Here is a 72,089-nt window from a genome sequence, read left to right as displayed (position 1 = left end):
CTAGACGCATCGGGGTATAATTCTCGAGGACGACCCCGTTTTCGCCAAAACTCCTCCCGATACATTTCTTGCATCTAACAAAACGGTTGTAATTTAACAAACAAAAATCAAAACATCACAAATTAATGTCAATGAGAACCATTTGCATTACAACAAATAAAATATAACCTACACTTTGGTGCAAACTCTATCTTAGATGCAAACATGAAAACTATATAAAAACTATACTTTGGTTAGTAAAAAATAAAATTTGGTACATCAACAGTATGTCCATATATTTATTCATATATAAAAGTTGAGATGCAAACTCAAACAAGCAAAATTCTTATAAAAATTGACCTTAGAATACATGGTAATCATAATTCTAACTAACCGATTAACTTTAACATTGGCAATCCTAATCATTCGATTCAACGTTCTAACAACTCATATTTTTCTCCATATCCTAACTACTCATTCAAATCCTTCGATCCAAACCACTCTATGTCAGTTGGCACGTTCAAAAGTGTTAGTTTTGAAAAAAAAAAAACAGTGTCAATTTTAAAAATAGTTTAAAAAAAGTGTTAAATTTTTTTTCTCAGCGTGGCAGTATGTATCTCCAAACTGAACTAGAAACAAAACTGCAGTTTGGTTGTCCCCATTAGCAGGTTTACCAAAGGTAATTCTACCATACGACTTGCACTGCACGACAAGCATGTTCGAATTTCATATCCTCTAGGCTGCTATGAGTGGTGAGTGGTGACAATCATGATATGCTGCATAAGTGAAGTTGTATTGTACGACGCCCATTGTGCACCTCAAAGCCAAATGCATAGGCTACGCTGTGGCATAGATTAGCACTTAAGCGTAGCTTTTTGAAACAGACTTCATCAATGGTAAAAGCCAAAAAAAAAAGCCCTCCAATTCAGTGGCAAATGATCACGTCTTTAACAAAAAGGGTAGCAACGCCTGCTGTTGCTTTATTCCTTATTCAATATCAGCATAATCAACGAACAATATGTGCCTCCAAATAAGGCTTGATTGTTTATCTCTGTAAGATAATGCAGGCATAAATACAACAAATCACAGAGAGGGGCCCTGAGGATCGTCATAGGTTAGATATACAAGTCACAACCCTGACGGGAGGCTTAAACTTTCAAGGATTTTGGAAGCCCCTCTCGTAGCACTAAGGATTGCTCCTTCGACACTTGGGTTTGTACAGAAATCTCCACAAATTGCCAATTTCGTGCTCTTGTCCCAAACACACTTATCATCTCCACTAATTGCAATGGCTGGGAAAGCAGCACCCCTGCAATTTTACATATTATCAAATACCAACAGGGACGGGGGAAAATGCTAGTTCTTTCAATACAATTAAAGGCGACAACCCTAAAAGATATGGTTGAAAAAACTGACCATCTGTGAGCTTTCATAAAAATTGGTTGTGGAATGCTTAATCCAGTCGCCTGGAATTCACTGAACAATTCCTCTGCCACTTTAGCAAGTGCCTCTGCTGAAGGTTTCCGTGGACCAATATTCTTTACTACCTTGGAAGCATACTCAGTTGTCGAATGCAACACCCAAGATTGTCTGAATACAAACAAAAAGTACATGAAGTGAAAATTTGTGACACCAGATAACATACTATGTGTACACAAAAAAAAACAAAGACATGTACCTGTTAGGAGGTACACAAGCACGACCTGGCTTGCTACTATTACAAAAAGCCCAACTCAGAGAATTGGAATTGTTGAAAGAGAAGCCATGAACGGGTACCTGATTAAAACATCATTAGGAAGATAAATAGACATTTTTGCAGGAGGCAGACGAATAAATTCAGAACCGATAAATGAAAGTTGCTTACAATATCATTAGCTAGGGAACAGCCTCATGTCCATAATTACCATGATAGCAGATTAGCAGTTAATATACAGCTAGCTAACTTGAGCATTTTGGGATACAAATATTTCCTGCAATGCTGCATTGTAGGACTTTGGTAACTACAATACCCCTGAGGTTCTACCTTATGGTCCATGTGCATGCATTTTTGCGATCACTGAGGCTCTATGCATAATGACAAATAGTGGGCCCATATGCATAATATATAAGTATGAACTGACTACAACAACAGTCTTTAGTCCCAAGCAACTGAGAAAACGGGGAACTTTGTGAGTGGATATAATTGAAGATTGCACATACCATAGCCAATGGCTCTGAGAATGCTACCATAAGAGCAAAACACGGACGAACTGGGATATCTTGAAGTATTGTAGGCAGGTGTGGAAATGACGATAAATCTGAGGAAACATTACCAAGGATTGGTCAAAGCATGTATTTCTCATTTTTTTTTCGAGGAAACACATGTATTTCTCATGCATCGCACTTGTATGAAAGATACTGATGCTCAGTAATTAGTACCAATATTAATACTACCTAACACGAGTGCAAGTAGTTAGCATTACCATTTAAGTGGACTCTTACGTTCAATTCAAACATGCTGCCTGTCTCTATGTTAACCATTATTTTGCCCTTACTTACAAACAAATACATACCAAGCATAAGCAGAAAAAAAGGAGAGAAAACATGCATCGGCTCAAGGTGTCCTGCTACTATGACTTTGGGCCCCGTTCCCTTCGCTGAAAAAACAAGCCGAAACACTGTTCCAGCTGATTTGTTGTGAGAGAAAAACACTGTTCAGACTGAAAAATACGGATTATAAGAGAAGCGAACAGGGCCCATAACTTACAGAAACATATACACAATCTGAACCCGAGGCATGAAAAGAAGTTGCTTTCGGCAAAATAAAAAGTATCTTTCCAACTAAAATAGTGATAAGAATACTGCTATTGACTAAAGTGATAAACATTTCATTAGTAGAACTTGTCAGGAAACAAGATTGTCTTCCAAAACTAGAGCAATAATATTGAATGATATTATGGAAACTATAGAACAAACCAAGAGGTGGCGGTCTTCCAGTCAACCCAGAAAAACTTGTTGATGCTACGTTCTTATCTGTTGCTACGACGTAATCAAAATAGCCAAGATCTTTCCCATCCAAGCTAGCTAGTGACCATGAACTCCTATCTTGAAGCCAATCCATCTTGCCCACAGTGACACCAAATTTGGCTATCACACCTAGCAGAAGCAGAGTATGCATGTACATTAAGCATCTGTACAGGCTCCTCGGTCTCTGGAACATTATGGCACTCAGAAAGTTGGGAGTCTGAGGTCTAACCATCCTCTGCACAGAGTGATTTGCATATTGAGTTCATGGCTGGCACTCCCACATACTTTTTAGCTGTTCCCTCCTGTAAGATGCAAGAACACATCCCAAGGAAAAAAATATTATATTAAGAAAACGTCAAATTAAACCTTGCGGTAAAATTTCAATATTCTCCTGCTAATCTATGTAAATCATGCTTCTTGAAAGTACTCTGAACACACCAATGCTAGATTATCTGAGCAACTGAAAGCCTACATGACACTGCCAAACTTCAAAATTGCTTCGCCTCATCCCTTAAACATAGATCAAGGTAATCATCAGAGACATTCCAGATGGACAATACACGATACACAAGTTTGGCATACCCAAACTATCAGATGCACAATATGTACAGTCATTGCCAGGTTTTGAAACTGAAAATTTTAGCTAACTTCTAATTGCTTAATATCTATGTGGGACCCTCATGGTAAATGTACCAACTGCCTTATTATTTCAGTTTTTTAAGCAATGGACAAACCTACGGAAAGGGTTGGGATTCAAATCTCGAACCTTCTCGAAGTCTGTGAATTTGCCGGTTGCCAGATCGAAGCATGCGAATGTGGCCTTCCACTCGGCGACGATCCCCCGCGCCTCCCATCCACTGACGACCCGGGCAACCTCGCCGTTGCTGACGGTGAAGTAGGGCGCACCGTGGTCGAACCGCAGCTCCGTGCCATCCTCCATCACCTCCCTGCGCTCACCCAAGCCAAGCACCGACCAGTCAGAGCCGGAGCGACGCGCGCGCAGGGGCAGCGAGGAGTCAATCGGTCGAGCACCTCCGCTGCGCCATGCGGCCGCCGGCGCCGCGGCCAGAGTCGAAGAGCGTCACGGCCACGCCCCGCGCGGCGAGGAGCGACGCGCACACGGAGCCGGATACTGCGATCGTCGGGAAAAGCAGAGTGAGGATTGCAGGCGCCAGGCAGAACGGGGTGGATCGGATCGGATCGGATCGTTCAGTTGTTCAGGAATCAGAGGTGCGGTAAGGGACGAGAGATGAGGTTGAGCGTTAAGGCTGCTTACTTCCGGCTCCGATGACGGCGACATTGGCGGCCACCGCAGCGAAGCTCATGGCTGGACGCTTCGCGGTGCGATCTGGACTGGGACTGTGAGCGATTCACCGGAGAGCAGACTGTATAGAGCGGTGCCGGTGCGGCGTGCGGCCGAGGCGGGAGGCTTTTTCGGCTAAGTCTGGATTACGGGTTGCTGCGTGTTATTTTGTCGCGACGTGGCGCCGCACGGACCTTTCAATTTTATATGGGCCATTCTTGAGCTGGCCTGAGCATGTGAAAGACAGCCCACTACTTGTGTGCTGCTGCCGCCGCCGTTCTCTTTCTGTATATATCTTGTTTTATTAGAGAAAGTATATGTAAGATACTATGCTAACTAGTATTATATATCATCAGAGATCACTGCATATTTTTTACTCTTATTTCCGTTGAAACAAAAAAATGATACTAAGGTGCATATGCAAGTTATTACTAACAAGTTACTTTTTTTTTGCGAAAATTGTTAAGTTACATTAATAGAAGTAATTTCATTTAACTCCTACATTAATTAATGAGGCACAGAAGATTGAACTAACTCATGCCATTAGATCTGTAAGCATCGCTACCTAAATTCCATTACAATTATTACTGAAATGGAATCAATTGCACTTGCACATATAAAAGTATAAAACTCACCCATGCATGACTCAAACTCCAACACTATTATAGGCTACTCAGTCAAAACACACAAACTTCACCAGCTACAACTAGTAGACGAGAAGAAATTGCCACCCTCACACCACAAAAAAAAAACGGTTTGTAGCAGCGGGATAAATTTTTTTTAAGGAGCGGTTGGTAATGGAGCTGCCCCTACAGTGACGTGCTCGGAAGTCCAGAGACCAGCTGCCCCTGGTATTGCTATTTGTAGGGGCGGCTGGTGATTGAGCCGCCCCTACAAATGCCGGCGTATAAATACCTCTGATTTGTAGGGGCGGCTCAATCACCAGCCGCCCCTACAAATGACCCACATATAAAGCAAACTGCAGCATCTTCTTTCTCCTCGGGTCACTCACTCCAACCCATGAAAGAAAGGTGGGGAGACCTTGAGCACCTCTCAAAAATTGCTCTACTAAAGGGGAAGGTTTTGGTCTTAAATCCTTTGGTGGAGAAGTTGTAGACGGTAAGAAAATGTTATTCCACACTTTTTTAAAAGTTTTAATGGTTGGTTAGTGAGTAATTATAGTTTTGCTTTTCTCTCTCTTCTATGGTGCTTGAGCTACTTATGAAGCAAATTAAACCCAGATTTTGAATGTACTAGGGTAAATTAGGGAGGGGAACAAGATCATACCCTTATTTGGTCCATGTTTCTTGATTTTAGTGAACAATTAGTTAGTTTTATGGATGTTTCATGTACATGTAGATCTAGATCTAGGGTTTGGTTTTTTTATTAATTTTGGTTTTGTAAATTTATGTTTGATGAAATTGGACTAGGGTTTGCATGAAAGATATTGGGTAAAATATAATTGTTGTCTTTGAAATTGTTTATTGTAATAAACAAATATATATTTTAATTATTTATGGATAAATGGGTCATTAATAATTTTTCTTCTACCATGGTGTGTTTGTATGCTTCATGTAATTATATTTGATTTATATACTTAAGAATAATAGGGGCGGCTGGTGATTGAGCCGCCCCTATAAATCAGAGGTATTTATACGTCGGCATTTGTAGGGGCGGCTCAATCACCAGCCGCCCCTACAAATAGCAATACTAGGGGCGGCTGGTGAGTGAGCCGCCCCTACAAATCCGACCCATTTGTAGGGATGACTCGTATGACCAGCCGCCCCTGCTGTTCCATTTGTAGGGACGGCTGGTCTCTGGACTCCCGAGCACGTCACTGTAGGGGCGGCTCTATCATCAGCCGCCCCTACAAAAAATTTACCCCATTGCTACAAATCGTTTTTTACATAGTGACAACTCCGTTAGGTGAAATACCATATCTATACAATACTACTAAAGTCGTGCAATCCAAGATCTCCGATCTCTCTCACAAACCACTGTTCCGGGCACAGTAAACATGGGGTGCACAGTAACGGTTTCGATGAACAGTACTCGACCCGGTAAGGAACAGTTGCAACCAGTTTTTTATGAACAGTACGGGTTACGATGCACAGTGCTCGCCCCGTTAAGGAACAGTACCACCTTTTTTTCGACGCAGTACCACCCTTTTCTAATGATGCAAACAAAGTTATTAGTGCTTACAACTTGGCATCGGACACTGTTAACTTGTGTGGTCTAGCGTCATCATGCTTTATGTTAGCACGCTTACGAATGTCAACAGTGAATTTTCCATCGGGGGTAGCTCACCATCCCTATCTTCGCGGGGAGAAAAATTCCTCATAGCTTCTTACTCCATGTCTCCGTACAGAGAATTCATCCCGGAACCTGTTCCTATTAGATGTGACTTATAAATAGTTTGTCCAGGAGGCTTCACTCCTTGCCCTAGGATGATACACCTCGGAACTAGCTTGTAAATAGTTTTACAAGAAAAGGATGCATCAAACAAGGATGGATGAGGAAAAGAAGTTACAATTTCACCTAGAAAGATCCCTGGATTTATTTTGTGTTTCTTATACTTGGATTTGACGTTTGCTTTCACAAGTATATATGAAACATATATATGCACTCCATAAAAGATGTATGGCAAATTCAGTATGAATTTGACTTCCTTAGTTCATTGTAATAACTGCATCATGTATATGTTGTGAGACAAATTCGGTATGAATTTTATTTTCTTGTCCTAACTGGATGCATGACGTACGACAAATTTAGTATGATTTTGATGTCCTTGTCCTAACTGGGTGATGTAAATGAAGTACCACAAATTTAGTATGAATCTGATTTTCTTGTCCTAACTAAATGATGTAAGGCAAATTTAGAATGAATTTGATCGATTTTCTTGTCGTAACTAAATGATGTACGGAAAATTTAGTATAAATTTGATTTCCTTGTCATTTTACTCTTAATGAAACACGTGCACAACATGTTCGCGAAAAAAAATCCTTGTCCTAACTGCATGATGTAGATGATGTATGGTAAATTTTGTATGAATTTGATTCACTTGTCCAAACTGGATGATGCAAATGATGCACGACGAATTGGGTATGAATTTGACCTAACTGGATGATTGTAACACCCTAAAAATTTCAATTTTGAAAATAGGTTTAAAATGATTAATTTATGAATTTTTGTGCACATGAAATATAGAAAAAATAATATTTTTCATTAAATTAAAATTCATCATAAGGTAGCAACATGTTTGTGCATACATACAACTGCATATTTATTTTGTGATGATTGGGTTTGATCAAAACTTCAAAAGGATTTAAATTTGGACTGAATTTGGATTTGAAAATTGGGTTCAAGAAATTAAAAAAGGAATTTCTTTTACTTCCCCTCTCCTTCTCGGCTTCTGGCCCAGCTGGCCTGCTCCCTCACCCCGCGGCCCATTTCTCTCTTCCTCGCGAAGCCCAGCTGGCCGGCCCAGCAGCGCCGCGTCGCCTGCTCCCGCTCTCGCTCCTGCTCCCGCTTTCGCTCTCGTGAGGCCACTTGTTCATTTCCTCCGCGCACGGCCCAGTGTTAGCTCGCAGCTGCGCGACAGCACCTTCTGCCGCCACGCTCGCTGACAGCCCGACCCCGCTTTCTCACTCGCTGTCACCCTGGGCCCGCTTGTCAGCCATCTCTCACCTCGCGCCGTCTCCTTTCTCCTGTCCGCACCGGACTCTCGTGTGTCCACCTGTTCATTTCCTCCGCGCACGGCCCAGCGTCAGCCCGTAGCTGCGCGGTAGCACCTTCCGCTCCCACGCTCGCTGACAGCCTAGCCCTGCTTTCTCACTTGCTGCCACCCTAGGCCCGCTTGTTAGCTGCCTCTCACCTCGCGTCCGCACCGGACTCCGCCGTCGCAGAGTTCGCCGCTGCTCCGTATCGTCGCCCTGTCGTGCGCTCCACGCCTTCCCGCCCCATAAAATCCGAGTGCCGTGCCACGCCGCCCCCATCCAGCCCTAAGCGCAGATGCCACACCATGCAAACCCTAGCGCCGCCATCCGCCGAGCACTACGCTGCCTCCGTGCCGTCTCCGACCGCGAAAAACGTCATGGTGAGTTCGCCATGCTTCTCTATTTCTCCCTATGCCATCCCTGAGTCTGGCCATGGCCTCTAGGGCCGGTTTCGTGTGCGCCGGCGAGGTCCCTCGCCGCCGGCCATGACTTCCGCCGCGCCGACCCCCTATTCTAGCCGGTCGTGCCTTCTCTCTCCCTCCTCTTCTAATTTCTGCCATTCCATCTTGATCGAACGACCGAGATTGGCCGATCCCCCTTCGGCCGGCAAATTTTCAAAAGAGACCCTATGTTTTCCACAAATTAACCCGCCGTCCACTGCCTTTTAGAAATAATTCAAAATATGCCCTTGATTTATCTGTTATGGCCCCTGTGTTTTTCCAAAAATGACGCCCGATCCACAGGACTATTGTAATTCAGTTTTTAATTATTTTTAATACAAAATTGATTTCAAAATATTTACAGAATTGCCATTGATCTTATCTTATGCGTAGTTTCTTCGTTTTAACTCCGATTTTACCCGTTCATGTTGCGTTAGTTTCGTAACAACGTAATCTACGTATTAGTGGTATTGTTTAACATGTTTAAAGCTTTTGAATAAAATAGTAATTAGATTAATCTATATGTAATTAGTCTTTCAATTAAAAGCAATTAGGGCTTTTCACCTCTGTCTTTTGTAAATAAAATAAGATTAATCTTATATTGGTTTTCTAATACAAATATAATTTGGCTTAAAATAATTTAGATATTCTTATATATGTTTTATAATTAAAATAAATGGAGCCTATAATTTCTTTTTGAAACAAACCTAACGGTAGTTGTATCTTTTTCAACGTAGCTCCGATTAGCGTGCTTTTCGCGTCTGTGTGATCGTAGCGAGACGTAGATTCGTTTTACAAACTTTTCATCTTGATTTTATGTTTGGTGTAGTGTTCTAATTTAGTTCTATTGTTTGCTTCGTGTATGATTGCATGGATGCTTGTGTGGTGTTCTATGATCATGTCTAGTCGGTGAGCTATACGTGGTGAATAAAGAAGCAGTTCTTGGAAGGTTTGGACTAGAAGAAGATCAGAGTTTAAGACAAGTATAGCATGTGATCTTCCTTGTTGTCCTATACACCTTTAATCATTTAATTCATATTGCATGTGTCTACCTTGACTACCACTAAGGATTTCCTAGTACTTTGTTACATCGTACCTTGTCACCTATGGGGTATTTCATTGGGCAGTATTATGCTAGTGCTCAAGATGAATAACCATGATCTTGTAAGTTGATTAATGGTATATGCAATAAACACTAAAAGATGCTTTTTAGTAACATGGAACAAGGGGGCTAGAGTATTGGGCTGTTTTTATGGTGCTCTAGATTCCTCTCCATAAGGACTTATCCGTAAGTGATCATCCGGGACTTACAGTACATTTGTGAGGGCTACATGGCTCTGGCTTTAGCTCAGTATGAGGACCTTTTCTAGCTTATTAGTGGTTACCTTTATTGGTGTAAGAATGGCTTGATGAATCGGGTATAGTGTGGCCTATGTCCCCTTGTGTATAGGCTATGCGTCATTAAGCCATCGAGAAGGGAGACTCTACATCTGTTTGCTGAGTGAATCTAATGGCCCTAACTTGTTATACGATCCTTTGAAAGGCTTCATAGTGAACCCTGCCAACCTTCCTAGGTAGTGGGTCAAGAGGCTGATAACCTCAGGCAAAAGGGTAAATCACGACTCACAATGAAAGTGTACAACTTCTGCAGAGTGTAAAACTGGTATATCAGCCGTGCTCACGGTCACGAGCGGCCTTGGAACCCTTACGGAATAGATGATGAACATTAATGATACTAATGATAAAGATGCTCATTAATGATTAATTATTTATGCTATTCATTATTCATGTTTACCTGATCATGTGTTTATATGGGCTTGTGATAAACTTGTTGCTACTCAATTGCTAAAAGATGACTCATTAAAAGCTAATCGTAGTTAAATCAGTGTCAGCCTTTTGAGCCTCATGAACCCCATGTTATATTTGTTGAGTATGACATGTACTTACGCTTGCTTTACTTTTTAAATCTTTGGAAAAATCCTAGATGGGTACCAGATTGCTAGAGTTTGGAGGAATTAGACTTGTGATCAACCAGTCAGTTGTACCTATGGAATTGGAGTCTTCACCCGATGATTGGGGTTGTCTTTTCCGCTATTTGCTGTCTAAGGTTATATCCTTTATACTAAGTATGTTATATATTGAGCATTATCTTTCGAAATTACCCTTAGTTGTGGCTATATATGAGATTTGACTTCCTAGACTCACATATGGTGTATATCTGGTTTTGTTCTTAAAATCAGGTACGATAAAGTGGTATCGGAGCAATGTTGACTGTATGACGCAAGCCCTGTAGAAAACTGGTCGTTCTAAGGTTTAGAAGTTGCTACAAAAACCTTGCTCTATGAACCTTGATATTTTCTTCTGTACTATATCTCTATCCTTGCTATTCATCTCTACCTTGGTGCTTATTTTAAAGTCTTTGTTCTCATCTTCACTCCTTGGTTTGATATGCTTTTAGAACTATTCCTCACCACCTTCTAGTGTAATCTAAAGACGAGTCTTAGGATTGTTACCCCTAGTATAATGAGGACGATAGTATCGCCAGTTGAGTCAATGTTTGAAGTGTGAACCTTTATTGTTTAGTTGGTTGTCATTATGTTTATGTTTGTTTTGGATCTTTGAAATGAGTGCAATGATCTTATGGGGTTTGCCCACAATGTTATTTAGTTTATAGGCTTAAGGTATAAGGATTAGTGCAATAAATAGTTGGGTTTTGAGTTCTCCTATTTTCTCTATCCCATTTTTTAGAGCATCCTGTTCTCTTCAGCTTTTATATCTATTTTTGGACTACCAAAAATCATAGAGAAATTCTTTACAACAGTAGACTTCGATATCTTTCCATGACCACAAGAACCACCCTGATAGCTATTATGGTTACGGAGTTATGAATATCACAAGACGATGCACCTATGTTGTCTAAAACCAGGGGCAGTTTCTGTTGTGCACTATTTTTGACTACCTAAACTGTAGAATTTGGAAAAGTGTTCTATAAGGAAGTTGTAGAGGATTCGATAAGATTTTTAATGGTATAAGCTACAACTTCATAGGATTAGCAGAATGAGTTCGACTATTTTACTGCACTGCTGTTTCTCTGCTCGCGAGGAATTTTAGATTTTCTATTCTTGCCTATACACGAGAGTATCATTGAGATGTCAGAACGTCTTGATACTAGTTAGCTCATCTAGAAGAAGGTGCAAGCTACCTTTTTGTGTCACCTAGTGATCTTTTTTTAAGGGGGGTAGCCAAGTTGAAGAAGTTGCAAGATGAAGTTACATACGTTCTCGTTATTCATTTGGAAGCATCGATTATCTCTGTGATGGTTGCTACTAGGAGAAGTGCTTCACATGATGACCGAAGGAATCCTGCCAATTCTAATCCACCACCATCTAATTCTCCATCTATAGGGCAAGCTTTGATGGTGCAGACTAAAAGGTCCTAATGGCTAGAGGGGGGTGAATAGCCTAATAAAATTTCTACAACAACACTTAACAAAATGGTTAGACAATTATGAGGCGAAGCAAGTGTTGCGTTAGCCTACTCAAAATGCAAGCCACCTACCACAATTCTAGTTTAGATAGTGTCTATTCACACAATAGCTATGACACTACCCTATGTTAGTGTGCTCTCAAAGGCTAACTAAAGAGCCACACCAACCAAGCAAGCGAGCTCTCACAACTAGCTACACTAAAGAGCTTGTCAATTAGTTTGCAGTAAAGTAAAGAGAGTGATCAAGAAGGTTATACTGCCATGTAGATGAAGAAACCAATCAATCACAAGGATGAATAACAATGAAGACCAATCACCTCAGAATCAATGATGAACACAATGATTTTTACCGAGGTTCACTTGCTTGCCAGCAAGCTACTCCTCGTTGTGGCGATTCACTCACTTGGAGGTTCACGCACTAATTGGCTTCACACGCCAAACCCTCAATAGGGTGCCACACAACCAACACAAGATGAGGATCACACAAGCCATGAGCAATCCACTAGAGTACCTTTTGGCTCTCCGCCGGGGAAAGGTCAAGAACCCCTCACAATCACCACGATCGGAGCCGGAGACAATCACCACCCTCCGCTCAATGATCCTCACTGCTCCAAGCCGTCTAGGTGGCGGCAACCACCAAGAGTAACAAGCGAAATCCGCAGCGAAACACGAACACCAAGTGCCTCTAGATGCAATCACTCAAGCAATGCACTTGGATCACTCCCAATCTCACTATGACGACGAATCAATGATGGAGATGAGTGGGAGGGCTTTGGCTAAGCTCACAAGGTTGCTATATCAATGAAAATGGCCAAAGGTTGTGAGCTACAGCCGGCCATGGGGCTTAAATAGGAGCCCCTATGAAATAGAGCCGTTATACCCCTTCACTGGGCATAACACGGGCTGACCAGACACTCCAGTCCAACTGACCGGATGCAGCACCAGACGCTCTAGTCGTGAATACCGGATGTGTCCGGTCGACATACCGGACGTGTCCGGTAGCCCCTAGACTGCCACGTGTCCAGTTCAAACCAACATAGCCATTGCTACTCAATCTGCTGACGACCGGACGCTCACACCGGACGCTGAGTCATAAATGACCGGACGCTGAGCCGCAGCGTCTGGTGGAGTACAGTAAGCACCCTTGCTCGACTGGATACGTCCGGTGATACCAGACTAGACGCTGCCAGCGTCCGATCGACTACCCTGCCGAAACTGTGTCTGCTGATTCACACCGAACACGTCTGGTGTGGCGACCGAACGTGTCCGGTCGCTGAGTCTATCGCCAAAATACCGGACGTGTCCGGTCACATACCGAACGTGTCCGGTCACTCTGTAACCAGCTCGACTAACTCTTCTTCAATTCTATCTTCTTCACCCTTGCTCAAATGTGCCAACCACCAAGTGTATCACCTAGTGCACATGTGTTAGCATATTTTCACAAATATTTTTCCAAGGGTGTTAGCACTCCACTAGATCCTAAATGCATATGCAATGAGTTAGAGCATCTAGTGGCACTTTGATAACCGCATTCCGATACGAGTTTCACCCCTCCTAATAGTACGGCTATCAAACCTAAATGTGATCACACTCTCTAAGTGTCTTGATCACCAAAACAAAATAGCTCCTATGGTTTATACCTTCGCCTTGAGCTTTTTGTTTTTCTCTTTCTTCTTTCCAAGTCCAAGCACTTGATCATCATCATGGTATCATCATCATCATGCTATGATCTTTGTTTGCTTCGCAACTTGGAGTGTGCTACCTATCTCATGATCACTTGATAAACTAGGTTAGCACTTAGGGTTTCATCAATTCACTAAAACCAAACTAGAGCTTTCAATCTCCCTCTTTTTGGTAATTGATGACAACCCTTATACAAAGATATGAATTAAAATACAATTGAATCCATGTTGCTTGCCCAAGCATATTTACCATGTGTAAAAGGATATGGACAAGTTTCATGAACCCCAAATGGTAGCAATTGCTCCCCCTACATATGTGCTAAGAGTTTGGATTGTAGCTTGCACATATGCTTAGATAGGAGATATAGGAGTCAATGTCTACCACATGATGCTAAGGTATAAAAGATGGACCTTTGAAGCGTGATACCAATCGGAGTGCACCAATATACCATCCTTAGCACCATGGTTAGCTTAATACCACTTTAGAAATATTTGGAAGTGAAAGCACTAGATATCCTATGCATGCTAGTTTTCATTTCATCATTCAAACCGACAACTAGCATACACCACACAAGCATGGATATTGAATTTTAAAACTTGTGCCATGCAAGCAAACATATGAAAATGAACATTCAAATGCACCAAACAAGTTCATGAGCTTGCTCCCCCTACTTGTGTGCTCAAAATTTTAGTTGATCCCTTTCCTTTGTCATATCTCTCCCCCTATGTCATCTTTCTCCCTATGTCATATATCAAGTATATCTTTATGTTTCTCTCCCTTTATGATACTTCTCCCCCTTTTTTCACTATCTTTACTCCCTATCTTTGTTTCTCTCCCCCTTTGTCATCAATGACCACTAAGATTCAGAAATATAGTTAGTATTATTTATAGGGTCGAGATTACCAATGTCAATCAATGGGGTGAGGATCATTTTCCCAAATTTGATCCAATCTAGATTATTTGCCAAAGATATTTAACTCGGTTTGATCCAAGGACAAGCTTCTTCACACCTCCAAATAAGGGTTATCTTGTACCATGTTGAGTTAAACACTTATAGCTCATTTTCTAGATTAAACACTAGGTTTACAAGTCCATAAACATGTCATATGCTATCACTAGATCAAATCAAGCATAGAAGCAATAGTGATATCATATAAACATCAAAATCATTTGATTTTCATGAATGAGCCTAATAAAATAGAACCACTTGAAAGGTCCTAATAAAATTGAGAATGTGACTAGATGCACTAATCATGTCCTTAGCAAAGATGTATGTCATGCCAATCAACTTTTACCTTGGATTGCTCTAGGAAGAGGCATGTCATATGAGTGGGGGTGCATCAACACATATTTGAGAAATCCAATATGTTCAACTCATTCCTTAGCTTGCAAAACCTTTTCTCATCCAATGGCTTGGTGAATATATCGGCAAGTTGATCTTCGGTGCCTACACTCTCAATGCAAATGTCCCCCTTTTGTTGGTGATCTCTTATGAAATGGTGGCGGACATCAATGTGCTTTGTTCTTGCATATTAAACTAGATTGTTGGTAAACTTGATTGCACTCTCATTGTCACATAGCAATGGCACTTTCTTGAACTTGATTCCAAAGTCACTCAAAGTGGCCTTCATCCAAAGTATTTGTGCACAACAACTACCGGTGGATATGTATTCGGCTTCGGCGGTTGATAGTGCAACACTATTTTGCTTCTTTGATGACCATGAAACAAGTGATCTTCCTAACAATTGATATGTGCCCGAGGTGCTCTTCCTTTCAACCTTGCATCCCGCATAATCCGAGTCGGAGTAACCAACTAGCTCAAACTTTGCTCCTTTGGGATACCACAAACCAACACTTGGTGTATGCTTCAAGTACCTCAATATTCTCTTTGTAGCCTTCAAATGACTTTCTCTTGGTGAGGCTTGAAATCTTGCACACATGCATACATTAAACATGACATCCAGCCTTGATGCGGTCACATAGAGTAGGCTTCCAATCATAGACCGATACAACTTTTGATCCACCATGTTTCCACTTGCATCACTATCCAAGTTGCCATTGGTTCCCATTGGTGTGCTAATGGCTTTACTATCAATCATTCCAAACTTTTTGATCATGTCCTTGATGTACTTGCCTTAACTTACAAATGTACCATTCTTTAATTGCTTGATTTGAAGACCAAGGAAGTAACTCAATTCTCCAATCATGGACATCTCAAACTCATTAGCCATCATCATTCCAAACTCATCACAAAAATCTTGATTAGTTGATCCAAATATGATGTCATCAACATAGATTTGCAACACAAACAAGTCTTTTCCAATCTTCTTGATAAAAAGAGTGGTGTCAAACTTGCCCATCGTGAACCCTTTAGAGAGTAGGAAATCCCTCAATCTCTCATACCATACTCTAGGTGCTTGCTTCAAGCCATACAATGCTTTCTTTAACTTGTACACATGGTTGGGCTTCTTGTCATCTTCAAAACCGGGAGGTTGCTCAACATATACTTCTTCATTGATGTAGCCATTGAGAAATGCACTCTTAACATCCATTTGATAGAGCTTGATGTTCTGGGCACAAGCATAGGCTAGCAAGATTCTAATTGCTTCCAATCTAGCAACCGGGGCATATGTTTCTCCAAAGTCAAGACCTTCAACTTGTGTATAGCCTTGTGCTACTAATCTTGCTTTGTTCCTTACTACTATCCCATCTTGATCTTGCTTGTTTCTAAAGACCCATTTGGTTCCAATCACATTGTGTCCCTTTGGTCTTTCTACCAACTCCCATACTTGATTTCTTGTGAAGTTATTCAATTCTTCATGCATAGCATTCACCCAATCAACATCCTTCAAAGCTTCATCTATCTTCTTTGGTTCAATGGATGACACAAATGAGAAATGCTCACAAAATGATGCCAATCTTGATCTTATTTGTACACCTCTTGAAATATCACCAATGATAGTGTCCAATGGATGATTTCTTGCAACATTGGTTGGTTGGAGGATTGGAACTTGATTGCTTGTACTTGCTTGATCATTGGGTTGAGATGATGTACTAGCCACTTGATCTTGTTCATTGTCATGAGATCCACTTGTACTAGCTTGATTTGTATTATCTTGCACATTTGAGTTGGAGAGCACTTGCACTTGATCATCTTCATCATCATTCACTTGCCTAGGCCTCAATTCACCAATATCCATGTTCTTTATGGCATTTGAAAGTTGAATGCCTCTAACATTTTCCAAGTTCTCATTCTCTACTTGTGAACCCTTGGTTTCATCAAATTCAACATCATGAACTTCCTCAAGAGTACCACTATCCAAATTCTAAACTCTATATGCTTTGCTTGTAGTGGAATAACCAAGAGGAATCCTTCATCACATTTCTTGTCAAATTTTTCTAATCTTGTGCCTTTCTTCAAGATATAGCATTTGCAACCAAAGACCCAAAAATATGCAATGTTGGGCTTTCTACCATTCAAGAGCTCATATGGTGTCTTTTCTTTCAATCGGTGACAATAGAGGCGGTTTCTACAATAGCAAGCCGTGTTGATAGCTTTGGCCCAAAAAGATTGACTCACATTGTACTCACTAAGCATAGACCTTGCCATATCAATAAGTGTTCTATTCTTCCTCTCAACAAGGCCATTTGATTGTGGAGTGTATTTGGCTAAGAATTGATGTCTAACTCCAAATTCATCACATAACTCATCAATTCTAGTATTCTTGAACTCACTACCATTGTCACTTCTAACTCTCTTGATGGTTGTTTCAAACTCATTGTGAATGCCCTTGACAAATGATTTGAATGTTGCAAACACATCACTTTTGTCCACTAGAAAGAATACCCATGTGTATCTAGTGTAGTCATCCACTATCACAAATCCATATTTGTTTCCACCGATGCTAGTGTATTGTGTTGGTCCAAACAAATCCATGTGCAATAACTCAAATGCTTTACTAGTGCTCATCATGCTTTTCTTAGGATGGGTGTTTCCAACTTGTTTGCCGGCTTGACAAGAGCTACAAAGCTTATCCTTTTCAAACACAATATCTTTCAATCCTCTAACCAAGTCATGCTTAACCAATCTATTCAATTGTTTCATTCCAACATGACCAAGCCTTCTATGCCATAACCAACCCATGCTAGACTTAGTGAACAAGCATGTAGATAATTTAGCTTCACTAGCATTGAAATCAACCAAGTATAGATTTTCATATCTAAAACCTTTGAAGATCAAGTTAGAGCCATCTACACTTATGATCTCTACATCATCTACTCCAAATATGCATTTGAATCCAAGATCACACAATTGAGCCACGGATAGCAAGTTGAAATTCAAGCTCTCTACTAGCAACACATTGGATATGCTCATGTCATTAGATATTGCAATCTTACCAAGCCCTTTGACCTTGCCTTTGCCATTGTCACCAAATGTGATACTATAATAGCCATCATTGCCATTGGTGTTGATTGAGTTGAACATTCTTGCATCACCGGTCATGTGTTGAGTGCACCCACTATCAAGAACCCAATGCCTTCCTCTGGCTTTGTAATTAACCTACAAAAGAAGATCAATTCTTTTTAGGTACCCAAACTTGCTTGGGTCCTTGAAGGTTAGTCACTAAGCTCTTTGGTACCCAAATGACTTTCTTCTTTGAGCCCATCCATGGTTTACCAATGAACTTAGCCTTCACACCATTTGTGCCCTTAGTAAGCATATAGCATGAATCAAGCTTAATGGAGGATACATTAGCATTTTTGCTCTTGTTTTTGCATTCATGCTCTTTATGACCAACTTGCTTGCAACTAGTGCAAAACCGACCATTGTTCTTCATAAAACTAGTCTTGTGAGGAGCAAAGGCCGCCTTGCCTTTCTTGGGGGTATAGCCCAATCCCTCTTTGTAGAGAGAAGCTCTTTGGCTATCTAAGCACATAAGCAAGCGGTCCTCACCACCATAAGCCTTAGCTAAGGTATGAGTGAGCTTAGTGACCTCCTTCTTGAGGTTCTCATTCTCAACCATTAGTGAGGCATCACAAGTGAGACCGTCACTACTAGATGAGGTGGAAGTAGATGTACTGCAGGAAGGGTTAGTAGGAGCAACAATGATAGGCATAGATAGTGATTCATCAATTATATCACAAGTTAAACCTACATCATAAGTTTTAACATGCTTCTTTTTATCTTGTTCATTAAGCAAAGTGGAATGAGCCTTTTCAAGCTTTTTGTGAGCCTTGCCAAGCTTCTCATGGGCTTCCTCTAGCTTCTCATGAGTTGCTTTGAGCTCATCAAGGGCTTGCTTAAGGGCTTTTACCTCCTTATTCAAGCTCTTGTATTCCATTCTCTTAATGTCAAAGTGTTCTTTAGCATCTTCTAGCATGTCAAATAATTCATCCTTAGTAGGTTCATCATCATCACTATGACTATCATTTTCATGTTCATTATCATTAACATGTTCTTCATCACTTTCATCATCACAAGATTGTACCTTAGTGGCCTTAGCCATAAAGCATGATGAAGATTCGAAGAGAGAAGTCTTCTCATTGATAGCAATGCTTGCAAAAACCTTCTTCTTGGTGGTCTTGTTATCATCACTATCATCATCATCATCATCACTTGAGGAAGCATCACTATCCCAAGTGACTACATATGAACCACCCTTCTTCTTCTTGAATGCCATCTTGTCCTTCTTCTCTTTCTTTTCCTTCTTGTCCTTCTTCTTGTTCTTCTTGTTGTCATCATCATTGTCACTATTGTATGGGCATTGAGCAACAAGATGATATTTGCTTCCACACTTGAAGCACCTTCTTGACTCTTCTTTGTTCTTGAATGAAGATTTCTTTCTTCTTGCACGGTAGCCCTTCTTCACCATGAACTTGCCAAATCTCTTGACAAAGAGAGCCATCTTTTCATCATCATCATCATCCCAAGATTCATCTTCTTCACTTGATGTCTCTTGCTTAGCTTTGCCCTTTGATGATATAGCTTTGAATGCCATGCTCTTCTTCTTGTCATCTTTCTTCTCCTTCTTTTCTTCTTTCTCATCATCATCTCTATAAGCATCATCGGTCATGATATCTCCTAAGATTTGGTTTGGTGTCATTGTGTTCAAACCGGTCCTCACTAGTAAGGTGACCAACATGCCAAATCTTGTGGGCAAACACCTCAAGAACTTATTGGGGAAGTCCTTGTCCTCTATCTTTTCACTAAGTGCCTTGAGATCATTGACAATCACTTCCATCCGATGGAACATGTCCGGCACACTCTCATCTTCCTTCATCTTGAAGCTTACAAACTTCTCTTTGAGAATATATGCCTTTGCACCCTTCATGGCTTGAGTGCCCTCAAATGATTCTTCTAATTTCTTCTAAGCTTCATGAGCCATCTCAATATTCTTGATTTGCTCAAATGTTCTAACATCAATTGCATCATGAATGGCACTTAGAGTAATGTCATTGTTTTGGAGAAGCACTTCTTCGGCGGCGGTGGGATTCTCTAGATCACCAATCTCAATTTTGGTTTCTACCACCTTCCACACCTTTCTATTGATTGACTTGATATGTGTTGTCATCTTTAACTTCCAATAAGAATAATTTGAGCCATCAAATTGGGGTGGCTTCTTGGTGTTGTTGATTTGAGCCATTTTAACACCGAAGGTTGTTAAGCCTCAAATAACGGTGACCTCGGCTCTGATACCACTTGAAAGGTCCTAATAGATAGAGCGGGGGGGGGTGAATAGCCTAATAAAATTTCTACAACAACACTTAACAAAATGATTAGACAATTATGAGGCGAAGCAAGTGTTGTGCTAGCCTACTCAAAATGCAAGCCACCTACCACAATTCTCGTTTAGATAGTGTCTACTCACACAATAGCTATGACACTACCCTATGTTAGTGTGCTCTCAAAGGCTAACTAAAGAGCCACACCAACCAACCAAGCGAGCTCTCACAACTAGCTACACTAAAGAGCTTGTCAACTAGTTTGCGGTAAAGTAAAGAGAGTGATCAAGAAGGTTATACCGCCGTGTAGATGAAGAAACCAATCAATCACAAGGATGAATAACAATGAAGACCAATCACCTCAGAATCAATGATGAACACAATGATTTTTACCGAGGTTCACTTGCTTGCCGGCAAGCTACTCCTCGTTATGGTGATTCACTCACTTGGAGGTTCACGCGTTAATTGGCTTCACACGCCAAACCCTCAATAGGGTCCCGCACAACCAACACAAGATGAGGATCACACAAGCCATGAGCAATCCACTAGAGTATCTTTTGGCTCTCCACCAGGGAAAGGTCAAGAACCACTCACAATCACCACGATCGGAGCCGGAGACAATCACCACCCTCCGCTCAACGATCCTCGTTGCTCCAAGCCATCTAGGTGGTGGCAACCACCAAGAGTAACAAGCGAAATCCGCAGCAAAACACGAACACTAAGTGCCTCTAGATACAATCACTCAAACAATGCACTTGGATCACTCCCAATCTCACTATGATGATGAATCAATGATGGAGATGAGTGGGAGGGCTTTGGCTAAGCTCACAAGGTTGCTATGTCAATGAAAATGGCCAAAGGTTGTGAGCTACAGCCGGCCATGGGGCTTAAATAGGAGCCCCAACGAAATAGAGCCGTTATACCCCTTCACTGGGCATAACACGGGCTGACCGGACGCTCCGGTCTAACTGACCGGACGCAGCACCGGACGCTCCGGTCGTGAATACCGAACATGTTCGGTTGGCATACTAGATGTGTTCGGTAGCCCCCAGACTGCCACGTGTCTAGTTCAAACCAACGTAGCTGTTGCTACTCAATCTACTGACGACCAGACGCTCACACCAGACACTAAGTCACAAATGACCGAACGCTGAGCCGCAGCGTCCGGTGGAGTACAGTAAGCACCCTTGCTCAACCAGACGCGTCCAGTGATACCAGACCGGACGCTGCCAGCATCCGATCGACTGTCCTGCCGAAACTGTGTCTGCTGATTCACACCGGACGCGTCCAGTGTGGCAACCGGACGCGTCCGGTCGCTGAGTCTATCGCCAAAATACCGGACGTGTCCGGTCACATACCGGACGCGTTCGGTCACTCTATAACTAGCTCGACTAACTCTTCTTCGACTCTATATTCTTTACCCTTGCTCAAATGTGCTAACCACCAAGTGTATCACCTAGTGCACATGTTTTAGCATATTTTCACAAATATTTTTCCAAGGGTGTTAGCACTCCACTAGATCCTAAATGCATATGCAATGAGTTAGAGCATCTAGTGGCACTTTGATAACCGCATTCTGATACGAGTTTCACCCCTCTTAATAGTACAACTATCAAACCTAAATGTGATCACACTCTCTAAGTGTCTTGATCACCAAAACAAAATAGCTCCTATGGTTTATACCTTCGCCTTGAGCTTTTTGTTTTTCTCTTTCTTCTTTCTAAGTCCAAGCACTTGATCATCATCATGGTATCATCATCATCATGCTATGATCTTTGTTTGCTTCACAACTTGGAGTGTGCTACCTATCTCATGATCACTTAATAAACTAGGTTAGCACTTAGGGTTTCATCAATTCACCAAAACCAAACTAGAGCTTTCATAGACTCAGTTATTATAGACTATTGTTCAAAGTGTGTTGAACAACCCACATAAAGCGTTACCTATTGACAAGCGGGGTGAATTTATAAAGGGACACCCACCGACATTGTCTCATACAAGCGAACCACTAGAAGCTGATAACTGACTTAGAGCTGTGGAGTGACAATTGGACATAGCTCAGCATGATGACCATGATAAGGTGCTTTTTGCATTTGGTCAACTCCAGGGCATAGCACAAGACTGATGGGAGTCTTACCAGTATGGACGTCACAACAATATTGGACAGATCACCTAGAAGGAGTTTAGCGAGAGCCTCAGGCCATACCACATTCCCACAGGTGTGGTAGAACTTAAGCAAGAAGAGTTCCTCAACTTGAAGCAAGGATCTATGTCAGTGTGTGAGTACCATAACCGGTTCACTCAATTGACACGCTATGCTCTGAAAGAGGTGGATAGTGATGCTAAGAAGCAAAAACACTTTTTGAAAGGACTAAATGATGGTTTGCAACTACAGCTGATGACCATGGTGTATGCCGACTATCAGACGTTGGTGGACAAAGCAAATGTAATTGAGAACAAGCGTCGAGAGATGGAAGAGAAGAAGAGAAAGCTTGACGTTCAACGCCAGTTAAGAAACACTCATCTTTGTTTTGCTACAAAAGCAGAATATTAGTCACACCCTATGAATATGCTTGGGAGTACATATTAGGGTCAGTATCAGCAACCCTATGAGGAAGTGCAGCATTTTAGCTCTCAAGATCCATGTCTGTCATTATGGCAGAACCGCCCGACATAGTATACTTACGGAGGTGCTTGTCTTCCGCTAGACTCTAAGCACCCCGAAAGCAAGCTACAACGAGCGATATTCGTCGGGCACACCCCGAGGGAGAACCTGAAAGATCCACATTTTTCCCAAGGATCCAATAATGAGAATGAGTTACAACATAAGTCCATTTCATACATTAGAGTTTTCTTAAAAAGTATATTATTACAATACCAAATACCAGAGTGCGGAATGAATAACAGCAGAATTTAAAAAGATAACATCTAGCGATATGGGGCGAGGATTCCGTTTGAGCCCACCAGAAGGATCCTCCACACAAGGTACTCTTCAAGCATCACATGCAATAGGGGTAAATAAACCCTGAGTACATAATGTACTCGCAAGACTTACCCGAATAGTGGGAATAATTTCTTGACTCCAAGGAATATGCTAGGCTTTATGGTTTGCTGGTTTTCTTTAGCAGAAAGCAATACTAATAGTGGGTCCTTATTTATGTATTATTATTATCAGCTGTATTAAGTTATCATCTAGCCAGTCTATATAAGCACCTGTCTACTTTCAAGCTAGGGTTGAGCAATCAATTATATTTCTTCTCCTTTCTCCACCTTCAGTTCTTACTACGGTGCTAAACTGCAGACAAGCCATACCGGATCGCCCAGTGATTCACGAATAAATGTGCCCAGCTGGGTGCCCCGAAAACACATGCCCCGCTTGTACCCCAGGCACAAGTAGGACTAACCCACCACTCTCCTGTCCTAGGTATCCAGGTCCCCATCCAAACTTAGACTCCAAGGCCCCGCTCCTGAGTCCCGGACTCAGTGTAGTGCAAGGACCTCCACCACCTCCTCTTTCCATCAGTCGGTCCAGAAAGAGCCAGATCCATGACAAGAGAGCAGCAAGCCTTCCCTACGCTCATACCCAAGTATGCGCTCGGGACAATAATCTATGACTTGCCTAGAGTCATATGCAATGATCGGTCCTTAATCGACACAGACAGAGAAAAAGTGTAACCGAGCTATTCCCTGTTGGCCGCAGGACACAACCCCTCACACCCACCAGTACCCAATCCATATCCCTGCTCGGTCACTATTTTTCTTTCCAACATTTTATCATGAGTGATCATATTTAATCACCTATTTGCGAGTAACGGTAGGTTACTCACGCTACCGATATCCTGAGCATAGCAGCTACTCGACCTGTACTAGTAGGACTCATAGGTAAATATATTTATGCATGTAGTTTCCATAAAATGCCTGTAACTTAAATGCACATCATATATATATATATTCAGTGATCATAAAAATATGGGTTATGTACCGAGGCTTGCCTTGGGCAGGTGCTGGATCGATCACCTCATCGTACTCCGACTCGCCGACGGGCACGAAATCTACCAGTTCGGGATCTATATGAAATGATGATGCAATGTTTAATAATATAACAACAACAACTCTTAAAATAGAAGTACATTGATTAAACTACTAAGCTAGTGCTATCGACCGCAGTGCTCAATTACCTATTGCTATCGACGACAAGTATCAAGTAAGGCATTCATCGTCATTCCAGCAACTATCGGTATTTTCACCTCTAACGCCGATTTACACGATATACCAATACAAGGGTAATAGCTACTTTATTTAACGACACCTTTTAATGCTACAAAATTTACAGTGAGCACCTAATATCCATGGAAACCTACTGTAAAATTTTTAAAGCTAAAGCTATTGCCGATTTACCACAATAATTCCTACAATTATTGATTGATATAACGCTAAGCTTTCTACTTAGATTTTATGAGCCTATCATCATAATAGCTAACTGTGAACTAACTACACTAACAGATAGATGATATTTTTGTGAACCTAACAAACTTAGTTTCACTATTTTTGGACAACCACGCAATTTACTACAATTTATCGAAGTTGGATTCATAACTAAGACAAATAAACTTTTCTTATTTACTAGAAATGATGAAAACTGATTCTTACTCCTTCGGCCCACTCGCGTTGGCCCGGCCAAGCGTGCCATCCCGCCCAAGCGCGTCAGCAGGCCACCGCGCGGCCCACGCGGAGGCGCAGCCTAGCCGGCCAACAGCCCATGATGGGGGAAGTCCCGCGCACAACGGCAAATATGCACGGACACCCCTGATTGACTCGGTATTCACAGCGAACTCTACGACACTATTTACCTAGTCTAGGCTTTTGCAGATACGCCCTCTGAACTACCTATCCTCCCCCCCGGTGATACCCCTGCGGCCACCCGCGTGCACCAGCACAGCGGGGCTAGCACCGGTGACCCCCGCCGGCCACCCCAGGCTATCCCCACCCCAATAACCGAGCTGATACTTACCTAGTAATGAATGCGAAGCGATTGGCAGAGGAAGCGTGAACCGGAACGCAGCGGGGAGGTCAGACCACGACGGTGGGCACCCTGCAAGCACGACGACGCCGTTCCGGTGATTGTCAGCACGGCCGGGGCAAAACAAGTAGCAGATGAGCACCAGAGACTCACCACAGAACCGAAAGATGCAATGACTCGATAGGAGATGGCTCAGGCCAAGCTGGCCATGCGCACGCGATGTGGTGCGGTGGCGCACGGCAATGGCACGGCTGTGCCAGGGGTTGCTCTACGGCGGTAGAGCCTAGGCTATGGCGAGCACGGTGTTGACCAGCTAGAGGAGGGGCTAGGTGAGCAAGGAATTGGGATGGAATGCTTCGGTTGCGTGGCTATCCGACGGCGTAGGACACCATGGTCTTATGGACCCGACGAGCGACGATTCAAAATTAGAGCACAGGACTGAGCTACAGGCGGTGATGTGGGGTCGGTAGGGCTGCAGGCTATCTGGCGGAGTCGAACACATGGTCAATTTGAATCAAGATGCTGCTACCTCGGTGAATTTGAAAGAAGCGTCTCGGCGGCCATGGAGACAGCGGAGGCAGGGGGTCCTGTCATGGCTTGGCTTGGTCCATCTATGGCGTCAACGCAATGAGCCAACACACCACTACGGGTGACAGCGGGATAGGCAGGACATGCCCCAGATGGCTGTCCGCATGGCCACTGTGGCAAGACGACGAGGCACGGTATGGCGCCACCATGGCGGGTAGCGCTAGACAAAGGACGTAGCGTGATGCAACGCGGAGGGAAAGGTAGAGCAGGTGGACGTCCTTCGAGCGAGCAGCCATGGGAAGCCAGCGATCAGTAGCGTGCATGGTCGCTACGACGTGAACATGGGACCCGATGCACCTATGGCCAAAGCGAGGCAGGGCAAGGCTTGACAGAGTTTGGTCAGTGGCCTAGGCATAGCGCAACAGCCGACGAGGTGACCTGTGCGCTAGGGAGGCAGCAAACGGCCAAGGCAAAAAGGTAGGGTCAGCACGCGTTGCCATCACGGCGACATGAGGACGAGGACTGCGCCTCGACGCATAATGCGAGCCAGCCATGGCAATAGGCGAGCAGCAGCGGTGGTCGTGGCCGGTAGTGGCGGTGGTCGAGCAGCAGCGAAGTGCATGGCCGACAGCGAAGGAAAATGGCCTTGCCACGCAGCGCTAGAGCCGTGCGTGTGCACAGGTGGGGCGGTGGGACACGACCGGCATGGCAGTGCACTGGCAAGCCAGCAGCGTGCCAGGCCAGTGGTGACTGCACCCAGTGCCAACTCAAGTGATGTGCACGCTTTTTAAAGCAAGTAGAAAACTTGTTTGCAAAGCTCCGAATGCCAAACTACTTGTTCGATGTGCAAGAGGGCACCTCAAGCTATCAATCGCAGCAGTGACATTGCGCTATTTCCTAAGCCGATCATTCTACAACACTGGCCAAAGTTAGCTTCATCGACCTTCTTTCAAGCCTACGCGAATGGGCGTCGTTCCGAACGGTTTCGCGTCAAACCCTAAATCCAGCCTACTCGATGTTCTAACTAGCTATCCTGGTCCGTGACCGCACACATTTCATCGCCGTTAGCCAAACGTTCTATAGCACTTTTATTTTGACAACCATTCGATTAGAATACTAAACAGTATTATATGAAACGTAACCTTTGTCTCATGTTTCATATGAACGTTTCAAGTGCCGGACACCGAATTATAATTCATGTCATACACATATGCACATAATTCTAATGCTTAAGAAATGTTTAGCAGGAATAATACAATGTAACACAGAGGGTGTTACAGTCATCTCCCACTATCACCTTGATAATGACAAATACTACCACTAGTAAGGAAGGTTATGATTGTGGTGAGATTGAACCCTATAAGAATGATTGTCTTGAGAAGCTTGCTGAGAGTAATCAAAGCCAGAGTTAGAACAAAATGTCCGTAAGGAGTAGGTGCAAGGAAATAAGTTAAAGCAAAACTACATTCAAGGTAGGTTGAACAATGTAGATCTGATTACCGCTCATGGAGCTAAGGAGGTTGTTTATGGTTTGATTCTAGTAAACTCGGCCACTGCTATGGTGTTGTTTGACCGCAGTGCATCACATTGATTTACCTCGAGTGCGTACGTAGAAGATCATAAGATAACTATGCTTTCGATAAGGAAACCCCTAATAGTTAACTCTCTAGGAGGAGAAAAGAAGGCAAACCGCATATGCCCAAAAGTTAGTCTAAACATAAAAGGGAAGAACTTCGAGACAAACCTTATAGTTTTGGAGTTAATGGACATTGATGTTATCCTTGAAAAGGGATGGTTATCTACTGGTAAAGGAGTGATTAAGTATGCCCAACGTTGGTGCTTCTAATAACACCGTCAGGAGAAAGAATTAAGTATGAGGGTATTTAACCTGCACCTGAAGAATATGAGAATGACCTATTAGGAGGTGTATACTCAGAGGATGTATTCCACTTAAGGGTTTCATCATCTAGAGTAAGTATCCTTTGCTCGGTTGATAAGTTATTGGATCATCTACGAGGAATTGATGCATTCGTCAATATGGCTCTACAATTCGAGCTATCCATAGTTGAGAGTCCAATCTTCAACATACCCAAGACAAGTAGGCATTGATGACATAGGAATGAGATATATAACCACTATAGTTGGTTCTACGGAGTCTCAGGAAATCCTAATGAAATACTAAGCATGACAAGAAGGTTTGGATTGAAGAGAGTTAATTGAAACCCACTCAAAGATGTGCGAGAAACTCAGAGTTTTTAATAATGAGGTTTGGTTAGAGGTTCAAGGGAAGTTTATCCAAGACCATCAAGATATTGATAGTGTTACTGGAGAAGGTTTAAGTTTAGATCAAGAGACCTCAGCTAAGTTTTTAAAGGAGTAAAAAAAGAGAGGTTGAAGTAAAACCTAAGTATTAGCTTTGCCAGATTCAGACAAGAGCTTTATATCCACTAGGATGCACCCTGTCAAGGTGTGGGATGTGTCCTTATGCAAGAAGAAAAAGTAAAGGCTTATGCAAGAAAACATGAGATGGAACATCTAACGTATGATCTAGAGTTATCCATTGTGGAGGATGAGGTACTATCTACTTGGGCATAACCAGTGACATCTAGGAGGATCACAAGAATCTACAGGACATCTTCACTAAGATGGTCTTGAGCTTGTGATATCCTCATTGGAATAAAATTGATTATGACTTGGAAAAGTGCTATCACTTCGAGGAGCAAAATCATGGCCGATGCCCTTAGCAACGGAGAATTGAGCTAAGAAGGTTCGGCTGACACCAAGGACTACGAATTGTATTCCAAGTTCGAGCAACTTAATCAGAATCCTTAATGTTTTAAAGATTGGTAGTAGAATCTTCTTCTAACCAAGAGATTCGTCAGGCTTCATTGGAAGGTGAATATTTTAAGAAAAAGAATTGATAGTATGGACTAAAAATGAAAGGTGGGCTAGTGATTGGAGATACCTTAGAGTTGTTCTAGGTGCCGGTTAAATCATGGAATAAGTTTGGTAAGTTACTTGGAGTAAGGTCAACGGTATGCAAGGTAAAGAAGGATTCAAAGGTAAAATACCCATATCTCTTTTGTCACCATCTCCGCGAATCTCGGGGACAAGATTCATCTTAAGGGGGTAGAATTGTAACACCCTAAAAATTTCAATTTTGAAAATAAGTTTAAAATGATTAATTTATGAATTTTTGTGCACATGAAATACAGGAAAAATAATATTTTTTATTAAATTAAAATTCATCATAAGGTAGCAACATGTTTGTGCATACATACAGCTGCATATTCATTTTGTGATGATTGGGTTTAATAAAAACTTCAAAAGGATTTAAATTTGGACTGAATTTGAATTTGAAAATTGGGTTCAAGAAATTAAAAAGGAATTTCTTTTACTTCCTTTCTCTTTCTGGGCTTTTGGCCTAGTCGGCCCGCTCCCTCACCCCACGACCCGCTTCTCTCTTCCTCATGAAGCCTAGCTGGCCGGCCTAGCAGCGCCGCGTCGCCCGCTCCCGCTCCTGCTCCTACTTCCGCTCTCGTGCGGCCACCTGTTCATTTCCTCCACGCACAGCCCAGCGTCAGGCTGCAGCTGCGTGGTAGCGCCTTCCGCTCCCATGCTCGCTGACAGCCTGGCCCTGCTTTCTCACTTGCTGCCACCCTGGGCCCTCTTGTCAGCCGTCTCTCACCTCACGTCCGCACCGGACTCCGCCGCCGTAGAGTCCGCCGCTGCTCCGTATCGTCGCCCTGCCATGCGCTCCATGCCTTCCCGCCCCATAAAATCCGAGTGTCGTGCCACGCCGCCCCATCCAGCCCTAAGTGCAGACACCGCACCACGTAAACCCTAGCGCCGCCGTCCGCCGTCGCCCCGCCGAGCACTGCGCCACCTCCGTGCCGTCTCCGACCTCAAAAAACATCATGGTGAGTTCGCCATGCTTCCCTCTTTCTCCCCATGCCATCCCCGAGTCTGGCCGTGGCCTCTAGGGCCGGTTTTGTGTGCGCCGGCGAGGTCCCTCGCCGCCGGCCATGACTTCTGTCGCGCCGACCCCCTATTTCGGCCGGCCGCGCCTTCTCTCTCCCTCCTCTTCTAATTTCTGCCATTCCATCTTGATCGAACGGCCGAGATTGGTCGATCCCCCTTCGCCCGACAAACTTTCAAAAGAGACCCTATGTTTTCCGCAAATTAACCCGCCGTCCACTGCCTTTCAGAAATAATTCAAAATATGCCCTTGATTTATCTGTTATGGCCCCTGTGTTTTTCCAAAAACGACGCCCGATCCACAGGACTATTTTAATTCAGTTTTTAATTATTTTTAATATGAAATTGATTTCAAAATATTTACAGAATTACCATTGATCTTATTTTATGCGTAGTTTCTTCGTTTTAACTCTGATTTGACCTGTTCATGTTGCATTAGTTTCGTAACAATGTAATCAACGTATTAGTGGTATTGTTTAACATGTTTAAAGCTTTTGAATAAAATAGTAATCAGATTAATCTATATGTAATTAGTCTTTCAATTAAAAGCAATTAGGGCTTATCACCTCCGTCTTTTGTAAATAAAATAAGATTAATTTTATATTGGTTTTCTAATACAAATATAATTTGGCTTAAAATAATTTAGATATTCTTATATATGTTTTATAATTAAAATAAATGAAGCCTATAATTTCTTTTCGAAACAAACCTAACGGTAGTTGTATCTTTTTCAACGTAGCTCCGATTAGCGTGCTTTTCGCGTCTGTGTGATTGTAGCGAGACGTAGATTTGTTTTACAATTTTTTCATCTTGATTTTATGTTTGGTGTACTGTTCTAATTTAGTTTTATTGTTTTCTTCGTGTATGATTGCATGGATGCTTGTGTGGTGTTCTATGATCATATCCAGTCGGTGAGCTATACGTGGTGAATCAAGAAGCAGTTCTTGGAAGGTTTGGACTAGAAGAAGATCAAAGTTTAAGGCAATTATAGCATGGGATCTACCTTGTTGTCCTTTACACCTTTAATTATTTAATTCATATTGCATGTGTCTACCTTGACTATTACTAAGGATTTCCTAGTACTTTGTTACATCGTACCTTGTCACCTATGGGGTATTTCATTGGGTAGTATTATGCTAGTGCTCAAGATGAATAACCATGATCTTATAAATTGACCAATGGTATATGCAATAAACACTAAAAGATGTTTTTTAGCAATATGGAACAAGGGGGCTAGAGCATTGGGCTATTTTTACGGTGCTCTAGATTTCTCTCCCTAAGGACTTATCCGTAAGTGATCATCCGGGACTTACAGTACAACTGTGAGGGCTATATGGCTCTGGCTTTAGCTCGATCAATATGAGGATCTTTTCTAGCTTGTTAGTGGTTACCTTTATTGGTGTAAGAATGGCTTGATGAATTGGGTATAGTGCGGCCTCTGTCCCCTTGTGTATAGGCTATGCGTCATTGTGCCATCGAAAAGGGAGACTCTACATATGTTTGCCAAGTGAATCTAATGACCCTAACTTGTTATACGATCCTTTGAAAGGTTTTATAGTGAACCCTACCGACCTTTCTAGGTAGTGGGTCAAGAGGCTGATCACCTCGAGCAAAAGGGTAAATCATGACTCACAGTGAAAGTGTACAACCTCTGTAGAGTGTAAAACTGGTATATCAGCCGTGCCCATGGTCACGAGCGGCCTTGGAACCCTTATAGAATAGATGATGAACATTAATGATACTAATGATAAAGATGCTCATTAATGATTAATTATTTATGCTATTCATTATTCATGTTTACCTGATCATGTGTTTATATGGGCTTGTGATAAACTTGTTGCTACTCAATTGCTAAAAGATGACTTATTAAAAGCTAATCGTAGTTAAATCAGTGTCAGCCTTTTGAGCCTCATGAACCCCATGTTATATTTGTTGAGTACTATATGTACTTACGCTTGCTTTACTTTTTAAATCTTTGGAAAAATCCCGGATGGGTACCAGATTGCTAGAGTTTGGAGGAATTAAGCTTGTGATCAACCAGTCAGTTGTCCCTGTGGAATTGGAGTCTTCACCCGAAGATCGGGGTTGTCTTTCCGCTGTTTGCTGTCTAAGGTTATATCCTTTATACTAAGTACGCTATATATTGAGCATTGTCTTTCGATATTACCCTTATTTATGGCTATATGTGAGATTTGACTTCTTGGATTCACATATGGTGTGTATCTGGTTTTGTTCTTAAAACCGAGTGCGACAATGATGTAAATGGTGTACGGCAGATTTAGTATGAATTTGATTTCTTTGTCCTAACTAGATGATATGAATGGTTAAGCTTGGTGCGTGATGACATGAGACCACCCGACCTTAATTATTATGAAACCTTAAAGGGCAACCGGGGGTGACAACACGAAACACTAGCTAGTCTGGGTGTTCTTTTCAGTTTCCTTGCATTGTAAACATACTCTACTAGCTACTAGTGGCCTGGGTAAAGGTTTCCGGGTAAAATAAAATACTGGACAACGCACGCGCCCTCGCCCATCTATCATCAACACACATTGCACCGTGCAGGGTACTTTGAAAGATATGCATGCTGCTGTGCTGATGCATATGTATGCCTGCACTGCACCTAGCGGCACTTTTTCCTGCACTTAACGGCACCTTTTGATCAGATCATGCAGTGTGACACACCTACGGCAGCAGAGTATTTTACAAAATAAATGAATAAATGTGCCTCTGTCATTTGGGACAAAAAAACAAAAACAAAAATAAACCACACCACTGTTTCCTCCTATGCAGATACAGCTAGGTATTATGGAACTCTGTATTCCTTTCTCTACTCCCCCTATCTGGTAACAGACTAACAGGTGATGGATGACGAATTGGACGATAGATGTTACCTTGCCTACACTGCAGGCATCCTTGCTTCAACCACCAGTATGTCATGTCATTAAGCTACCATGCGAAGTCATTCCAGACTTGCCCCCCTCGATCGGCTCAGCTATCAACTGGACAAATGCAAGCTACCTGCAGGAATCCCTCCATATATCCATGACTGTAACGTGCCTCCTGCTCCACTTGATGCTCAATATCTACTGATTTTATATACATCATGGTTCAAGCATCAGCAGTTACGTTGTCACACACAAGCTCCCCGGCATGACGCACTGGCCTTGCATTGGCCTTTATATAAAGGGAAAGCAAAGCTAGCCCACACTGACCCATCTCCATCATCCCAAATCCAAGCAGCGAGGTTCATCCTTCCAATTCTCGTAGCAGCCTCCTCAAGCCTTTATTTCCTTACTTACATCGCGGCCTCATTTGTTCCCAAGCACTATTACAGCTCACCTGCAAAGGGAATTGAAGATCCAGCAGATAAATCACCTGATACACATATGGATCCAAAGGTTTCCGTTGCTCTCACCCTGTCCCTCGTCGGCGGTTTAAGCACCTCCCTTGGTATGTACCAACAATTTACCTCCTCTCGTTGTACATTTTCATGATCACTTGAGTTGTTTGTACTACATTTACATTATTTCCTCATGCATGGTTAGTTTTTTTTTCTCTTTGGGCCTGGATGCCTTGTACTTTTCTGTTTCCTGTTGTCTTTGTACAGTTGTATTCTCCTGTTTTCCTTATTAAAGAAAAAAAGAAAAAAAAAGGTAGAGGACTACCCTGCCGTTTCGGTAAAAAAAAGTTACATTTCCAGTTGCTCGCCCTAATCAGTTATTTTTTTGGGTTCACAATAATCCAAGAGTTTCGGTTATGCACCTTGGATCTTGAATTTGAAACGACACTAGTCATGCTGGTCCCTAGGTCTCTGTCTAAAATTTTGGAGTGGACTGGTATAAAAAATTGATTAGTTGAGCTTATATTGCATCCGAGAATAAAAGAACTTGAAAAGAATAGATAAAAGCTCCTATCATGTCAACAATGGGAACTATTTGCACACATAGATTTCTTCAGGATAAAGTTCATGGTACATAGAGCCAGGCCATAACCACAAGATAACCACACATAAGAAACCTATTAAGATAACTAAAGATTTTATCCAAATGTATATTGCCCAGATTTAATTTGTATTCTCCACATAACTAAAGATTCTTGTATACTATTCACCAGGTGCACTGTTGGCTATACTCAATCATGCGCCAAACAACAAAACACTCGGGATTTTACAGGTTGATGATATTACTATTTACTAACCATTGCCCATGGAGTTACGTTGAAAGGACAAGTTTGATTGTCCACAATCTAACATTTTAAAATAATATATTTTGGCCATTTTGCAGGGCTTTGCTACTGGACTCATGCTGAGCATGTCTTTCTTTGACTTGGCTTATGATGCTGTCAATGCCATTGGTTTTCTGAGAGGAAACCTTTGGGTAAGAAAAGCAAGATATGCTGTTGGGCATTTGTAAAATCTTTCTAAACATTTTGACACGTGGGTTGCAGTTTTTTGCTGGAGCACTTCTGTTTTCAACAATTGCAGACGTTTTCCCTGAGCCAGATTGCAGTATGGCAGATGAAAATGACAAACAGGTATAGCTTCCATCGACTTGGTTCAGTAGTCAATCGGTAACATTTTAATGTGAAAACTAACATAGCAATTATTCCCCGCTCTATATTTCATTTAAAAAATAAGGCTGGTGACAACAGAGCAGGAAAGGAACTTATGATGAGACATCACCGAAGAGTTATATTTAGCGTAGTTGTCACAGCAATTGGTAAGCCCTAAACATGCCTAAACTAGTTTTGTGGCTTTATATATAATAGATTCTTATAAAAATATTTGTATATTCATGTTGATGTTGGTATACAACGGAGTTTTATTGATATCTATAGATTTATTATTCAATATTTAACTAATTGCTATGAAACCATGTGAGTTCTAGGTGAATTACCATCAATAAGTGTCATATTTATTTGTGTTGATGCCTTTGTATACAGCAATTTATGAGTTTTATCAATATCCACAGATTAATTATACAACCTTTTCACTTACTGATATGAAAAAAAGGAAATTGATGAAAGTAATCATACAATGTGACTACCTTTCCGTCAATGCCTCAGGGGAGGTATTACCCCTAGGGCTTGAGTTTTTAATATGCAATATGCATATAATCATGAATAATATGCATCTTCCTACAACTACAAGTTTAATTGGTTGAATGATTGCCTTAAAAAAAATACAGTTGCTGGTGTGAGTTTGCAAAACTTCCCTGTGGGCACTGCTGCATTTCTCGGAACAACAAAGGTATTGTTCATTGTTTCTTGTCTAGCTAACTGAATCTTTGTTTTCACAATCTCAAGGTTGTAACTTAATAGTGAATATCAAATATTGTATATCTAACTAGTCTTATCTACATATCAGGGCTTCCGTGTTGGTTTGAACTTGGCCCTTGCTATAGCACTACACTACATTCCTGAGGTAATTTATTCTAGACTGGCTTTTGTGTGGAACTGACAATGTGTAACAAAATTGTCACTTCACACATTCCCATGCCTGCCCACAACCTTTAGCTTTTGCTGGATATTGGTGAAACTTTATTCTCATTTTAAAGTGCAAACATAGAAGTAGACACCCCCCTGCATTTTATGACTACAAAACATTTTAGTAATAACTTGTTAGTTACAATGTAATAAATTTAAACAAATAGTTATATAGGCAGTAGCATATTTCTTTCCAACACACAATTTAGTTCACAACATAGATCAAATGTGCTAATACCTACCTGTTGCTTTCATTCATCCCCAGGGTATTTCAGTAGCTCTCCCAGCGTACTTTGCCACTCGCAGGTACTATGTAACTTTTTTTTATAGAAGAAATATGGCCCCTTCATTTTTGAATATGTTATACCAAAGTGTTGAATCCCATTCTATCAAATAACAACCACTAAGGGCACTAACATGATTGGTGTACTTATTTTGTAAACAAAATAAACTATATTTAAACTTTCAGTAATACTTAGTTTCCATGTCTCTGGTGCAGCAAATGGCAAGCCTTCAAATTAGCAACATTATCTGGTTTTGCAGAGCCACTAGGTGTGATTATTGTGGGTAAGTTGACTTTTTAATAGTGGTCACAATCTAATTGAGCTATTAAAGTTTGAAAATGGATTATCGATACATTCAGGATGGAAGATCAATTGCTCAAATCATATTGATGCAACAGATGCAATAAAAAAATTACTAATTATCTGTAGCAGTCCCCTTGCTATGCATTAGTGAATGGAAGTAAATTCAATGTTAAGTTAATATACATGAGGAACTAATTTTCGTTGGTTGAACTACTGTTTGGAAGTATAATTACTATTGGTGTGATACTAAACTTGTAAATACTTGTTTAGTTCGATCGATTGGCATGTCTTCTTGTGATTGGAGGGTGTGGGTTTGATTACTCTGTGACACACAATTATTCTACTACTTTTTCTTTAAAAAAACCTGAAGCAATATTGGGCTTAGGTTACTTGTGTTACATGGGCTGTGGGCTTAGGTTCCTTGTGTTTCATGTGCTGGACCTGGGCTGCAGCCTATCCAGCCTAGACACACTTTTTTTTATAAAAAAATAGAAGCAATATTGGGCTTAGGTTCGTTGTGTTTTATGGGCTGGACCTAGACCGCAGCCTATAAACTTAGAAATAATTATTTTAGTATTTGTCATCATTAGAAATGGAAAACAGAAAAAAGGGTAAGTTTGGTTTCAAAGGTTAAGACTTTGCAAAGAGCATATGTCATGATTGAAAAGTAGTTGAGTTCATAGAGTTATTTATATTGTACCTCAAAGCAATGCATGTGAAATGAAGTTTTTTTTTGCAGCATACCTATTCCCAAGCAACTTGAATCCTGAAATATTGGAAGGTCTACTTGGATTAGGTAACTGTAATTACTATATAAAAACCATTCCTTTCAATTAGGTAAAAGTATTCACTCAATTGATATTTTTCTTCTTTTTTTACAGTGGGAGGAGTGATGGCTTTTCTAACACTGTATGAAATGCTACCACAAGCATTTGAATATGCTGGACGCAAGGATGCTGTTAAAGCAGTATTTGTTGGTATGGCCTTTATGTCTATGAGGTGCGTTATGCTCTTACTAAAAGGATTAAGAAATATTCACACATCTCAAAGTTGCATGTACATGAGAGAGTGCAATTTGATTAACCTGATAAACATACTAATTCTATATATATCACTTGTTTTCTAGCTTGTATTTTCTAGATGCTAGCCTCCCAAAGGAGATGAGCGCATAACATAATTTGCGCCTAAACCAGTTAATGTAATGGTCAAGAAAATTTCATCATGGGTGCTGCAACAAGGTACTGTTTCAAATAACTGTCACCCTTTTTGTTATAAGAGGATGTACATACCATTATTATTATTATTTTTCATAAAAGATATGAAGTTTTGACTTTACCAGAAAAAAATATTCAATCTTTAAAATGTAGAGCCATAGACACATGATTTTCGCATAGACAAAGACCCATTGGTTTCATGTTTGAAACAACATTGAAACTCTGAATAATGCATGTATGTATCTACTATAATATTTCACTTTAGGCCGCTGTGATTGTGACTAATATTAGCTAATCCTAGGATCTCGCAAAATTGTTAGTTTGAGATATCTTACTGTACTTTTAGAAGTGAAAGAAAATTAACTTGTATCTCAAGTGTTTTCATATCTATCTTTTCAACAAACTAAACTATGCAAACAACAACAAAAAATACTTCTGTGGAAAAAGTCATAGCATAGACTTAATTTATTATTTAATACTCCCTCCATCCCCAATAAATAAATCAATTCTTAGAGTTATTTTAAATCAAACTTTTTTAAATTTGACAGTTTTCAGAAAAGAGCGCCATAGAACCAAATTAGTATCATTAGATACACTATAAAATATATTTTCATAATGTACTCATTTGGTGTCATAAATATTTACTCTTTTCTAAAAATTTGGTCATAAAAAAATTGACTTAAGACACCTTTAAGAATTGATTTTATTTAGAAATGGAGGAACTAATAACAGATAGTCAGATACTATCTATGCATTTTCCAGTTTCAAAAATATTTCCCACAGATCTACACTCTAGGGAAAATAGAAATTTCTTTCAAAAATTTTGACCAGTCGAACTTTCATATTATGTACAGGTACGGTGTTGGTGGGAAGGATGTGCATACAGTCCGAAATCATGATTAATATGAGACGTGTTCAGCAATAGTAGGACAACACAATGACTGGCAGACCAGGGCTTTTATCAATGTCCATGGGGGATATGTGACCACAATGACTGCAACACAATCATATTTATCAAGAAAAGAAGTATCAAAAGGCACAAGCTAACAACATATCATGTACATAGAGGTCAAAACTGTATATATTGAAGAAAGTAGCTAGGCATGTACAAACCACTAATATGATGTAAAGTAATAGAAATAAACATTACATACATGATAAATGATTGACTGACATGTCTGGAGAACCATGATTTGCATTGAACACCCCTAGGCCGAAATAGACTTTACTCTTTTTAAACTGGCTATAAGTTCTGGGGCAAATAGACTTTACTCTTTTTAATCTGGCTATAATAAATTCAATTTACTCGTGCCCGGAGTGCATCCGTCATAACGTCTGGACCTTTACTTACACACACACACACTGCGGAGTCTATCCCTTCTTGTGACTATCTAGTAGTAGTAGTAGTCTAGTAGATGACACATCAGTGAGAGAGGTGACTACCGATAGTGCCTAAGAGCAAACAGAAAAACGCTTCAAGAATGGAAGGCATCAGGAGAATAGATGCAAGAGAGTGACTAGTGTTCTTCATTCGTGCTACGGATGCGTTCACACAGGGTGCTGAAGCAAGCACGAATCAGCCAGTCGGATGAACATAGATGTCTGGAGAGGCAGACTTCCTTGCTCAGGTAGCAACAAAGAAGACATGCCGCTTATGAACTAGGCATGTCCTTTCAGACCCAGGCCGGCTTGCAAGAAGCTAGTCGGCAAATTCTGTGGCGAGCAAAGTGTATGGCCAGCCCCTAAACTTGTTGCACTACTGGAAACGCGTGCTTTGCCGAGGGCCAAATCTCGGGCACTCGGCAAAGACACTCTTTGCCGAGGGCCAGCCACAGGAGCCCTCGGCAAAGAACGGCCCTCGGCAAATCAAATCTTTGCCGAGGGCCGCCCTCGGCAAATTAGGCTCGTTGGGTCACGGCGGCCATTTCCCGTTAAGCTTTGCCGAGGGCCACCCGTTAGGCCCTCGGCAAAGGTTATTTTTTTTCTGTGAAACCAGCTTTTTCGGCAATTTTTTTTAAGTCTTTGCCGAGGGCCCTAGACCAGGCCCTCGGCAAAGATTTTTTTAAAACGAGTTTTTCGGCCAAATTTTTTTTTATAAATCGCCTTTGCCGAGGGCCCGAGGCTAGGCCCTCGGCAAAGAAGCCCTTTGCCGAGGGCGAGGATAGGCCCTCGGCAAAGATTTTTTATTTTTTTAAAATTCTTTGCCGATGGCCACGGGCCAGGCCCTTGGTAATTTTTTTTGGTTTTTTAGCCCAGTTTTTTTGTGGTGCTACAATACATTGTTTTGAACTCAATTTTAAAATTTAGGCCAATTTTGATTTTGTTTTGTATATTTCCTTAATTTATTTCGATTCTTTGATTTTTTTTCGAATATGTCAAATTTGAACTGCAGGTGCATGGAATATTGCAATGTAGTGTTTCGAAAAATGTTATTCATGTTAATTGGTGCATGTTGAGTCCCTATCCACGAACTCGCATCAAATTTTGCGCATCTTGTTCGCGTAACATGACGACCGACTTGCCGGAAAAGTGTTTTAAAATTATATAAAATCCATACGAAGTCCAAAAATCACGAAACTTGGCGAGATGTCATGTTATCGCATGTGTAGGCTATGGTAAAAAATTGAGAATGTTTCGAGCGAGTTGCAAATGGCTGTGATGTTAGGGTGAAGTTATTTACCGGCTATGACGTGAACGGATATCGTTTCCACACAACAAGTTACGAACAGATTCGGCCCAAACGAAAAACCACAAATAGCGGAGTTTGTACGCCCGGCACTGATGGCCTCGACTATCATGGTAGAGTTGAGGAAATCTATGAACTCTCATTTCATGGAGACAAACCTCTTAAACCTGTCATGTTCAAATGCCACTGGTTTAATCCTCGATCAACGAGACGAACCCCTCATCCTGGGCTAGTGGAGATTCAAGAAGATTTCATCTATCCTGGAAAAGATGTCTACATTGTGGCTCAACAGGCCGTGCAGGTGTATTATACTCGATACGCCAACCAAGACAAAGAGGATCTTAAGGGTTGGGCTATTGTGCACCAGGTATCTCCACATGGTAAACTACCTGCCTCAAACGATGATGATTACAACTTCAACGCAAACACATATGATGGACAGTTCTATCAAGAAGATGGGCTACCAGGCACGTTTGAGATAGTCTTACCCGAAGCAATCGAAATGGAAGTAGACAATGAAACGGTTGATGACGAGGTCGATGGAGATGTGGTGGTAAATGCCAAGGACATAGCAATGCTTGAGCGATTACTTCTAGGCAATGACGACGATTACAACATAGAACCTTCGGATAGTGTTGCCCATTTGGACAATTTTGACAGTGATGATGAGACCTATGATCCCAATCATGAAGATTATTCCTAATACATGTAATACTATGGTTTTTAATTTGTGTTTTGTTTATATATTTTGAATCTATTTCTAATATATGTACTAATTAGTCTTGTTCATTCTTTGTGATTGCAGGTGATTGGACAAAGATGGCGAGCAGACGTCCACGCCGTGACACGCCCTCGGTTTACGGGAGAGACCGCCCTCTCCTTCAAGGTGAGGGGTCGTCGTCCGGGGTAGCGTCCGCAGGAGGTGACGAGAGGAGGACCAGGGGCAGCCGCCGCAGGAGGCAGCGGTCTCCTCCCTCGACACGTGATGAGGTGCTGAAGGAGGAGCACGTGACGGCCATGGCCTCGTCCTCGTCGGAGGATGAGAGGGGTCAGCAGACGGGCGAGGGAGACGAGGCGCTCGAGGGCAAGGGAGGCGAGGTGCTCGAGGGCGAGGGAGGCGAGGCGCTCGAGGGCGAGGGAGAGGGTACCGCTACCTGGACTCTCTATGAGCAAGGTCCCACGAGCCTCCCTCTGGTTCCGCTTCCTCACAACCGCTTAGTGATTCGGCCTATGGCAAAGAGGTAAGTAACTATGGATGTTATCACAACTACTTCATAAGATATGTTGGAAATCTTAAGAGAAACTGATAAATTTTCTTAATCACTTGTGCAGGGCCTAGTTGGTTTTGTCGGGTACTCCAGCACGCACCCCCGCGAGCATTCTTGGTGTTTTGTGCAGGAAATGGTACCCCGGCATTGTGCAACTGTTCGAAGAGCCGGTGGTGCGGGAGCCGGCCTCCAACTGGGACAGGTACGCGCTAGTCACGGATGACACTTACCGCAACAAGCAGGAGCGAGTATTGGTGGAGTTTTGGGTAAGTCTCTCTCGCACAACATTGCTTAATACATCGCATTCATTGGTTAAATCTTTTATTGAAATAATGAATGGATACATCGGTTTTGTATGCAAAAATATTTCAAGGCCGAAGAAGGACTTGAGGCCCAGGCGGATCGGGCGGCTGTCGCAGCTTGTAGGAAGTACGTCACCGAGATGCACCACCATGGGCGCGTCCAGGCCCACATAGACTACTACAGGTCGGTACTTAGGCAGTCCCTCCCCAAGCCTCAAGCAAGACGGATTACGCTGACCCAGGACCAGTACCTTGAGGTAGGCGAATAACATTCATAATGATTCGTTTTGATATTAAGTAGGTTCAATTTCATCTTCTGATATGTCAAATACTTGATGACTTGTAGGTGATTCCCTGGTGGTGCCGATCGTATCCCGAGTGTTGGGCCATGATCGTGGACAAGTGGTTATCACAGGACTTTGTCGACACGCACGAGAGGCAGTGGGAACAGCGTCTGATGAGGCAAGGTCCAACTCACCATCAAGGCAGTCGTAGCCTCCCCGGATACAAACAAGCATACGTAAGTGATTTCTTTCATTTATTTTGACGCTCAATTCTGCTTGATTTGTCACCATCTTCCCATCTTTCTCGCAGGAGGCTGCGCACCCGGGCGAGGAGGTCTCGGAGTTCTCTACGTGGGCTATGTCCCACATGGGCAGGGCGTCGTCCTCTGTCTCCTTCGACCCGGCTGCCCCGCCCCAGGCGTACTCCGACCCGAACGTGTACACTAAAGTCCAAGAGTACACGTCAACGGTAAGGGCGATCTATGGAGAAGATTACAATATGCGCACTGAGCCCATTGATGCAGAGGCGATCATGAGGCTCGAAGGAGGCAAGAAGCATGGGCGGCTGTGGATTGCAGACGGCGCCATCGACTCCACCACTGTTCCCTCCCTCGACGCTATCCGAGCACGGAGCACGAGCTTCAGCCAGCCCATACATCCACGGCCTTCTCCAGCACTGCAGTAGGTCCAAGCACTCCAGGTAATTCCTGCTTTACTCATCGTACGTAGATATTTACACACCTAAATTAGATTTGCATTATTGATACATTGGAGTGAAATATTGCAGGCCGAGCTGCAAGAAACAAGAAGGCAAAGTCAAGAGCAGAATGTGGAGCTGATTGCACAGCTGTAGGCCCAGAAGGTCACGTTCGAGGCCGCGCAGAAGCAGATGGCGGAGATGATGGTGATCATGCAAAGTCTTGGGCAAGCATCGGGTGTACCTGTGTAGTTTTCAGCTCCTCCACCTCCTACTCCTGCAGCTACTCCTGTAAGTATGAAAGTTCACTTTTCGCTTGTGCTTTGCATGTATGTCGGCGTTCGTGCCGTTGTGGATGTCGGCGTTCGTGCCATTGTGGATGTCGGCGTTCGTGCCGTTGTGGATGTCGGCGTTCGTGCCGTCGTTTCTTGCAGGTTTTGGAAACCTCCCCGTGCAGGGGAGGTGCTGCCGAAATTTTTAATTGAGTCTAATCTTTTTGTATTCCTAGATTACTAAATGCAATCTCTAAGTTCCAAAACTGTTTTCCCGGATTACTCACACATGCAATCTCTGCTCCTTTGTGCAGCTTCCGTCCGCGGGTTCCAATCAACCCGCTAGTGCGTCACCGGGTGATCCTGCTTTTCCTTCACCATCATCTCATAGGCTAGCTTGATGAGGACTCGTGCTAGGTGATGTGGTTGGACTTTAGCGTGATTTGTGATTTATGGTTGTGACTTGTGCTTGGATTTCAGTAACTTGTCATAATAAACATGTGAATGATGATGAACATGTGACTTGTCGTTGTAATATATTGTGATTTGTGGTTCACAATTATGGTTGTGATATATTGTGAGAAAATGGGTTCTGTGTGATATATATATGTATATATATGAAATGCTTGTGTCGATGGAATGCAAAAAACAAAAAAAAAATAAATTTATGTCTCTTTGCCTAGGGCAATGACCAAGGCCCTCGGCAAAGAAGGGTCCTTTGCCGAGGGCCCTAGCAATAGCCCTTGGCAAAGATTTTTTAAAAAAATCCTGAAAATTTCTTTGCCGAGGGCCAGGGAGCAGGCCCTCGGCAAAGGTTTTTAAAAAAAAATTCAAAAAAAAACTATTTCTTTGCCGAGGGCTCTTGCAATAGCCCTCGGCAAAGGTTTTTTTGGAAAAATCCTGAAAATTTCTTTGCCGAGGGCCAGGGAGGAGGCCCTCGGCAAAGATTTAAAAAAAATTCTTTGCCGAGGGCCGGCCCTCGGCAACAAAAATTCAAAAAATAAAACTATTTCTTTGCCTAGGGTCGGCCCTCGGCAAAGAAACCGCCAACGGCGCCGGCGCGTGACGGCTTCTTTTCTTTGCCGAGGGCTATCCTGGCCCTCGGCAAAGGCTTTGCCGAGTGCCCGATAAAGGGCCCTCGGCAAAGACCCCTTCGCCGTCTAAAAATTCCCCGAGGGGTCTTTGCCGAGGGCGGCCCTCAGCAAAGCCTTTGCCAAGGGTTTCTGGTCCTTTGCCGAGGGCCAGAGGCCCTCGGCATGCGAGTCCAGTAGTGTTGGGGGTGTGTCAAGCCAGTCCATGAACTCTCAAAACAACTACTTAAGTGCATAATCTATGTTTTTATGTCATTTAGGCCCAATCCGCTGTTGACTCCGTGGACACTGTCATCTCGTATTGTAATTAGCCCCCTCCCCAAACTATTCTCCGTCCGTTCCTGTCTATTTGTGCTCCTCGGTGGAGGGCGGTGAGGGCATCGAGGGGCTACGGCTGGAGGATCGGTGGCGAGTTGGGGCTGTTCATGCTAGGAGCAGGAGACGTCGGAAGGAAACAATCACACTGGAGCCATCTTCTGTCGCAAGGTCAAAGGATGGTGGCAATGTTGTGGCCGAAAGGGGCACCTCCCTTTGTGTACGGTGAGTGATCGGTGCCTCCTCTCATCGAATCGTTGGATTTGGTAGGCTAAGATGTTGCACATGAGGTAGAAAGGCAAGACTTTGCCATGTCTGGTCATCGATTTGGAACAAAAGTTTAGGGTTTCGTCATTTTTGTTCTTCACTGTAGGGCACCTTATTTGGTCTATTTCTTGTTCAAGCTGTAGGTGGTTGTAGAGACAAATTCACAATTGAGATTCACCATGGTGGTCTTTTCGTTGGTTCGGGGCATCTTAAATCATACATCGATGAAAGGGTGTCTTGGTTTGATCGTGTAGAGGAAGATACATTCTCTCCTTTGTGGTTTCTGAACTTTGCACAACTGCTAGGCTACCAGAGCAATGAAGACTTGAAGGTACATTGGCTGCCACCAGGGAAGACATTAGCAAATGGTCTTCGTCTCATAGTTTCAGATACTGACACCAATGTAATGGCAACATGTGCAGAGGATGTCAAAAATCTAATAGTATATTTTGTTCATGTGGATATGTTTAGGGAAGTTGATTGGTATGATGTTGTTGCAAATTCAGTGACTGAATTGCCAAAGGTCATCAACCGAAGCAAAGTGCAGAATGTGGAGAAGAATCCTAAAGAAAAGTTGCCTGTTTTCTACATAAATTTGGATAACATAAGGGTGGATCAAGCTGTTGATAGTGAAGATGATGTGCTGTGGGACAGTGATAATGAGATAGAAGAGGGAGATGCAGATTTGTTTGATGACCTTGTAACTTCTCATGTACAAGTTAAAGACCACAAGAAAGCCAAAGGCAGCAAACTAAAGACACTGGAGATATCTAGACCTGTACAGGGAAGTGATGAAGAGGATACAGTTGATGAAGGTTTGGACCTTCCAGAATTAGATGGGGAAGGTGATGTGAGACTGAGGTTTTCATCTTTCAGTGAGGAGGATATGCAAAATCCAGCCTTTTAGGTTGGCTTAGTGTTTGCAGATGTCCAGAAGCTTAGAGATGCCATCACTGAGTATAGTGTTAGGAATAGAGTTAAAATTAAGATGCCAAGGAATAAGAAGGCAAGGTTAAAGGTTCATTGTGTGTCACACCCGATTTTAAGGATAAAATGGGATGCATAATCTTATGTGTGCCCAGAGATCAGTCACACACATAAGTCGACAAATTATAAATAGTAACATCACAAGTGTTTATTACATCACGTATAATAGGACAGAGTCTTCACATAAATGTAGCAGAAGTATAAAGAAAAAAATCTCTCGTGGAAGCTCCATATCACAGGGACATCAACTAGTTGACCACAAGTCTAGTAATCCTCAGGAAAGTCATCATTACCATAGCCATCTGTTACCCATCTGGGATTTTTATCCAAATAATGAAACTAAACAAGCATAAGTATGTGCCATACTCAACAAGTGTAACATGGGGTTCATGAGGCACAAAAGGCTTGACACAGGTTTAACAACATTCAGCTTTTAATTGTCACAATTTTAGCATAAGAGTAGCAACAAGTTGTTTTAATTCCTGAAGTAAAACACATGATCAATGTAAACAAAAATAATGAATAGCATAAACGGATAATTCTTAGTGATCATCTATTCCATAAATGTTCTAAGGCCGCTTGTGACCATGAGCACGGCTGATATACCAGTTTTACACTCTACAGAGGTTATACACTTTCACTATGAGTCATGATTCCCATATGCCTAGGTTAATTACTCCCAAAACACTTCCAAGGTGAGGAGGCAGGGGTCACTATGAAGCCTTTCAAAGGTTCATCTAATAAGTTAGGGCCATTAGATTCACTCAGCAAACAGATATAGGAACCCCCTGTTGAATGGCATAATTCCATCACGGCTATACACATAAGAGTAGATGCTGTCCTATATCCGATTCGGCAAGCCATTCTTACGCCAATAAAGGTAACCTCTAACAAGCTAGAAAAGGTCCTCATGCTGAGCTAAAGCCAGAGCCATGTAGCCCTCACAGCTGTATTGTAAGTCCCGAATAATCACTTACAGATAAGTCCTTAGGGAGAGGAATCTAAAGCATTTAGAAAGCAGCTAAATACTCCAGCCCCCTATTTCCAAGTTGCTAAAAAGTCATATTTTAATATTAATTGCATATTCCCTTAGTCAAGTTACAAGATCATGGTTTAATTGAGCACATGCAAAGCTACCCAATGCATATCCCATAGGAGACAAGGTATAAGTTCAATTCTAGGGAATCCCTATCAAGGTGACACATGCAAATCTGAATTAAATATATTAAAGTTGATAGGAAACAAGGATGATCCCATGCTATACTTGCCTTAAACAAAGTGCTCCTACTGTTCCTACTCGTCAAAGTAGTACTCTTGATCACCCACGAATTGCTCACCGTCTATACTCGATAACCACAACAACATACAAGCATCCAGAAGCTATCATGCAAAGCGAACAAAGGCCATAGATTAGAACAGTAGACCAATCAGCATAAAGTCAAGATGAAAAGTTTGTAAAACGAATCTACGTCTCACTACGAACACACATACGTGAAGATCATGAAAATCGGAGTTAAAACAAAAAAATATGAATTAAACAAGATTTCCTTTATTAAAATAATAGATTAAATCTAACCTTGAATTTTAAAAGTTGAAAACATGCTTAACAGTAGTATGAACATGTAGATTACTCAATCACGAACCTAACACAACTTGAACGGATTAAATCGGGGTTAAAACGAAGATTTTATGGCTAAAACAAGATTAGTGGCAAAACTATAAATAGATGAAAACGTATTTTGAATCTAATCCGAAAGAAATTACGCTTTTAAAAGAAGAAGGCGAATTCTGTGATTGCGCTTTGGACTGTGGGTTCTATAATTAAAAACCCAAGGGGCTCTTTAGGAAATAAGCCAGGCGAAGGGGTACGGGTGAATCTGGACCGTTGGATTGAATCTGGACGCCTCAGATTAGACGGGACACAGAGAGAGAGAGCGCGGTCATCGGAGAAGAAGGCAGATGTGGCAGCTACCATGAACAGCGGCGAGGAAGCTCGCCGGTGAACTGGTTTAGTCCCTATGGACCACCACAGAGCAAAGCGAGGGCACGGGGAGAAAGAGGAGATGACGACAAACTCACCTTGATGGAATACCAAGGCGGGGTACCGACGACGACGCACGGCGGCTACGCAGAACCGATGGCGGCGGTGAAGCTTAGGGTTGTGGCTCAGAGCAAGGGTGGTGGCTTCGACGTGACTGGATGGAGGTGGCGGGTGCATAGGGGCGCTATTTAAGGGGGATCCTTGCGTGGGGCGCACACTAGGACGTGGTGTGGCGGAGGCGGACTCAGTGGTGGGAGCAGTGTCCATGCCGGACACGAGTTGGAGGAAGGAGACGATGCCGACCGGTGGGCCTCGTGTGTCAGCAGATGACAACACAAGGTAGGGCGGTCAGCCAAACAAAGAGGGAGAGGGGAGCTAGGCCGCAGCGGAGGCATGTGCCGAAACAACCTGCGATGAGGAAAACCAGACCGGCGGTGAGGGAAAGAGCGGAGCTAGGCCTGCGGAAGCTAGGCCGAGCTGGGCTGCTCGGGACAAAATCAAGGGAGGAAGATAGGGGAAAATAAAACTCCTTTCCTATTTTCTTAACATATTTCAACTCCAATTTAAACTCAAATTCAATTCTTTTGCAAATTTCAATTAAACCCAAGCATCACAAATAAAATATACAGCAACATGTAGGCACATATATGTATGTAGACCTATATTTGATTTTAATTTTAACAAAGTTATTATTTTTCTAAATTTAAATGCTCACAAAATGCATAATTAAATCATTTTCTCCTATTTTAAAATGTTGCAATTTTTAGGGTGTTACAATTCTACTCCCCTTAAGATGAATCTCGTCCTCGAGATTCAGACGATGCTCACTCAAAAAGCTGCGGGTATGTTTTCCTCAAATCATCTTCTCTTTCTCAAGTAGCCTCATCTTCTGTATACTGATTCCACTGAACCTTACACATCTTTATAACTCAGCTCCTTGTAACCCTTTCTGCTGTCTCTAAAATCTTTACTGGAAATTCCTCATATGTAAGATCTTCCTTAACTGTAAGTTCTTCTAATGTCATCTACTCCTCTGGTACACGCAAACACTTCTTTAATTGAGACACATGAAACACATCGTGTACACCTGACAAGCTCTCAGGCAATTCCAACTGATAAGCTACTTCTCCACGTCTCTCTAGAATCTTGAAAGGTCCAATATACCTTGGTGCTAACTTTCCTTTCGTGTTAAACCTTCTCACAATTCGCATCGTTGACACTTTTAGGTAAACATAATCCCCTATTTTGAAAACCAATTCTATTCTTCGAGTGTCAGCATAACTCTTCTGTCGAGATGATGCCACTCTCAAGTTATCCCTAATCATCCTTACTTGCTCTTCTACGTCTTTTAAAACATCTGGTCTGAACACTTGAGTTTCTCCCATTTGATTCCAAAACAACGGGGTTCTACACTTTCGACCATACAAAGCCTCGAAAGGTGCCATCTTGAGACTCTTCTGATAACTGTTGTTATATGAAAACTCTGCATAAGGCAAACTCTTGTCCCAACTTGTACCGTACTGCAATGCACGAGCTCTCAACATGTCCTCTAAAATATAATTAGTTCTCTCAGTTTGTCCATCTGTCTAAGAATGATATGCCATACTAAAATTCAACTTTGTTCCCAATGAGGTATGTACTATTTGCCAAAAGTGTGACATAAATTGAGTACCTCTGTCAGACATGATCTTCTTTGGAACACCATGCAGACATACTATTCTTTCCATATATAATGCAGCCAATTAGGGTCTAGTATAGGTAGTCTTGACCGGTAAGAAGTGAGCAACTTTAGTTAACCGATCCACTATCACCCAAATTGAATCATAACCTCTCTGAGTGCGTGGTAACCCCACAATAAAATCCATACCAACTTCCTCCCACTTCCACTCAGCTATCTTCATTGGTTGTAGCAATCCTGCAGGTCTTTGATGTTTTTCTTTGACTCTTTGATATGTATAACATATAGCAACATACTCAGCAACATCTCTCTTCAGTCCGTACCACCAATACTTCTCTTTTAGATCCAAGTACATCTTGGTACTCCTAGGATAAATAGAGTAAGCAGACTCATGTGTCTCACGCAGAATTGCATCTCGTATAGTCTTAATCTTAGCCACACATAGTCTTTTCCCAAACCATAGAGTTCCATTATCATCCATATGGAAACTTGGTGCCTTGCTTATCACTATGTTCTCCGCTATCTCTTTCAACTTCGCATCCTATAACTGGCCCTTACGTATTTCTTGCTCCAGTGTGGGTTCTATCACCAACTCTACTGCATTAGTGACAAAGCCCAAGTTTAGTTGCTCAAATTCAGCACACAACTCACTTGACATAGCTGCCACTTGCACCTCCTTGGTGTAACTTTTCCTGCTAAGAGCATCGGCAACAACATTTGCCTTTCTAGGATGATAGTGTACCTCCAGATCATAATCTTTAATCAACTCTAACCATCGATGCTGCCTCAAGTTCAAATCTATTTGGGTGAATATGTACTTCAAACTCTTGTGATCAGTGTATGTATCACTCTTATGTACGATAAGATAGTGCCTCCATATTTTCAGAGCATGAACCACTGCTGCTAACTCCAAATCATGAGTATGATAGTTGAGCTCATGCTTTTCTCAAATGTCGAGATGCATAGGCCACTACTCTTCCTTCCTGCATAAGAACACATCCAAGACCTTGACGAGATGCATCATAATAGATAGAAAAGTTCTTGCTCAAATTTGGCAAAACCAATACTAGGGCACTAGTCAACCTCTTCTTCAATTCTTCAAAGTTAGCCTAGCACTTTTCAGACCACACAAACTTAGCATTCTTCTCCAATAGAGTTGTCATAGGCTTGGTAAGTTTAGAAAATCCCTCTATGAACCTTCTGTAATATCTAGCCAATCCTAAGAAACTACGATTCTCTCCCACATTGGTTGGTGGTTTTCAATTCAACACATCTCTCACCTTGCTTGAATCTACTACTATTCCACCATTAGAGACAACATGGCCTAGGAAAGAAACTTCCTTCAACCAAAACTCACACTTGCTGCGCTTAGCATACAACTTGTGTTCCTTGAGCTTCTATAAGACCAACCTTAGATGTTCAGTGTGCTCTTCTTCCGTTTTGGAGAATACCAATATATCATCGATAAATACCACTACAAACTTATTCGAAAACTCCATGAACACCTTATTCATCAAGTACATAAAGTAGCCAGGAGCATTGGTCAAACCAAAGGACATAATGGTGTACTCATAAAATCCATACCTCATAGTAAAAGCTGTCTTGGGTATGTCAGTTGCATGAATCTTCAACTGATGAAAACCAGAACGAAGATCAATCTTAGAGAAAACACAAGCACCTCTCAACTGATCAAACAAGTCATCAATTCTTGGTAGCGGGTACTTTTTCTTGATATTAACCTCATTTAGTGACCAATAATCAACACACATTCTCTGGGTACCATCCTTCTTGTCAACAAAAATAACTGGTGCTCCCCAAGGTGACAAACTAGGACACATGAAACCTTTCTCCTGTAACTCCTTTATTTGTTTCTTAATTTCCTCTAATTCATTAATCCCCATTCTATATGGACGCTTAGCTATAGGTGCAGTTCCAGGTAATAATTCATTAATAAACTCAATGTCATGGTCAGGTGGCATACCTAGCAAGTCATCGAGAAACACATCTAGAAACTCATCCACTACTGGGTCCTCCTTGTTGACATGATCATCAAGCTGGTTTACTATGGCTGTCGGTTGTGCTTGCACTACAACATCGACCCTGATTCTATCCCCATTCGGTGTGGTCACAACAACTACCTTCTCCTGACACTGAATCACTGCCCGGTTTTGCTTCATCCAATCCATACCTAGAATCACAGCAATGCCAGATGTTCTCAACACAATGGGGCTCACTTTGAATTCTACCCCCCTTAAGGATAGACTAGTCGGAAGACAACGATAAGAAGCTTGCATGCTACCTTCTGGTGAGTTTACTAATATGGGATCTTTCATGGCACATAAGGGTATGCTATGCGTTCTAACAAATGCTTGTGATATCAAAGAATGTGAAGTTCCAGAATAAAAAAGAATAGTGGCAGGAGTAGAATTGACATCGAATGTACCGAGCATGACTTATGGTTCCGTAAGCGCCATCTCTATAGACACATGATTCACCTTTCCTGTGTTGGGTGCTGGCTTCTGAGGCGTTCCTTTCAGATTACTGTGCTGACTCTGGGGTGTTAACTGATTCTGCTTCCTGGGGCAATGGTTAGCATAATGCCCAACTTCTCCACAATGATAGCATACATTGGGGGTGCTAGGTGCACTGGTCTTTATGGGAATGTTGTTAGGCGTTCCCTGGCATGGTGTCTACTGGCCACTCTGCTGTTGGGGATGTTGATTGCCATTCTGCTATTGGTACGGTGGAGGCTACTGATTGGGGTTGCGCTGAGGGTACTGACCACGATTCAACTAATTGGGTGGTTCCTGGTACCTCTGTTGGAAGCCTTGCTGAGGGTTGGTGCATAGACGGGTATTACTCCCAGAGGCCTATCCCTGAAGCCTCCTCTTCTTAGCCTTCATCTCTTTGCGCTTATTGTCAATAACAATTGCGCGATTAACTAGTGTCTAGAAATTGGGGTATGTATTGGACATAAGCTAGAGTTGTAGATCGTCATACAGTCCCTTGAAAAAGCGGCATTGCTTATCAGCATCATCAGCCACCTTATTCGGAGCGTAACGTGACAACTGAGCAAATTTATCACGATACTCAGCTATAGACAAAGATCCCTGTTTTAGAGCTCTGAATTCCTCCTGCTTGAGCTCTATCAATCCTTCAGGTATGTGGTAAAATCTAAAGTTCTCTCCAAATTCTTGCTAGGTGACAGGAGGAGCATTAGCGGGACGTCCATACTCAAATGCCTCCCACCAGTCTTGAGCTTCTCCCTGGATTTGTCCTGACACGTACAACACCTTCTGCTAGTCGTCGCACTACGCTATGTTGAGTTGGTTTTTCACTGCATGAAGCCAATCATCTGCTTCTAGTGGATTAGTGGCATGAGAAAACACCAGGGTGCTCCACCAATTGGTTGATTCTGCTGATTCTGCACCAGAGCTTGCATAAGCTGTGTCTGCACTGCCAGAAGCTACTCAATAGTAGGTGGTGGTGGTGGTGGTGGATGTGGGGGAACACCTCCATGACCTCAGCCTCTTTATCTTCTAGACATCTGATATCCAACACAAATATTCAAAATTTAGAGATTTCCATGTTATAGACACTTATATAGATATAGAATATATTCTAAAATTTTTCTAGACGAGTTCCAACATTAGTAGCTCGGTAAAACAATCATATCTCAAGTTCCAGACATCCAAAATAGACATGCTTTACATGGTTCGAAATCTTAAGAAATTATCTACAACTTTTATTCAAACCACTTCCCAGATTCTGTCGTTAGGTTACTCAAAAACAGGATACAACCGAAACTATTTTAGAGTCCAGACCGTGCAGAAACTTTAACTTAAAACAGCTATATCTCTCAAACCAGATTAGGTATAGGGGTGATTCTAGAGGCATTAGAAAGATACTTAAGTTTAGTTATTCCCATAAAAATTTCATAATTTTTGGTCAAGTAGATTTAGATTGGCTTTGAGATAAGGGCAGACTGCTCTAAAAAATAGATCCAAGTGAACAAGATGTATCAAACCTAACTATTTATTTATTGACTCAAACTTTAATATTCTTAACTATGGAACTTGCGAACAAGCCTACAAAATTCCAGCACTCATTACAAAAATCCAACTCACTCATAAACATAATAATAAATCAACTAGGCACACCAAAGTTCACACCACACTACTAGACTCGACTTGACTCAACCTGACCAGTGCTACTAACGTCTTATTACAAAGAAAGGAACTCCATCACCTATGGGAGAGGTTTATGGGGAAGCTTCTCATAAATCCTTGGTAGGCTGAGGCTCACTCTTTGCTCATATATCACTTGTTGGTACCTCTTAAGAGTCTCCTGTTGTGCCTTCAACTAATCTTCCAGTCGCCGAATCTTCCCTACTATCTCACAACCAAAGTGTACCAGCACTTGGGTAGTTGGATCCATGCCCTAAGGGCCCATCATTGCCCACTCCAATTCAGGGTGTTGGTGAGGAAGGAATTGATATTGGTCATCCTTCATATCCTTAAAACGGTGGCCACGGAGACCCATGTAGGCTTTAGTAGCTGCATCTTCTATGCCATCTTCCATGGTGGCACGACGAGCATGATGCGAATAGCTTGCGTCCAACTGATATCCTTCCTTCTCTTCATCCTTGATGGAGATTGTGGGGGTATGACCCTCGGTATCCATAAGACAAGACATGGGCCGCACCATCAGAGATGGCCCAGCCCACAAGATCAAGGCGTGCACCGCAAGATATTGTATAGTACCAAATAGGATACTTTCCATGTAACCCTGCCCCTCTAGAGTATATAAGGAGAGGCAGGGGTCCCCTAGCGGACAAGATACATACATCTACAACGATCGATACATCTCATACTCAATACAATACACCAAAGACACAGGACGTAGGGTATTACGTCGATCAGATGGCCTGAACTTGTCTAAATCGCTGTCTCTGCGCCTTATGTCACCATCCTATTCCTGATCACGCGCACCTCCACCGATTAGTCTACCATCGCGGGATACCCCTCGGTGGACTGCCGAACATCATTTGTCGACAGTTAGCGTGCCAGGTAGGGGGTGCGTGCTGATCCATGACAAACCAGATGGACTTCAAGATCAGCATCACGTTCTCTGCGGGATCGACTATCAATTTCATACGAGAATCTTTCATCGTCTTCATCTGTGGTGATTCGGCTCCTTGCGCACTTCAACTTGCAAAGCACCAGGCCCAAGTGCAACTACCTTGTCTCGCTCGTGACACACTTGTCGAATCCTCGGCAACATCGTCGATAAGCAAGGCATCCAGATCAAGCCCGACTTCGACACGAGGGCGATATGTTCTTATCGACTCTCCTAATCCAAGACAAATCATGGCGTACACATGGTCTGTTAGCGGCGGCGTACGAAGCAACTTGACCCTTGCTGATCAGATCTGATCCTGTCGTGATGCTTAGCCTGTTTACCACACAATCCACGATTCAGTCTGGCTCATGATTCATGGGCATGCAAGCAAACAAGGAGCCACCGTACTATGTTACAGAACCATGCAACCAAGGAAGCATATATGTGCTATACATGGCCATGCATCAATGGAGTGTGTATACATGTATATGTCATGGTTTCTTGCATAGCATCGGTACTTCATACAAGTCCAAGTTAGATCACCACACAAGCCAACGACGACGACGAGTACTCCAGCAGCGGCAAAGGCTGCTCCTACTGCTCCTACACCATCACCAATAGCGAGCTGCTCAAGTCGCCGACCACTAATATAAGGAGGACATCGCTCGGACTACTTACTCCGACCACCCGCCGTAACAACCGCGACCGCCGCCATGATGACAGTTCGGAAAGCTCAAGGGCCAGACAATTTTGTCAACGCCGACCAGATAACGCCATACGCCGCTGACCAGACGTTCTGTTTAAAGCTAAGTCACGCTTTAATATTTTTCTAAATATTCTCCAATCTCCGTATATCGCCATAATGTTTCTCCGAGCTGTTTTCTCCATGTTTGCTCTCCAAATGATTTTCCAAACCCTCAAACGGTCATGTTGATGCTCGGACGCCTCTAGAGACGGCCCTATCTCCGGCTCCTCCCTACACGTGCTACGGGCTCCGTGCTCTGTGTTATGGGTGGTCGGCAGTGGTTCCTTGGTCACGCCTGTTCCTCCTACACGTGCACGGGCTCCGCGCTCAACGTTATGGACTATGGGCTAGCTAGGGCTAGAGACTCAGCTACACACTAACTGGCCGGGCGGTTTATATTAAATATAAATACATCTTCACACCAACTAATCGCCGAGCTACTTACGCTATTTCATCGCCATTGTTGATTTTTCTCTGGAGTTTATATATTTGTACATCATGTACTACCCGTTCTACATATTTATATTGCAGGATCGTCGTCCAGGTGATCGGATCACCTGGTGCTCAGACTTCACCACCGATCAACTAGTCAGACCGCTTGGTCCATGGACTCCATCGCCGACCAGTTGATCGGACTGTTCACCGGTCGCTTCTACTCAATGCTCACTTCGCCGCCGATCAGTTGACCAGACTGTTCGTCGTTCGTGCTTCATCGCCAGATACATCGGTTACTGCTCGGCACTCAGATTCTTCATGCTCGAAGACTAAGTGGGCACACTTCACCTTGCGGACATCACTAGCGACGCCGGGGACTCCTCATGCCTCGGTGCTCGGTCATCACCAGCAACATCGGGAACTCCTCGCTCCTCGATGCTCGGACATCGCCAGGACGCTGGGGACTCCTCCCTCCTCGGTGCTCGAACATCGCTAGTGATGCCAGGGACTCCTCGCTCCTCGATGCTCGGTCATCGCCAGCGATGTCGGGGACTCCTCACTCCTCGGTGCTCGAACATCGCCAGCGATGCCGGGGACTCCTCACTTCTCGGTGCTCCGACATCGCTGGGGACTCCTTGCTCCTCGGTGCTCGGTCATCGCCAGTGACACCGGGGACTCCTCGATGCTCGGTCATCGCCAGCGACGTCGGGGACTCCTCGCTCCTCGGTGCTCGGACATTGCCAGCGACGCCAGGGACTCCTCGCTCCTTGGTGCTCAGTCATTGCTAGTGACACCGGGGACTCCTCAGTGCTCGGTTATTGCCAGTGACGCTGGGGACTCCTCACTCTTTGATGCTTGGACATCGCTAGCGACGCTGGGGACTCCTCGTTCTTCAGCGCTCGGACATCGCCAATGACGCCGGGGACTCTCCGGTGCTCCCTTGGTGGTCGGATCTTGTTACGTCTCATCGGTGTGCTATCAAGCTGCTCTATGCTATTTGGATTAAGGTGCTGATCTTGGGCAACACGTCTGGGGTCTTGATGCGCGCATGTCGGATTATGTCGGCAAAGCTTTTAGACTTCTTTTTCTTTGACCCTGCTACAAGATTCATTCTTCATCTTCCAGCAGGCTCAGGGACTAAGTTGGCACACTTCACCTTGCGGTGAATGTGCTTGTTATCATCTCGAGGCTACACCCAGGGACTGGCTGCCTACTCGGCTGGCCTTCTACTTTCTGTCCCTGGCATGACGTGACTATGTCACCTACTGTCAGGCTCGGGGACTAGCTGTGGGGGTGTGGCCCCCGGTATCCACAAGACAAGACATGGGCCGCACCATCAGAGGTGGCCCAGCCCATAAGATCAAGGCGTGCACGGCGCTGCTCGGCGTGCACCGCAAGATATTATATAGTACCAAATAGGATACTTTCCTTATAACCCTACCCCTCCAGAGTATATAAGGAGAGGTAGGTGTCCCCTAGCGGACAAGATACATACATCTACAATGATCGATACATCTCATACTCAATACAACACACCAAAGACATAGGACGTAGGGTATTATGTCAATCAGACAGCTCGAACATGTCTAAATCGCTGTTTCTGCGCCTTGTGTCACCATCTAGTTCCTAATCACGCACACCTCCACCGATCAATCTACCATCACGGGATACCCCTCGGTGGACTGCCGAGCATCTTTTGTTGATAGAGATGCACGCCCTAGTCTTCCAATAAGTGTCCTCCAGAGGGTGCGTATGTTCTTTGCAGACATACTCCACAGCTACGTCCTAATCAGCATAGTAGTTCTGAAGAATCCCCATAAGTCGGCGGTGCGAAATGGAGGATTCACACCCCGGCTTGTACCGGATCTTTGTAGTCCATCCTATGGTAGGGGTCCACTAATCTTCTTGAACGATGTCCTCCTCCTCCTCCTCATCAGACAATACAACGACCTCCACCTCTTTGGATTCTTCTTCTTCGGGCTCTTCCTAGAGTGGCTCAGGCATAGGTGCAGGTGCCGGTGAGTCAACTTCTTGCTCTTGGGGTTCCTCCTCCTCACATGGCTCCATGGACTCATACAAGCCACGAGGCGGATAGTAGCCTCCGGTGTTGATGCGAGCGGTCTCATTGGCATGAGGCATCTATAAGTATAACATGGGGTTCATGAGGCTTAAAAGGCTTGACACAGGTTTAACAACATTCATCTTTTAATTGTCATAATTTTAGCATAAGAGTAGCAACAAGTTGTTTTAATTCCCGAAGTAAAACACATGATCAATGTAAACGAGAATAATGAATAGCATAAACAGATAATTCTTAGTGATCATCTATTCCGTAAATGTTCCAAGGCCACTTGTGACCGTGAGCACGACTGATATACTAGTTTTACACTCTACAGAGGTTGTACACTTTCACTGTGAGTCATGATTCCCATATGCTCGGATTAGTTACTCCCAAAACACTTCCAAGGTGAGCAGGCAGGGGTCACTATGAAGCCTTTCAAAGGTTCGTCTAACAAGTTAGGGCCATTAGATTCACTCGGCAAATAGATATAGGAACCTCCGTTTCGAATTGCACAATTCCATCATGGCTATACCACATAAGAGTAGAGGCTGTCCTATACCCAATTCGATAAGCCATTCTCTCGCCAATAAAGGTAACCTCTAACAAGCTAGAAAAGGTCCTGATACTGAGCTAAAACCAGAGCCATGTAGCCCTCATAGCTGTACTGTAAGTCCCGGATGATCACTTACAGATAAAGTCCTTAGGGAGAGGAATCTAAAGCATTTAGAAAGTAGCTAAATACTCCAACCCCCTATTTCCAAGTTGCTAAAAAGTCATATTTTAATGTTTATTGCATATTCCATTAGTCAGGTTACAAGATCATGGTTTAATTGAGCACTAGCAAAGCTACCCAATGCATATCCCATAGGAGACAAGGTATAAGTTCAATTCTAGGGAATCCCTATCAAGGTGACACATGCAAATATGAATTAAATGTATTAAAGTTGATAGGAAACAAGGATGATCCCATGCTATACTTGCCTTGAACAAAGTGCTCCTTCTATTCCTGCTTGTCAAAGTAGTACTCTTGATCACCCACGAATTACTCACTGTCTATACTAGATAACCACAGCAACATATAAGCATCTAGAAGCAATCATGCAAAGCGAATAAAGGCTATAGATTAGAATAGTACACCAATCAGCGTAAAGTCAAGATGAAAAGTTTGTAAAACGAATCTACGTCTCACTACGAACACACAGACACGAAGATCACAAAAATCGGAGTTAAAATGAAAAGTTACGAATTAAACAAGATTTCCTTTATTAAAATAATAGATTAAATCTAACCTCGAATTTTAAAAGTTGAAAACATGCTTAGCAGTAGTATGAACATGTAGATTACTCAATCACAAACCTAACGTAACTTGAACAGATCAAATCAGGGTTAAAACAAAGATTTTATGGCTAAAACAAGATTAGTGGCAAAACTGTAAATAGATAAAAACGTATTTTGAATCTAATCCGAAAGAAATTACGCTTTTAAAAGAAGAAGGTGAATTCTGTGATTGCGCTTTGGACTGTGGGTTCTATAATTAAAAACCCGAGGGGCTCTTTAGAAAATAAGCCAGGCGAAGGGGTACGGGTGAATCTGGAAGGCTCAGATTAGATGGGAGGGAGAGAGAGAGCGGTTGCCGGAGAAGAAGGCAGACATAGCGACTGCCATGAACGGTGGTGAGGAAGCTCACCGATGAACCGGTTTAGGCCCTATGGACCACCATAGATCAAAGCAAGGGCACGGGGAGAAAGAGGAGATGACAACGAACTCACCTAGATGGAATATCAAGGTGGGGGACCGATGACGACGCGCTGTGGCTGCGTAGAACCGATAGTGGCGGTGAAGCTTAGGGTTGCGGCTTTGCTGTGGCTTGGAGTGAGGGTGGCAGCTTCGGCATGACTGGATGGAGGTGGCGGGTGCATAGGGGTGCTATTTTAGGGGGAGACGTGTGAGGGGCGCATGCGAGGACGTGGCGTGGTGGAGGCAGACTCGGTGGCGGGAGCAGTGTCCATGCCAAACATGAGCTGGAGGAAGGAGACGACGCTGACCGATGGGCCCGACGTGTCAGTGGATGAGAGCGTGGGGTAGGGTGGTCAGCCAAACAGAGAGGGAGAGGGGAGCTGGGCCACGGCGGAGGCATGGGCCGAAATGGCATACAACGAGGAAAACCGGACCGACGGTGAGGGAAACAGCGGAGCCAGGCCTACGGAAGCTAGGCCGAGCTGGGCTGCTCGGGCCAAAATCAAGGGAGAAAGAGAGGGGAAAATAAAACTCCTTTCCTATTTTCTTAACATATTTCAACTCCAATTTAAACTCAAATTCAATTCTTTTGCAAATTTCAATCAAATCCAAGCATCACAAATAAAATATGCAGCAACATGTATGCACATACATGTATGTAGACCTATATTTGATTTTAATTTTAACAAAGTGATTATTTTTCTAAATTTAAATGCTCACAAAATGCATAATTAAATCTTTTTCTCCTATTTTAAAATGTTGTAATTTTTAGGGTGTTACATTGTGCTGAGGGCTGTCCGTGGAACCTTTATGCTTCTTTGGACAGAAGGACCAACTCTTTTATGGTTAAGATTTACTATGGGGTACACAATTGCCAGAAGGAGTGGGTGCTCAAGAGATGTACTGCAAAATGGTTGGTTGGAAAGTACATTGATTCATTTAGAGCAAATGGCAAGATGAGCATTACTAGTTTTGGAAGGACAGTACAAAAGGACTAGAACCTTACACCATCAAGGAGCAAACTTGCTAGAGCTAGAAGATTGATCATGAAGGCCATTCATGGAGATGAGGTGTTACAGTTTAATTCCTTGTGGGATTATGGAAATGAACTAAGGAGGAGTAACCCTGGGAGTTCTTTCTACCTTAACCTTCACGGTAGCCTCTTTAGTAGTTGCTACATGTCACTTGATGCTTGCAAGAGGGGTTTTCTTGCTAGGTGTAGGCCCATAATTTGTCTTGATGGGTGTCATGTTAAAACCAAGTTTGGTGGTCAACTTCTTACAGCAGTTGGTATGGACCCTAATGACTGCATTTACCCTATTGCCTTTGCTGTTGTTGAGGTTGAGTCATTTGCTACATGGAAATGGTTTTTGGAAACTTTGAAGGTAGACCTGCAAATTGACAACACATTCCCATGGACAATAATGATAGATAAACAAAAGGTATTGCTAACATATGAACACTCTCATTTTCTCATTAATTCTGATTTTGTTTGGGTTACTAACTAAAATATGTTAACTAATTTTGCAGGGTCTAATTCCAGTAGTGAAGCAAGTGTTTCCTGATTCAGAACATAGGTTCTATGTCAGGCATTTATATGCTAACTTTAATGAGAAGTATAAAAGAAAAATCTTGAAAAAATAGTTATGGGCATGTGGAAGGTCTTCTTCAGTTCAACAGTGGACCAAAAATATGGAGAAGATGAAAGCTTTGAATGAGGACGCCTACAAATGGCTAGAGAAGATGCCTCCTAACACATGGGTAAGGGCTTACTTATCTGAATTTCTCAAATGTGACATTTTGCTGAATAACAACTGTGAGGTCTTCAATAGTTACATTCTAGAAGCTAAGGAATTGCCAATACTTAGCATGCTGGAAAGGATAAAGTGCCAACTCATGATAAGGAACTACAACAAGTAGCAAGAGTTAGGAAAAGATATACAAGGTGCTTTCTATCCCAAGATTAGGAAAAAGGTTGCAAAAAATGTAGTGTTTGCAAATATGTGTTTTGCTTCACCATCAGGACAGGTTGTCTTCCAAGTGCAGATAAAGGATTACCAGCACATAGTAGACATCAATGCAAGGAATGTGATTGCAGAAGGTGGTAGTTGATAGGTGTCCCTTGTTACCATGCTTTCTCATGCTTGAGAAGTGAGAGGATCCAGCCTGAAAGTGTACTTGCTAACTATTATTCTGTGGAAGCTTTCAAAAATGCATATGGATTCAACATATGGCCTTGCAAAGACAAATCTAAGTGGGAAATGGTAAATGGACCTGAGGTAAAACCACCGGTGTATGAGAAGAAAGTGGGTCGGCCACCAAAGTCTAGGAGGAAGCAACCACAAGAAGTTCAAGGAAAGAATGGACCAAGGCTATCTAGGCATGGTGTGGTCATTTATTGCAAGTATTGTTCAGATGCTAATTAAAATTCTGGTGGCTGCAAGCTGAAGAAGATGGGTTTCAGTTCAGAGGAAGCAAAGAAATTAGTGGCCACAACACGTGCTACATTAGCACATGAAGCTAAACAACAAGCTGCATAGGCAACCAGAGACTAGCAGCCAGCACCAGAAGAGGAGCCACAAGAAGATCTCCCTATCAACCAAGAGCAGAGACAAGAAGGATAGGCTGAAACCATGACACATGCCAGCACAACACTAGTCAGTCAGATGCTGGGGAGGTAATTTACAAAAACTGAATGCATATTAATAATGTTTGTGTTAGATTATGTGTTAACTAGTAATTTCATGCAGGACTCTCAATCCACATCATTGTCTCAGCCTCAAGGTCCACTGCCAGATTGTGTCTTCATAAGCTCTAATCAGCCTGTACCAAGACCTACACCACTGACGACATGCACAAAGGCAGGCGAGGCCGCTGCAGCAAGGAAGAGGAAGGCAGCAAGACCAAGCACCAATGAAGGCAAAAGAGCACCTACAAACAAGAGCAAGGAAGGAAAGGGAGCAACAGCTAATCTGCCTTGATGGACAGGAAGCAGTGGCAGCAACTCTTTAGAAATTTTAGGAAGCAGTAGCTAAGAACTTTTAGCTAACAAGCTGGTTTAGATCTTTTGCTTCTTATGTGATGCCTGTTACACTTGCAAACATCTAAACAATTTCTGGATGATGCAATGATGTTACACCTTTTGTGACTGCTATGAAATGCAATATCTATCAATTACATGCATTTCGGCACTGAAATGTCAATTACATACTTTTGGCACTGAAATGCAATATCTGTCAATTACAATTGCTGCTGAAATGCAATATCCATCAACTACAATTACTGTTGAAATGCAATATATCCGTCAATTACAATTGCGGTTGAAATTTCAACAAGAGCACATTACAATTGATGTTGAAATGCATTATCCATTTTTACATCCTACAGAAAACAAATACATCCAACTACAATAGTGACAGTTTTAGAGATGTGTCCAGCTCCTAATGCTGCACTCTGAACCTCCTTTGCCTCCAGCTGCTTGTAACAAGAGCTGAGTATATGCACTGGAATCATGTTCCTTGGTTACTAAATAAGCTGCTATGGTGAATTGTCAGTACAAGCCTGGTGCCTCCTTTCTAGAGCGACACTACAGTCTATAGGGACTGCAACCTATCTTGGCAGGAACCCATGCTGTGAGACCGAAACCTCAAACACCATCATCTTATCACCTCAAGCAAAGCCGTTGCGGTCGTAGGAAACCTCAGAGATGCCTAGCGGCATGGTGGCCGGGAGGGGCGACGGTAGCGCCATTGTGGCAAGGGAGGGGGCAACTGCAGTGCCGTGGTGGGCAGGGCATGGGCCATGGTAGCAGCATGCTAGCTAGCGAGGGGGCTGCGGCGGTAGCGTGGTGGGCCAGGAGGGCGACGACAGTGCTATGGTGGTCAAGGAGGGGGCGACTGCAGCGTTGTGGTGGGCAGGGAGAGGGCCATGGCAGTGGCGTGCTGGCTAGCGAGGGAGCGATGATAGTGGTGTGATGGTCGGCGAGGGAGTGACCGCAATGGCATCGTGGCCAGCGAGGGAGCGATGCAGCGGATTGAGCTCTCAATTACATCGGATTGGGCATGGTACCAATTTGAAACAAGGAAAATGGACAGAGGGGGCTAATTGCAATACGAGATGATGGCGTCCACGGGGTTAGAAGTGGATTGGGCCTAAATGACACAAAAACATAGATTATGGACTTAAGTAGTCATTTTGAGAATTCATGGACCAGCTTGACACACCCCAACAAGTTTAAGAGTTCACCTGTTCATGCATGCGAAGGTGCCCCAATGAGAATGAATCCTCAACACTTACATGTCGCCCTTAGTTCGTTCAAGGGTTCATCATGTCGAAGGTGCCAAGAATTCAAGAGGATCCATGCTTTAAGCATAAACGAAAATGTAGATGTGCACACGAAGGTGATCTGGCTAATGTTGTTTGAAGGAGATGGGGTGTCTGGACTTTTATTAATTGTTGGGAAATTCTCGTCATACCTATAAATATTGGGAATGCAGTACTAAAATCAAAGTACACTTGGTCCAAACAATCGATTTTGAACTTAATTAAATCATAGAGTATGTTCCATATATTTCACACAATCGATTGTGAACTTAGTTCTCGTCATACCTATAAATATTGGGAGAATGCGTTTTGATCTGGATGTTGCATATGTTTCACACATATGTTGCAACAGTATGTTGAAACATCTATTTTAGTCTTATGTTGCAGCAAGTGTTTTCATGTTGCAAGTTGCAAGTGTTTTATTTGAATGTTGTATATGTTTCACACATATGTTGTAAGTGTATGTTCCAGATGTTTCATCTATTTTAGACGTATGTTGCATTCAAGTGTTTCATGTTGCACGTGTTTTATGTTGTTTGGAGAGTCAAGGGGCGCAGGGAGCGATGGTGGCATGGCACGGGCACTGGGTAGTGGGACACTGTGAGCCATGGGGCAGGCGGACAGGGCATGCGGCACGCTGGGGCTGGTGGTCGGGTCACGACAGGGTGGATGCACGTGCGGGGCAGGGTGAACGACGAGATGGATGGGGGTGGGTCGAATCAAGGCGAATGGGGTGGACTGTGCGAGGCAAGATGTTTAGATACGCGGGCACAACGGTGGGGGCTGGGTGCTTGTGCAGGGCAGGGTGAATTAGCGGACGAGGGCAGGCGGTGCAGGCATCTGGACGTGCCTGTCTGTGTGGATGCTCGGCTAGCCATTCCAGTTGGCTAATTGTACTCCACGCCACAGTTGTCTTTCATGATGACTAATTTTTCTAGAAGCAGGGAATCAATTTCCGATCATCTAAAGACTGCCCACACATAGCCCAAATCTTATGGGGTACGTGTACCATTAAGATTAGCAGCACACATGTCATCGATACTGGGGAAGAAGGGGCAGGGGTAGCGAGCGGGTAGTGGGGCAGTGGATGAGGCGGCAACGATGGTAGTTAGGGTTTCACTTTTGTGACCATCTATGGCTGACGGCCTTAGAAGAAAGTGCCCGAGGGTGGTGGCCGGCCTAGTGTTGGTGGTGGAAGGTTGAGGGGCGGTGAGCGAGGGAGCGGCACCATCGTCGAGCAAGCGGAGGGAGATAACCGGTTGGGTGGTGCCAGTGGCAGGGGCGATGAGTCGGTGGTAAGCTCCTCCATTGGGATTAGGGAAGTGTTGGTTCGGCGGGGGTGGGCGGTGGGCAGGGAGGTCATCGGCGAGGTCTCTAGTGGCCTAGGCAGTGGTCAAGGAGGGTGGAGGCTAGGATGGCTAGGGAAGAAGAAGAATAGTGTGCGCCGCTATGTCTCCTGGCGCGCACATGTCAGGGATGCGAGTAGCACACATAGTGCGGTTGGTTTTGTTTGGAAACGACATAGTGCGTTTGGTGCTAAAAACATTAATTCATGTGCCATCTCCACACCAGTGCCTAGAAGCTCATTGCACACAATGTTAGTCATTGATGCGCATGTGAATGCGTCAGACCCCCCATCCTCTCTGTGCACATGCTGTGAAATTATTATAAATTTAGCGAGCACCGAGATTTTTCTACTTGACTCGAGATTGGGATTTTTAGGTTCAACATCACCCTGTGCAGTGTGTCTACCCAAGACATCAAGCCTCCCTATCCTTTCTCAGTACCGATATCAGCCCATGCTATGGGTAGTTTAACGAAGCCTCCCATTTTTCTAAACTCTAAACTCAGACCTATTCAAATGGGAACCTGAAGACTTGCACCAAAGCTTACAACATTAACAAGCACAAGTCGAAAGCAACCTTGTACATCGCAGCATCACCCTCTGTACTCAATGTAGTTATAGTGGACGAAAAAAGCATGGAAACAAACTGAAATAGTTCCAGTCTATCATGTCTTGGAGGCATTGTCAGGACCAATGCTGCAATATTGAGAGCCTAAAAAGATTCTGTATATAGTTGTCAAGACCGGCGGAAGTAGGCTGCATCTCACTGTATTTAGTGATGCAGACATGGCGGGGGACATCAATGGGCGATGGAGCACCTCTGGCGTGCTCGTCTTCCTCGGGCCGGCTCCAATCTCATGGCTATCGCTAAAATAGAAGGTGGTGGCGCTGTCCACATGCGAGGCAGAGTACGTGACGGTAGCCACAGCGGCGTGCCAAGCTATGTGGCTGCACCAACGGTTGGGCAAGTTGACCGATGTGGAAGCTGACCCACCAGCATTGATGGTGGACAACCAGCCCGCCATCGCCCTCACGAAGAATCCGGTTCTCCACGACCAGAGCAAGCACATCGACGTCAAGTTCCACTTTTTATGGGATTGTGTCGATGGAGGGTAGATCGTCATCGAGTTCGTCGAAACTGGTCAGCAACTCACGGATGTCCTCACAAAGCCGCTCGGCCATCTTTGGTTCACGGAGCTGAATTAGATGATCGGCATGGTGGAGGTTCTAGGGTTAAGCAGCAGGATTAGGGAAAAATGTAAAGTAATCTGCTACTCTCCCTCTATATGCGCGGCAGGGGCAGGCGCCAAAAGGTCTCCCCTACTGCTGCACTGTAGCCACTGCAGGGGCAGGCGCCAAAAGGCTCCCCTGCCGCGCTGTAGCCACAGCAGGGGCAGGTGCCAAAGTCAGTCCTGCTATCACATCTAGTCACTGTAGCAGCATGGTAGCCTAGCATGTCTGTGTACTAGGATTAGATGGGTAGAGTTATATATATATAGCTTCCCACTGTAACTCAGTAAAAGCAGTTCAGTTTGCCAAATTCAGAAGCAGAGCTTTTGGCCAATGCTAGGCTTGTGCGGTGTGTGTGTGAGTTGTTCTAAATATCTTCTTCTACCTCTAGCCATAGTTAGTGAGTGTGCTGGTAAGCTTACTGCTTACCTGTGCAGGGCAGTGAGGGACCAACAAGTGGTATCAGAGCCATACAAGCACCGTCGTCGGACAAACCGCTGGCGATGACGGACGGTTTGGAGATGGGCGACAGCAGTGGCGTTGCTGTGGCTGCCTAGCCACGATAGAAGGTTGTCTTGTGCATAGTGTGGGTGGTCAGCGGCACTAGTTGGCTGACATAGACTCGCACCAACTATGGCGAGTGGACGGTGACCATGAAGGTCAAGCTCAAAGCCCGACGACTTTGGAATGCCATTGACAAGGGCACCGACAACAAAGAAGATGACATGTCAGCGTTGGAGGCCATCCTCGCTACTATGCCGATAGAGTATAGGGAGCCGTTGGGGGTGAAGAACTCTGCTAAGGAGGCATGAGAGGCCATTGCAGCGATGTGCGTCGGCTCCGACCGGGCAAAGAAGGCGACGGCCCAGCTGCTGAAGCAGGAGTTCACCAACCTGAAGTTCAAGGATGGTGAGTTAGTGGAAAACTTCTCCCTCTACCTGCAGTCGGTCATCAATAAGCGGAGGAGCCATGGTGTCACCATCAATGAAGAAGAGGTGGTCTCCAAGTACCTCCACTCCATGCCGGCAAAGTATATCCAGATCGCTCTCTCCATAGAGATGATGCTGGACTTGTCCACCCTCACCATTGAGGATGTGACAGGCCGTCTGCGGGTGGTGGATGAGCACCTAGAGTAGGCGACAACAACAACAGACAGTGGAAAGCTGCTGCTGATAGAGGAGGAGTGGGCTGCTCGGATGAAGGTGGAGAATTCTGGGGAAGCTTCCTCTAGCTACGGTGGCGATGGCAAGCGCCGCGACAAGGCTTCTTAGGAGAAGAAGAAGAAAAGGTCGACCCCAACTCCTATTGGCAATATGGGAAGACAAACCATTGGGCAAAGGAGTGCCCAAATCACAAGTAGGAGAAGAAGGTTGAGGCTCATCTGCATAGGCAGATGATGATGTTGAAGCCACTCTCCTGATGGCAACATTCTATGCTCTACACGATGTTGAGGCCAAGGAGAAGGGAGAGGTGACGGCGGTGAAGGGCACGGGAAGGCTCTCAAGGCTACAGAGGGGGTGCCGAGCACCTCAGCAGCAGAGCCGACCACTCTAGAGGGGGTACTGAGCACTCCAGGAGTGGAGCCACCCACTCTAGAGGAGGTGCCGAGCACTCCAACAACGGAGCGGACCCGTCTAGCAGTAGAGCCAACCACGGTTAAGGCTATGAAGGCTGTCAACCTCGACAGACCGTATGCCCAAGTCAACCTCGGACATGTGGGTGGCGAGCAGGAGCAGCGGTGGTACTTGGACTCCGGTGCCAGCAACCACATGATGGGCTCCAAGGAAGCCTTCTCTGACCTCGACGGGAACATGACCGGCATGGTGAAGTTCAGTGATGGATCAAGGGTGGCAATCCGAGGGAGTGGCACCATCATCTTTCATTGCCATAATGGCGAGCACCGCGCACTGATGGATGTATATTACATCCCGCAGCTGTGTTCGAGCATCATCAGCATTGGCCAGCTAGATGAGCGCGACAGCGAGGTACTAATCAAGGACGACGTCCTTAGGATCAGGGTCTGGGAGCAATGACTTCTTGCCAAGGTGAAGAGGTCCTAGAACTGGCTATACCTGCTCGACTTGAAGGTGAGGCATCCCATCTGCTTGGCTGCTTAGCACACGGAGGAGCCGTGGCTGTGGCATGCCCGGTTCGGCCATCTCAGCTTTGACACGCTCGGTCGGCTAGAGAAGATGGTCCGAGGGCTACCCCACATCAAGCACATAGGTGAGCTATATGATAGCTGCCTGGCTGGGAAGCAGAGAGGCTACCATTCCCAAAGGTGGCCAAGTATCGCATGGCAGATGCTCTCGAGCTCATCCACGATGATCTCTGTGGGCCAATCACACCAATGACAAATGATGGTTGGTGGTACTTTCTCCTGCTCATGGATGATTGCAGTCGCTATATGTGGCTGCAACTCCTGACAAGCAAGGATGAGGCGTCAGAGGCGATTAAGAAGTTCAAGGCACGCATGGAGGCGGAGAGCGCCAAGAAGCTACGCTTGCTATGGATTGATCGTGGCAACGAATTCACTTCGATGGAGTTCGCTGCGTACTGCACGGATCAGGGTGTGGTGCGACACCACACCACACTGTACTCGCCATAGCAGAATGGCATGGTGGAGCGGTGGAACCATATGGTGGTCGACATTTTTTGATCCATGATGAAGGCCAAAAGCATGCCAGCAAAGTTCTAGGGAGAGGCAGTGACCACGTCGATGTTCATCCTCAACCATGCACCCACAAAGGCCCTGAAGGGTGTGACACTGTTTGAAGCTTGGTATGGGCGCAAGCCAAGCATGTCCTTCCTCCGGACATTCGGCTACATCGGCCACGTTAGGAAGATGAAGCCCGTCCTCACCAAGCTAGAGGACAGGAGCACACCAATGGAGCTCTTGGGCTATGAGGAAGGTACCAAGGCATACCGGCTCTATGACCCTCACGGAGGCAAGGTGGTTGTCTCACATGACGTCATGTTCGACGAGAAGGCGGCCTGGGCCTGGGACAGTCTGAGCATGGGGCAAGCTGGCGGCTTCACCCGCACCTTCGTCGTCAAGCACTTGGTTATCCATGGTGGTGGAGACGCTTGAGAGGAGGTGCCGACCACTCCAGCAACAGAGATGAGCACTCCTGGGGCGGTGCTGAGCACTCTAGGAGGGGTGTCGAGCACTCTAGGAGTGGTGCCGAGTGGTCCTACAGTGGTGCCGATCACTCTAGGACAGGTGCCAAACGCTCCCATAGCAGAGCCAAGAGGCCTTGCAGTGGTGTCGACCACTCCAAGATTGGTGCCGAGCACTCCTGCAGTGGTGCCAACCAATCTAGGAGTGGTGACGAGTGGTCTAGGAGTAGTGCCAAGCACTACAGCTAGAGTGCCGAGCACTCCAGGTGTTGTGCCAACCACTTCGGTGGAACAGGGGACTCTATCGACATCGATCGTGTTCGCCTCACCTCCAAGCGACATCACCGAGTTCGTGGATGCCTTCAACGACGGTGAGGAGGTGCGGTTCCATAGGTTGGATGACATCATCGGCGGCACAAGGTCCTTAGGCCTAGCGGGTCGACTGCTTAATGACCTAGAGTTGCTTCCCGTCAGTGCAGAGGAACCACCCACGTTTGCGCTAGCCGAGCACGATGCAAATTGGCGACGGGTGATGCTGGAGGAGATGAACGCAATCGAGGAAAATGAGACTTGGGAGCTCATCGATCCACCTCCAGGATGCCGTCCGATCGACTTAAAGTGGGTGTACAAGGTCAAGCGGGATGAGCACAGTGCCATTTTCATGCACAAGGCGCGCCTCGTTGCCCGAGGCTTTGTCTAGTGCGAGGGCATCGACTTCGAGGAACCCTTTGCGCCGGTAGCGCGCATTGAGTCTATCTGACTGCTGTTGGCTTTAGCAGTAGCGAAGGACTGGCGCATCCATCACCTGGATATAAAATTGGCATTCCTCAACAGCGAGCTGGCGGAGACGGTCTTCATCAGGCAACCTCCAGGTTTCACCATCAAGGGAGCGGAGCACAGGGTGCTTTGACTACGCAAGGCGCTCTACGGGCTGTGGTAGGCCCCGTGAGCATGGAACGCCAAGCTTGATGCCACGCTGGGCAAGCTTAGGTTCATGCGGTGCGCAACTGAGCACGCGCTCAACATGCAGCGACGGGGAAGGAGGAGCTCATCGTCATCATGTATGCGGATGACTTGATCATCACTGGCACGCGTGCGGAGGACATCGATAGCTTCAAGCGTGAGATGGCAGCTCGTTTTCAAATGAGCGATCTCGGCGCGCTCTCCTACTACCTTGGCATCGAGGTGAGACAGGGGAAGGAGGTGCTCACGCTCAGTCAGAGCACGTATGCCTCAAAGCTGTTGGAGTGGAGCGGCATGGCTGAGTGCAAGCCATGCGTGACTCCGATGGAGGAGTGGCTGAAGCTGATGAAGGCCAATACCATGACAAAGGTAGATGCAACACTCTATTGGTGCATCGTCGGCGGTCTGCGCTACCTAGTCCACACGAGGCCAGACATTGCATTCGCTGTGGGCTACGTCAACCGCTTTATGGAGGATTCCCGAGAGGATCACTAGGCCACGGTGAAGCGGCTGCTGCGCTACGTCAAGGGGACGGTGGATCAGGTGATCGTCTTCCCCCAGACCGACGAAAGTAGGCTACAGCTCACTGTGTTCAGCGATGTAGACATGGCAGGGGACATCGATGGACGGCGGAGCACCTCTGGCGTGCTTGTCTTCCTCGGGTCGGCTCCAATCTCATGGCTGTCGCTGAAACAGAAGGTGGTGGCACTGTCCACGTGCGAGGCAGAGTGTGTGGCGGTGGCCGCAGCGGCATGCCAAGCTATGTTGTTGCGCCGGCTGCTGGACGAGCTGACCGGTGTGGAAGCTCACCCACCAGCACTGATGGTGGACAACTAGCCCGCCATCACCCTCGTGAAGAATCTAGTTCTCCACGACTAGAGCAAGCACATTGACGTCAAGTTCCACTTTCTTAGGGACTGTGTCGATGAAGGCCAGATTGTCATCGAGTTTGTCGAAACTGGTCGGCAACTCACGGACGTCCTCACCAAGCCTCTCGTCCATCATCGATTCACGGAGCTGAAGAAGATGATCGGCATAGTGGAGGTTCTAGGGTTAGCAGCGGGATTAGGAAAAAAATTGTAAAGTAATTTGCTGTTCTCCCTCCATATGCGCGGGAGGGGCAGGTGCCAAAAGGGCTCCCCTGCTGCTCTACTATAGCCACTACAGGGGCAGGCGTCGAAAGGCTCCCTTGCCACGCTGTAGCCATAGCAAGGGCAGACACCAAAGTCAGCCCAACTTTGACATCTAGTCACTGTAGCAAGCATGACAGTCTGGCATGTCTGTGTACTAGAGTTAGATGTATAGAGTTGTATATATAGCTTACCACTGCAAATCAGTAAAGGCAGTTTAGTTTGCCAAATCCAGAAGCAGAGCTTTCGGCCAATGCTGGGCTTGTGCGGTGTGTGCGTGACCTGTTCTCAATATCTTCTTCTACCTCTAGCCATAGTGAGTGAGTGTACTAATAAGCTTACTGCTTACCTGTGTAGGGCAGCGAGGGACCAACAATTACATCAACATCTTGTCAACACAATCCCTAGAGAAAATGTTCCAAAACTGTGATCCTTCGAGCCACATTGGCAGATGGGCAGCTGAACTAATTAAACGAATATATCATTGATTTCAAACACTGATCCACGATCAAATCTCATGCTCTCTTATAATTCATCATTGACTGGACTTTGGCAGCATACGACACCTTTCAACTCCAGGAACAACTATGGGACATCACTTGTGACGGAGCCTGGGGTGCTTTGGGCATAGGAGGTGCAACAATCCTCACATCCCCTTCTGGAGTCAAGTCTAGTTATGTGGCAAGGCTAGAATTCTTGATCACCTATAACATAGTTGAATATGAAGCATTACTACTCGGACTGTGAAAAATCAAGGGCCCTAGGCACCCGAAGATGCATCATTACATCTAAAATTGGCCCTAACCTTAAATGCTTAAGCTCCAAAGATGGAGGAAAAAA

The 72,089-nt window shown here is 43.9% G+C and overlaps 2 protein-coding genes and 1 pseudogene across 2 annotated transcripts; 2 read left to right on the top strand and 1 right to left on the bottom strand.

The window, feature by feature from the left end:
• Positions 1-936: 936 nt before the first annotated feature.
• On the bottom strand, positions 937-4,434 carry LOC136477745 (uncharacterized). The gene is made up of 9 exons (XM_066475996.1): positions 4,262-4,434; positions 4,018-4,117; positions 3,752-3,932; positions 3,215-3,287; positions 2,935-3,114; positions 2,179-2,276; positions 1,658-1,755; positions 1,396-1,569; positions 937-1,288 (listed from the first exon to the last, which is right to left on the bottom strand). The coding sequence occupies exons 1-9, from the start codon at positions 4,308-4,310 to the stop codon at positions 1,108-1,110; spliced, it is 1,134 nt and encodes a 377-aa protein (XP_066332093.1). The 5' UTR covers positions 4,311-4,434; the 3' UTR covers positions 937-1,107.
• Positions 4,435-33,136: 28,702 nt separating this feature from the next.
• LOC136477736 (zinc transporter ZTP29-like) lies at positions 33,137-38,305 on the top strand. The gene is made up of 13 exons (XM_066475986.1): positions 33,137-33,315; positions 33,979-34,037; positions 34,149-34,241; positions 34,312-34,398; positions 34,502-34,583; positions 35,052-35,113; positions 35,231-35,287; positions 35,615-35,655; positions 35,849-35,916; positions 36,676-36,732; positions 36,818-36,935; positions 37,063-37,174; positions 38,005-38,305. Exons 1-12 carry the CDS (start codon positions 33,252-33,254, stop codon positions 37,106-37,108), a joined length of 834 nt encoding a protein of 277 aa, XP_066332083.1. The 5' UTR covers positions 33,137-33,251; the 3' UTR covers positions 37,109-37,174; positions 38,005-38,305.
• A 2,548-nt stretch (positions 38,306-40,853) lies between these two features.
• Positions 40,854-60,782, top strand: LOC136454121 (uncharacterized; annotated as a pseudogene).
• Positions 60,783-72,089: the final 11,307 nt, after the last annotated feature.

Source organism: Miscanthus floridulus, chromosome 1 (assembly GCF_019320115.1).
Source record: "Miscanthus floridulus cultivar M001 chromosome 1, ASM1932011v1, whole genome shotgun sequence".
Taxonomy (NCBI): Eukaryota; Viridiplantae; Streptophyta; class Magnoliopsida; order Poales; family Poaceae; genus Miscanthus; species Miscanthus floridulus.
This window is presented reverse-complemented; position numbering and strand designations above follow the sequence as displayed.

Coding starts and splice junctions, on each gene's coding strand:
- LOC136477745 (XM_066475996.1), bottom strand. CDS start 4,310: ATGAGCTTCGCTGCGGTGGCCGCCAATGTCGCCGTCATCGGAGCCGGA. Junction 4,118..4,261: donor CGCCGTCATCGGAGCCGGAA/GTAAGCAGCCTT, acceptor CGACGATCGCAG/TATCCGGCTCCGTGTGCGCG. Junction 3,115..3,214: donor ATCACTCTGTGCAGAGGATG/GTTAGACCTCAG, acceptor TGCTTCTGCTAG/GTGTGATAGCCAAATTTGGT.
- LOC136477736 (XM_066475986.1), top strand. CDS start 33,252: ATGGATCCAAAGGTTTCCGTTGCTCTCACCCTGTCCCTCGTCGGCGGT. Junction 34,584..35,051: donor CGTAGTTGTCACAGCAATTG/GTAAGCCCTAAA, acceptor AAAAAAATACAG/TTGCTGGTGTGAGTTTGCAA. Junction 35,917..36,675: donor ACTAGGTGTGATTATTGTGG/GTAAGTTGACTT, acceptor TTTTTTTTGCAG/CATACCTATTCCCAAGCAAC.